This window comes from Triticum urartu, chromosome 5A (genome assembly GCF_056163025.1).
Source record: "Triticum urartu cultivar PI428250 chromosome 5A, HENAU_Tu73, whole genome shotgun sequence".
NCBI lineage: Eukaryota > Viridiplantae > Streptophyta > Magnoliopsida > Poales > Poaceae > Triticum > Triticum urartu.
Genome location: NC_141877.1, coordinates 6,680,968 through 6,741,915, shown reverse-complemented (window position 1 = coordinate 6,741,915; position 60,948 = coordinate 6,680,968). Strand labels below are relative to the sequence as shown.

General features: G+C 44.3%; 2 protein-coding genes, 2 long non-coding RNA genes and 3 pseudogenes across 4 annotated transcripts; 4 read left to right on the top strand and 3 right to left on the bottom strand.

Annotated features, from left to right (window-relative positions):
* The first annotated feature begins 5,852 nt into the window (after positions 1–5,852).
* On the top strand, positions 5,853–7,675 carry LOC147967392 (uncharacterized). Its single transcript, XR_015603745.1, has 3 exons — positions 5,853–6,076; positions 6,151–6,493; positions 7,416–7,675. It is a non-coding gene; the product is annotated as an uncharacterized LOC147967392 (long non-coding RNA).
* Positions 7,676–12,225: 4,550 nt separating this feature from the next.
* Positions 12,226–15,676, bottom strand: LOC125506828 (putative FBD-associated F-box protein At5g56440). Its single transcript, XM_048671534.2, has 4 exons — positions 15,508–15,676; positions 13,223–14,051; positions 12,836–12,985; positions 12,226–12,734 (listed from the first exon to the last, which is right to left on the bottom strand). The coding sequence occupies exons 2-4, from the start codon at positions 14,033–14,035 to the stop codon at positions 12,540–12,542; spliced, it is 1,158 nt and encodes a 385-aa protein (XP_048527491.1). The 5' UTR covers positions 14,036–14,051; positions 15,508–15,676; the 3' UTR covers positions 12,226–12,539.
* Positions 15,677–18,343: 2,667 nt separating this feature from the next.
* LOC125555689 (T-complex protein 1 subunit beta pseudogene) lies at positions 18,344–19,089 on the top strand (annotated as a pseudogene).
* Positions 19,090–21,955: 2,866 nt separating this feature from the next.
* On the bottom strand, positions 21,956–23,075 carry LOC125555688 (uncharacterized; annotated as a pseudogene).
* A 2,376-nt stretch (positions 23,076–25,451) lies between these two features.
* LOC147967391 (uncharacterized) lies at positions 25,452–27,376 on the top strand. Its single transcript, XR_015603161.1, has 3 exons — positions 25,452–25,640; positions 25,766–25,994; positions 27,064–27,376. It is a non-coding gene; the product is annotated as an uncharacterized LOC147967391 (long non-coding RNA).
* A 3,780-nt stretch (positions 27,377–31,156) lies between these two features.
* On the bottom strand, positions 31,157–43,672 carry LOC125506826 (cycloartenol synthase). Its single transcript, XM_048671532.2, has 18 exons — positions 43,408–43,672; positions 38,475–38,663; positions 38,236–38,325; positions 37,972–38,163; positions 37,706–37,790; positions 36,786–36,952; positions 35,532–35,720; positions 35,242–35,355; positions 34,451–34,573; positions 34,231–34,353; positions 33,283–33,378; positions 33,068–33,124; positions 32,800–32,846; positions 32,560–32,706; positions 32,235–32,415; positions 32,059–32,139; positions 31,778–31,861; positions 31,157–31,558 (listed from the first exon to the last, which is right to left on the bottom strand). Exons 1-18 carry the CDS (start codon positions 43,606–43,608, stop codon positions 31,445–31,447), a joined length of 2,280 nt encoding a protein of 759 aa, XP_048527489.1. The 5' UTR covers positions 43,609–43,672; the 3' UTR covers positions 31,157–31,444.
* A 7,010-nt stretch (positions 43,673–50,682) lies between these two features.
* On the top strand, positions 50,683–51,381 carry LOC147967390 (uncharacterized; annotated as a pseudogene).
* Positions 51,382–60,948: the final 9,567 nt, after the last annotated feature.

Genomic DNA, 60,948 nt, shown 5'->3' with positions numbered 1-60,948 from the left:
CGATTTTGCTACGAGGGGCGACGACGTACTGTTAGAACCGGCGAGGACGGGTGCTACGAGGGCGAGCATCAGTGACGAGGGCGGACCGGCATTGAGGCAAGCGGCGAGGACGCCCGGCGAGCTGGCTGCCTTAAGAACTCGCGATGGGGCGCCATATGGCTTTTCCTTTGTTTCTAACGAAGCAGATTTTTTTTTTTGATAACTCTCTATCGAAGCAGTTTTAGCGAAGGAGATGGCTACATGCAAATCCTACGGCTGTAACTTACACGAATTGTACGGACGCGGTGCGACCGGCCGAACCTTCGGCCGGCGCGTATTACTGGCCTTTCATGTATGCGTAATGTTGATGTATATTTAAAGAGGTGTGTCTAGGGCATATCTAGATGTGCTCTAGTTATTGCATATCTAAGTGAGTGAATCAAGCATAGAGAGGAAAAAAAAATATCCACACGAATCTCAACGTAAGATCAATGACCTAGGACTTAGATGTGCAATACTTATGGCACATCTAGATGTGCTTTAGCAAAACTGATATTTTAAATGTACGGATCAACTCTAGCTGTAGAAAAACATGCATTGGCAAAACGAGGTTTGTACTCATCGTTTTTTTGAGGGAGAGGTTTGTACTCATCTTAGCATGACGAAAGATGCTTAGAGCAGAAACCAAAATAATGCGCCACGTCTCCCTCTTCGTTGTCATATCTAACGTGCTAGTAGCTGCTACTAACCGCACATTATAATTTACCACACACCAACAAGCAAATTGGTAGGTGCGTCGTCCAGAAACAATTTTCTTGCCGTATAATTGCGCGGCCCCAAGTGCCTTTCTTTGGATTTTTCTAAGCTGATCTCTTGTCGGTCTACTATTTTTCTATGGTTGGCCACTTCGTTGTTGGATTAGATCTAAGCCTCGACATTCATGTACGCAAGTGAAAATGACGTCTTAGGCTGTGTTTGGTAGCAAAGTATTGAAAAACCACAATATTTTACCCTGTAGGTACATGATACCACAGTTTTGACATACCAAGGTATTTTAGAGTATTGATAATACTGTAACCCTGTTTGGCAAAAGCAATTGTATGCAGCAATGTTAATCCTAGCCAGTGGTTTGAAGCAGTTACAACAAACATGCGTATTGCTAGCTAGCCGCATACATTGAAACGGCCATGCACAACAACCAGGTGCAGCAGCTGAACGACCATGTACAAAGCTAGCATACCAAAAGAAGAGGTAGTTGAACAGGAAGTGAAGTTTCCAGCTGCGGGAGGGGCAACAGCGGAGCCGCTAGGAAGCAGGGGCCGGTGGCCGGCACAGAGTGGCGGGAGGAGCGCCTGGGAGGATGATAATATCCATGGCCGCCTACGAAGACAATCTGCAGAGACTATAGAGCGGCTACGACTTGGAAAGAGGGGAACGAGAAAGAAGCTAGCTATGCGGCGTTCTTTTCGCTTCCACAGTTTTCAAAAAAGAGGTTGAGGGTTTTTTTTAGACAGAGATAATACTGTGGTTAATACTATGGTATCTTCGAAACGTTTTGAAGATACCATAGTATTAATATAACAGTGTTTTAGAAAAATAGAACCAGTGACAATCATCATCTTGAGAGAGAATCTTACGATCAATCGATCATCCCGCCAGCCAGTACTCCACGCTAGACCGAAGTGGCGCTCTGCAACATCCACCACCATCCCGGGCTTCTTAGAATTGGTTTCGCGGCTAGAGCTGAAACTGCAGCTTCAGAAGAAACTTTGAGCGGTTTGAAGAGGCCAAATTGATGCGTGGTGACGTTGGGTGTCCAAGTTTCTCAACGACCTTCGAACACCCAGGTCGTGCCGCACGAAACCAAAAAGATTAACTAAATGGACATGCTTACCTCGATCTATCAGTATGGCGCACTGGCGCGTACTCACCATCTGGTAGAGTGCACTTAGGTTTGGTCACTTCCAGTATACTTTTCGTCTCTCAACTCTTGGTGAAGTCTAGATTTGGTCCCTCAATTTTAAAACCGGACAACTTGCACCCTCAACTACCGAAACCGGACAAGGTTCGTCCCTGGACTCGGTTTTGACCGGTTTTTGGTGTTGACTCACCCCGGTTTTGACCGGTGCTCATTCATATTCCTGTAATTTTTTTATATCCGTGAACTTTTTGAAATTCACATACACTTTTCAACTCCGCGTAGTTTTTTCAAGGTCGCGTATTTTTTTAAAAACAAACATACCTTTTTTCAAATCAGCAAACTATTCTGAAATTCGCGTACTTTTTTCAAATCCATGATTTTTTAACATTTACGTACTTTTTCCAAATCCCCGTATTTTCCCAAGTTTGTGTAACTTTATCAAATCCAAGTATTTTTCAAAGCCATGAATTGTTTCTGAAATTCGCATACTTATTTCAAATCCACATGCTTTCCAAAGTCTGCATTTTTTTCAAATCCGTATTGCTTTTATAATCCATGAACTTTGTATGAAATTCACGTACTTGTTTCAAGTTGAAATAATTTTTGAAATCCACATATTTTTGCGCAAAAGAAGTCCATATCTGCGTACAAATTCGCATAAAATTTTCAAATTCATGAACTCTTTCAGAAAAAATGTACTCGAATATGAAAGGTGCATCAATTTAAAAAAATTAAATGAACTTTAAAAAATATGCATATTTGAAAAAGTACATGAACTTGGAAAAAAGTACACCGGTTTAAAAAAAGTACACACATTTTAAAATGGTTCACGTATTTAAAAAAGTAACCGAATTTGAAAACAGTACGTGGACTTGGAAAAGGTAGGCAAATTTGAGTCGGAACGGTCAAAACCAGGGTGGGACAGCACCAAACCCGGTCAAAACCGTGACCAGGGATGAATCTTGTCCGGTTTGAGAAGTTAAGGGTGCAAGTTGTCCGATTTTAGAGTTGAGGGACCAAATCTAAACTCCGTCAAGAATTGAGGGATGAAAAATATACTTTTCTCTTATAAAAATGAGAAGAAAGATTTGGGAAAACTCGACCTATCGGTACGGTGCGTACTCACCATCTGGTAGAGTGCATCATCTCTTCCACACCTAGATATGCCGGAAGATAAATACATTTGTGGTCACTGAAATTGAGGTGAAAGCACACTACGTACGGTTACTGACTTCAGAATATGCTCGATATGATCATTAATACAAGTTGTGGTGATTATACGATCACTGGCTCATCATATAGCATCGTATTTTGTCTGGCTGACCGATCAAATTGTCTATTTGCTACTTAGGACCCACTTAGGACCGCATTGTCAGCCATAAGTTGCGTCCCTACTCTATCGGTCCCATGTGTCAGTGAGTATAAAAGCAAAATGAAGGAAAATAATTTAGTGCGTGAGTGCAGATTCGAACTTGAAACCTGACGCCGCTAACCATTTGGGCCGTCGTCATTTCGTGTTAATAAACCGAGGACCATCGTTTAAAAGTACACATAAGCTATCTTAATTTTTTTTTGATTTTTTTTGTTTCGACATCTTCTCTCTGTGTAAGTTTCTTTTTGTTGACAACGCATGTTAGCATGTTTTTTTCTCTTTTTGGTTTTGCTGTGTGTGTGCGTGCGTACATGTTAGTGTGTGTTATCTGTGATTTTTCTTTCTTCGATTTTCTACTGTGAGTGTGTAATATGTGCATGCGTGCGTATGTTGTATATATATGCATGCTAGTGTGTTCGTCCCTGCATACGGCCTGGACGTGATTGTTATGGGCCTCGATCTAGGGTTGGAGGTAGCAACGGAAGGAAGGGGGAAAAGGGGATCGGGTTAGGAGGAGGACGAAGAGCAGCTTCGTTCTTGGTTCACAGATTACAATAATACTCGATACCCTCCTCTCTCTCTCTCTCTCTCTCTCTCTCTCTCTCTCTCCCCTTTCTTAACTACTCGCGGCTCACAGGCCACACACGCAACTCCTCACGACGCCTGGTCCCACGCACCAGGCAGGCACGCGCCTTCCTTGGCCGTCAAGGCTTCACCTTTCTCGTCCCCTGTTCGTCTCGCCTTCACTGGTTGATGGGGCCCTTGAGTCAGCCGTGACAGTGATGTTCCATGGAGACGAGAATCAGCTGAGTAGTTGAGGTGGGCCACCTCTTGTTGGCGATAGGCCTCCTCCCGCGCCATGCCCACAAGCCGTACAATGGGAGGTGCTTAGGGAATGTGCTTAGAGAAATAAATCAGGCTTTCCTTAAGCACCGATGCTTATTTGTACAGGGTAGACGCTTAAGTAAGCGTCTCTTCTGTAGAAATAGGCACCGGTGCTTCAGAAAATCTCGGTTTATTTTTCTAAGCACCCCTCTAAGCATCTCCCATTGTACAAGGCCTAACGCGCCTAGCCATGGCCAAGCCCTTCATCGCTCTCGACACACTCATGTTTTTCTTTTGCTCGCCATGGCCTCTCCCTGACATGCTCGACGTCAATGCGCTCCTGCATGGAGTCCCACTCGAGCGGGGGCCACTCTTGATCACCTGCCGAATCCGTCCCTCAAAGAACCTCATCGCCTTGCCACGATGGCCCTAGCTCCCACCCTGCCTCTTGCGCCTCCTGTTGTCGGTTGTCTAGTCTCCTCTCCATCCGAGTCCGAGAAGTTCTCCTCGCCCACCATCGTGTGTGTTCCACCGATGCTCTAAGGCCGAGACCGCGGGCGCCTTCATCGAGCAACGCCGACAAAAAGGTGCTGCAACAAATGGCGTAGGGCGCTGTAGGACAATGAACGGGACGTCACCGCACACCTCCATGCACCCGAGCGTGCATGCGTTGGGCGTCGCCCCAGCCATCAGGGTGTGCATGCGTTGCGTACGTGCGTGATGTGCATGCTGTTGTGCGCGTGCATGCTGTCCTTGCTTGTGTGCATGCGTTGCTGCTTAATTATATAAAAAAAGAATGATCTACATGTAACCATCTGAATGTATTGTGTCTTAGTGGTTAGTCATTGTAGTCACTGACCGGCGTTCGAATCCCTTCTCTTCGACCACAGTTCTTATTCTTTTATTTCTTTTTTCACCAACTGACAGGTAGGTCCCACCGAACAGAGAGAGAGAGAGCACGGGGCTATTTGACCGGTCAACGAAGGGCCATGCATATAGAATATGGTGAGCCAGTGACCGTATAATCACCTCAACTCGTATTCAATGACCGTATTAAGTGTATTCTGAAGTCCAGTGACTGTAGTGTGCTTTGACCTCAACTTTAGCGACCATCAGTGTATTTTTTATCTCAAAAGGCGACATCATGTCAACTTACATGTATGGTCGACACATGTAGGATGGAGGTCACTTCAAAGTTTTCAAGTCCAGTAAATTCCTCTTTTGAAACAACGGTAATCACAGAATTTGTAAAACCATCAAATCTGCAACTGATTCTACCATGTATAATTAAGTACCATTAAGCTCAAACAGAATTCGGATGCAAGCAGTTTTCAGTCTGAACCTTTTCCTTATTGTTGGCTCAGACGCAGGGGAGGTGGTCTCACATCGCACATATTGACACATACTAGAGGTTGGGGCGTCACCTAAGAGGAAGTTCGGCCGGGCCTGGTAGGTGGCCGCACCTTTTCACTTGCCTTTTGTGGTCTAGGCAGCAGTGTACTTGCAACTATTGCTGAACTGATTGAATGCAGATAAACTTCTTAGCTTTGGTACATGCACATACGAGAGCGGCCGTCCTGCACGCAGTGGCAGATGCACGCAGCGCATCGACGGCCCTGCTGCGCGAGGTGATCTGTGCAAAAGAAAACGTCAGATTCAGTAAAGCGTGCATACAAGCAAATACATCCCCTAAGTCGCCCCTTGTGGGCTCGCCGAGGTACGTTCGGTCGTACGATTGGGCCGGTCCGGTCAGAAAGTGCAGGGCGCACATTATTGCATTTCGGCTCACGGGCCCTCGCTTCGGCTGGGTGGCGTGTACGTCTAGCACGGCCGCTCTCAGGTCCTATGTCTAGCACGGGATTCCTTTTCGGATTTGGGGGGAGGACTGCGGCGAGCCGGAGGCAGTGGCGCGCGCCCGTGGTCGGTCAGGCTCTGCTCATGGCGATTCCAGCTGCGGAGGCGCCGGCGCTCGACTTTGGGTGAGTGAAAACTCTGCTCTTTTATTTTTGTTCTTCGATGGAATCTGTAACTTACGAGCTCGCCGGTACTGCAGATCGACGTCGACTGCCAACGATTCAGCAGCGCGCTTGGGGGCTTCCGTTACGGCCGGTGGCGGCGCCACGGCGGCCGCGTCAGGAGTAGGCCCGCCGGAATCAGTCGTCCGCCCGTTCTCTCCTGATACGCGCCGGTCGGATGAGGGCGGCGGAGAAGGCTTTGTCTGATGTTGAGTTCTTCGGGGGGATCCTGCACCACGTTCAGCTCGGGCGGTGGCGATGTGGCTGTCGGACGCGCCCATGGCGCGGCGCTGCCCGTCGTCTCGCGCGGCTCGATTCAGTCCTTACCCCACAGTGCGCAAGCATCCGCAAACACCACCATCCGAGTTGCTGGAAGCGCAGGTATCTCGTTGATTTCTTTCGCTGGTGCCTAAGAGGCGTTCTTGCTGATTCCCATTCATATGTGCAGCTAGGAATTAGCAGGCTGCCAGGATTTATTTTTTGCAGCCATCTGAAAATCTGGCTAGGTCGACTAAGTAGAGTCTGAATCTACTTTGGTGGATTTTTCTACAGCTTCGATCCGGTCATAATATAAGGATTTTTTGTAAAGCGTCATCAGCCAAGTGAACTTAGGGCGATTAACGCCTTTGCCTAAACATAGACAGTGTTGAAAATTCTATTGCCGCAAAAAGCTCAGAATTTGCGAGATACCAACCGCTAGTGGTCTTGCAGGAGTGACTGGCCTTGGCAATCCTAGCCTGTTCCAATTTAGTTTGTGGTCCAATGTACAATGCAAAGAGGGGGAAAAGAGCTTCTCCCAGGTGTGCCTTTGTTTTCCCTTAAGTTTCTTCTGATTTTTGGTGGTAATTAGTTAGTTACAGGGCCACGGGCGGCAGACGATCGGCGATGCGGTAGCACTGATCGCGTGCCGTCGCGTTGAAGCTTCTCTATGAGGATTCGCTGGCTTGGGATTTTTTCTAGCAATCTGATTCTTGTCTAGTAGGAGCAAGTTGCCGAATTGGTGCATTATGCTTGTTTGTATTTGTTTTTTCCCAGCTCGAACCGTAAAAATGCCCAAGCATACTCTAGTTGATTTTCAGAAAAATCGTCCGAGGGCAGCTAACGTCCCTGGTCAAATTTACATAGGTTGATTCTATTGCCACAAACCCGTGAATTTCGTGTAGTAAGCATAGTGGGTGGCACACAGGCAGTACAATCTTTATTTGTCAATGTTCATAAATGTAAAATTAGAGGAAAAAAATGGTTTTCCCAACTACAGGCATGCTTTCTGTTTATCTTGTTTTCCTTCTGCTTATGTTGGCAGGACAAGAGGGCCGCAAGCACCAGATGAGCGGGCGGGGGTGGTTGATCGTATGCCGGCACTTGAAGCTACCATACGAAGGTTCGCTGACAGGGGGACTGAGGTAGTTGTCAACCCGGCGCTTGGCACAATTTTCGATTCTCTGCCGGAGGCGTATGAATTCTACAATCTTATTCTCGTCGCTGGTTAATTTTCCCGGTTAATTTTCATTGACAAAAGAGCTTGAATTGCTAGTAAAAATAACCACCGGAGTTGCATGATTAGGTCCTTTCTGTCCAATATTATTCTCGTCGCTGTTTCTCTGTTGGGATGGTGACATTTTTGAGTGTTCAAACATTGCAAAGGGAAAGCTATACTTCAGTATAATCCAATTGTAGAAGTTTGGTGAATTTCGTGCAGCAGTCTGAATGTAGAGTGGGGGAGAGAATATATTTTGGATCAGGCTTGGCAGAAAGTGGTCCTTACTCGTTTTCTTAATCATGACCCGGTGTTTGGTTACAGTAGTACGCGTGCCCCGGCATTATGTACACTGGTTATTTTCCATTGACTAAAAAAATGTAAATCTTCCATGGCGCGTCCGATACCAAACATCACGTTGCTCCCACCTCCGGCCGTCTCGATGAGAAGATTGATGCCAACGCCGGTGATGAAGAACGCGTACTGGTCCTCCCACAACCAAAAGTCACACGGGCCTCCGTCCCGCGTCAGTTTCAAAACTGAAAACTGAATGATGAACAAGAAAATACAAAGCAAATAGAAGAAAACTGCAACATCTGATGGATGGGTGTACAGATAACAGACTTGCTCCCTGGTTCGGGCACTTGTAAAAACGGACGCCGGGATTCCGGTCTATCCCGGAGACAAACCATCTAGTCCTCGTCCCGGCACACCTCGGGCACAGGATCAATGGCAGTGGGGGCAGGGGTGTCCGGAGACGATGAGCGGAAGATGAGCTCCGGGACATTGCGGCACGGCGACGTTGACGGATCACGGCAACTCGGGGTGCGTGTTTGAAGCAGAACGTGCAAAACGATCGGTCCTGCACGCAGCGGTTGGTTCATGAGCCTTAAATACATGCAGCTGGGTAAAGTGTTTACGCAGCTGGGTAAAGTGTTTACGTTATACAGTGTTCGGTGCAACGGTAATATTGTGTCCTTCCGCCTGTACATGTGCAGTGCTTGCAGCAGATGAGTCAGTCCGGCTGTCAGTGCATAGTACAACGGATACAACGAATACGAAACATTACGCTAGTTGGCGGTGCTCTATACTCGAAGTAGCACTTCCAGCTAGTCCTAATCGCGACGCTCCGCCAGCCATGGATGCACTGCGTGCAGCTGCCGCTGCGTGCAGCGATGGACTTCTCATGCACATACACCCTTTTCACTCCTCTTTTCTGATCTAGGTAGCACATGCCAATGGATAGTAGTAAAATAACACTGACAGAAGCATGCTGCTGCTTCTTGGACAAAAAAGATACAACACAAAAGTACAGCGCACGTACAAAATTAATCATGTAGGCTACACCTAACTTATGAAAAAGAGCAAATAGCACATCAAAAAAGCTGGGTGGACGTCGAGCATCACCAGCAGACATGGCAGTGGCGCTGGTTCTCATGTCCCAGTCCCCAGTGGTGAGGCCGGCTAGGTGGAAGGATCCGAAGAGGACTTACTTGCAGATATGCATACTCCGGCCAATCATCAGGATATGCATTACTTACAGGTAGTGAGTTTGATAAATGTTCAGGATGTTGCAAGTTACAACTTCATTCATGCTGAAATAGATAAATGCACTATAAAAAGAGAAGAGAAATTTCTGACCTTTTAGAGTCTTTGTCCTCACACTACTAGGTAGCTAGAGTGTCAGGTGATCACCACTATCCAACTGCTTGGTGACTGAGCGAAAAGGTCCTGATAAAACAGAGATTAAGTTACAACAATAATGGAGAGATGGTGTGAAAGTGGCCACTGACAAGCTTTTGGGAAAATGAGTTAGCTAATGATGGTACATAAGCTAGTACAGTAGTATAATAAATGATCTTCTATGGTTGCAGAATGAAGTATGGTCTAAACAAAGCGGAAAACTGAGTGAAACAAGTCTTGATGGCATAAGAAATCAATAAAAAAAGGATCATACCATCATGTACACCAAAGCGCATCGATCTCCCTTGTTAAACACTGAATATATCATAGCAGAAAATAATATGGAGGAGGGTGGATATTAGATCCTTGTCATCTTTACGCAGTTGAACTTTTACTCAACCTTCTGAACATGATGTAGTGGGCATTCCTATAAATAGTGGTGGTGGAATTATGTCAAGCACACATGATGAGCTAGGACACCCACACAAACATAAATTGTAATTTTCAGCCTAATCAAGTTAAGCAACCAAAATAAATTGTCTGTCAATACAAGTCAAATTTGCAAATTGGCCAAAAGAAAAGGCTTTGCTTGACAGATTAACATTGAACTCCAGTAGATGTTACTGCATCAGCTATTAAAAAAGGTTCATAATCCATCATTTGTGCTGAACCACAAGCAAGATTTAGGACATACTAGCATTGAACTCCAGTAGATGTTACTGCATCAGCTATTAGAAAAGGTTCATAATCCATCATTTGTTCTGAACCATAAGCAAGATTTAGGATATGATGACAAGAATTGAGACAAGGTTTATAAATATAGCTGCAGAAATAAGAGTAGTGCCAAGCTCACAAACCTATCAGCATGCGAGTACCAATCCTTGGCATATAAAATCACTCAAGGAACTCGTGGATCTTGTCGAATCCTGGGGAAAGCTTCCCTGAGCTGAACTGTTCAGTTTTCCGATGTTGCACTCCCAAAGCCATAGTCGGAACCATGTTATTATGATGCACTTTGATCATCTTAATCATCTGCGTGAAAGCAAGCTGGTCGTCCTAATTCCTCACTTCTGAAAAATACCAGATGTCGCAGAACGAGTCCAAGCACCGGTCCCTAACCTTTAAAATCATGAACAGACTAACCATCAGTTGAACAAAAGAATGATAAGTTTGGCAAGAATTTATAAGTCCTGTATGAGATTTCTTCAAGAAATATTTACTCATCATTGCATTCAAATTTTTCTAGTATTGACGTGACAAAATAAAGAAGTGTCCCTTATAAAATGCATGGCCTCCAACTTGGACCACACTCCATATTTGGCAATATAATTAACTATCACAACATGCAATATTTTTTTAGGTGTGGCTATGCAGCTGGTAATAGCCCTCTAACCGCAAAATTAAACCCGCTAAGTTTCTTAGATGCTAAGTGATCCTACATGGTTACAATAACCACAATTCACAACAGAATGGATTTCATGAAACCAGAAAAAGGAAAAGCAGTACACGCACCTTCACCATGTTCCATAAAACACTGCAGCAAGATGGATGTCCTCTCATAATTTTGTGTACAGAGTGAAACTGAGTTCACTGCCTTGCAAATTTGCTGAACTGCCACACATAGAACGAGCAAAAGTTTGTAAACAAGAAGTGTGTTCAAATCTGAGTTCTGCTAATTGAATATATTATCTCAGTTCAAACGACTCTAAGTAGAAAGTTGGTAATAAAGTATTATACTATGGCATCAACATCTTGTTACTGGATATTTCACATGACGGTAAATTCTGGTGGTACCAAAATCCAACACGAGACTGGGATTGGGGATCTTGATTTCAAATTCAAAATTAGGCAGCTAAATTTAAGTTACTGCCTTGTTTGGATATCTTGCTATTTCAAATTGACAGGATCAGCAAAAATCTGGAATTCATGCAGCACAACATATATTGGACAGGCAACAGAAAATAATACAATTCCTAATGTGTAACAGCTTCAGCAGTGGTTTCTCCCAGAAAATATCAACACAATTTATAGTGGCACATGGATATGCCTAATGGGAGAGGCTAAACAGAAGCTTTGCTTTTTCTTCTTGCTCTTGCCGTTGGGGCCGTGGGGAGGAGCAGCGCCGCACTTTCCTACAACCGTCACCGCGCGCGAGCTCAGATCCGGAGGCGCAGGAAACGGCGAGGCGCAGGAAACGGCGAGCGGGGGCGTAGAGCCCTTCCATTCACACGGCGTCCAGCTTGGGGAGCGAATAGGAGGGTGTGGTTGCGGCGAGGGAAGGGATGAGGAAGCGTGTGGTTTTCATCTTCCTTCCTGGGGAAGGAATTGCCGCAACACACATATTTTTTTTTCTCCAATCAACCTTCGACAGATGGTCCAACGGGAACTAACGAAAACGAGGTCCCATTCGCTAGCTCGATTCGTTTTTTTCTAATACCTGTGATGTGATGACGTGGCACATGCATGCGAGAATCCCTCCTTGATGCACACCTTATTGTTTTGGATATATATATAGCGAATTCCAATCGCAACAAGTACGCACCCATCATCTAAAACATGGTGGTGGTTCTGGAACCACAAGACATGATGACTACTCATTTGGCAACTACTTTCTGTCACCAGCAGCTCTTTAACTTAGCACCGATCAAAGATGCCAGGTCTTAAAAAACAAAACAAGCTCCTGACTAACAGATATCAGAGACAGTCGATGCTGATTTTCGCATCGCCGACAATCGGTCCGTTGGATCTTTCTTCCTGGCAGTAGATTTTGATCCTCTCAATGCAAGGATAGCTGCCTGAGTCCGACACTGCCCTTGAAGATGGCGGTACATTCCTGCTAGTGTCAACATTAAGGTAGTTTCACTAACGACACTTTTATCGGCTCCTCTGACCTCATCATACATACAGATAAGGAAAAAATATCCAATAGTTGGCTAGAACACAACTACATATATAACGTTTTAGAAGAACTAGAATACCCAGCAACCATGATCCATCATGTCTCCTGAACACTCAACTAGTTTATGTTGACCAACTAGCTAAGATCAACCATTGCCATTATATTAGCGAAATTCGACCGCAACGAGTGTGCACCCACTATCTAAAACATGATATCGGGACTCACTTGGCCGCTGCTTTCTGACAAGGAGTGCGGCCCTTTTCTCATTAACATAGGAACCTCCAAACACCTTTGTCTCAAAAAACTAACTTAGCACTGACCAATGGTGGCAGGTCCCCAAAACAAAACAAGGTCTTGATTAACATAGTTCAGCGACGCTCGATGCCGATTTCCACATCACTGACCAGTAACAATGCCTGCACCAACGCACCGACCCTTGGATCTTCTTTCTGGCAGTGGATCTTGATCCTCTCGATGCAAGGGTGGCTGCCTGCGCCTGACGACGGAGCTCCCCTTGATGATGGCAAAGCAGATTCCAATTCCTTACATTTTCTACATTCCTCCTGCAGGGTGTCAACATTAAGGTAGTATATCAGTAAGGACCCAAGAGGTTCTGCTGTTCCAGCAGGTCAATTGGTATTTAGAGATGGTTCTGAGAGGGTACCATTTCGAGGTTGAAACTTAGCTCCTTCAGTTTGGGCGAGCGATGTAGAATGTGACGCAGCGGATAGAAGTCAGCAGCCATGCACCAATCACCCAACACCAGACTTGTCAGGTTGCTGAACACCGGGCATGTCCGCAAACCTCTCGAGTGCTAACTTTAGTGAAATCAAAATGATGACAGCGAGTTGAGTAGTTTGATTATTCGATATATTCAAGCTAGCTTGTTAGAATAATACCAGCACATAGGAGGGAAAACAAGTAAGCTGAAAAAAGTGAAGATCCTCTGAATTTAAGTCAGAGAAGCAGTTATATAACAAAATCTAACTAAGCAAGCAAGTACATTCATCGAAACTTGTATGCACATGAAAAGAAAAGAACTAGTTCGTACCTCAGGTAATGGTGCATGCAACTGCAAGGTCGTGGCATGTGAGAGGCCATCAAGTAGACCATGACCCAGCATTGTGTTTTCCTTATAATGAAACTCGTCGAATCTCAGACTAACTGAAGCTGTTACTAGAGAAGGCAGATCCCTAGTTACTATAGCACCAGAACGACATCTTGGTTCAACAATAGAGAGATGGGTAAGGTTGCTAGCACAAATTACGAGGCCCTTAACGATATGGCAGCGAATGATATGTAGAACCTTGAGGGACCTCGATGAGATCTCGTTTACGTCAGACAAACCGCAACCCTCCAGCTCTAAATGTTCAAGCACTGAGCAGTCGCAGTTCAGCTGCCTAAAGAATCCACGTTTCAACAAGTTAGATTTGAGCCTGACTATTTTGAGGTGCTGTGAAGGAAACATGGCTGTGCTATCCAAACGGGCATATGCAGAAACATGAAGCAGAAGAACTTTGTGCATGATGGCATGACGGATCCACTCACAACACGTTGTACCATCAACAACTTTGTGGGCAGATATCTGGGCTTCATCTAAGGAAGTGGCACCGTCACGCAAGAGCAGCAGGTGGTTCCCGAAATTCTTGAGCTTGCTGTCATCCATAAAGTCCTGGTGGTCAATGTGGATGTATGGCGTAGAGACCCAGAGATAGCGCCACCTCGGCGAGAGCAGACTTGTGCGCACGACCTCCGGCATCGGCAGGAAGGACATCACGCGGTGGAGCAGCTCATTGGGAAGGCTGCTGAGCCTGTCGACACCATCGCTGGCGCCTCGCGCCCTCTTGGAACTGCAGGTCGACATTTCATCAAACAGCCGGCTGCATGTATCCAGCAGGGGAATGAATCAGTATCAAAATCACAGATATACACGCCACAAAGACATGTTAGAAGTTAGAAACAAAGAGCAAGATGACAGGGCTCCATTCATGGTACGATGTATCCAAACAAAAAAACGAGATCATTATCCACATATCAGCAAACTTGTCGGGTTCCTCTAATAAGTTATTACAGTATTCCAAATGATTCAGTCACTACAATTTTTGTCGGGTTCCTCTAATAAGTTTCATTACAATATTTGCTGGTTTCCTCTGAGCATTTCAGTTTATCTCGCAGCAGTTAGAAAATACCCAGGAGTGGCATCCTTGATTTTGATTAGCAGCAAAAGCAAAAAATGGCGCCACACGCAGACAATGGTAATCAGCTGGCACTGCAACCAAACATAAAGTTCTAACAACTCTTAACAACGGAATCAGGCCACTTCACTAGTTGGCACAAAAATACAAAAAGTGAAAAAACATCATGATCCCGAGATCGATGAGCATTAGTCTGAGGTTTCAATTTCAGGACAGTATCCTTTCCAGTTATCAGTAAAATAATAATGACCGGTGAGCAGAAATTATCAGTTCCCAACGGATAGGGCAGTTAAGTTAAGTTAGAAGAAAAAAAGTTGTAAGTTCCCAACACCGAACAGGGTGAGGACTACTCAAGGAGCTAAGTTCTCCAAGGCAGTTGACCCTTGAATTCAGAATCTGAGTATTGATCCTAGCACTGGTTCACCGGACTGCATCGCAGTATCTCTTCTTCAACTACCTTAGTAAAACTAGATCTGAGGGGCAAGTCTGGTCTTTAACGCGAAGAGATTACCAAAAGGGGTGAGATGGTGAGCTCATCAGATTATTAAGATTTGTGTCTATCTACCTACCACATGATATGATTTAAGGGTCCTATTTTCTGTTCCAAGGAAACAACTTTTCCTCTTCGGCGAATTTGAACATATCTCCGCAACAGCCATACCTTTTCTTTCTAGAAATCAAATCACAGACCGCAGTGCATAAATCACATTATTATATATAGACGCTGCAGTTCAGTAATATAAGAAAAGAATTATAAGTGAGTCCCAACATTGAACAAGATGAGCACTGCTCTGCTCAGGTTGACAAGCAACTAACGATGCTGGGAATCACAAAATGCAATCAATTGTGGCCTTGGGACGTCCGTTTCTATCTTGTACACTTAAAATAATGCATTCTTAGACCTAGGTAGGCTTCAGACGGCCGGCCAAATCGAACTATAAAATGTGTGTGTGTAACACCAACAATCTAACGAGCGATTGCTCGACCAGATTACGCACAGAGCAGCCTCTTGGTAGGTAGACCTAATGGAATCAGTTCGTTCGTTGTGTTACTTAGATCTGCTACCTTTTTTAACTAGCTAGGGTTTCACCTCCGATTCCCATTACTACTAGGACTAAGAAGAAACTAAAGAAAGGCGTACTGGTATGTGCGAAGTGGCTCGGCGGCGCCGCCGTCCGAGGACCCGAGCGACGCGCCGGCGTCCGAGGAGACGGCGGCGAGAACAGCGGCGCCTCAGTCTCTCTCGCCCTCACACCTACCTACTCACTCCCTGCCTATCTGACGGGCCAGGCCACCGTGCGTGACTGAGCCGCATTTGTTTTCTGCTCACTTCTTTTGAGCAGCTGTTGAGGCCCATTAAAGGAAAACAGGCCCAATGTGATGAAAATGAGTGTCAGGTCCGACACGATTGTGATTTTTTTAGAAAACAAAAAAAAAGACAACAAATCTCAAAACTATATTCTCCTTTTCAGAAATTACATTTACATTTCTATGGCCTGGTCATAGCCACCCACAATGAAGAGAAACATTTTGCATCCGCTCGGCCAGAAGAGACCATCTTCGTCGCCCGCCAGGCCCAAGATGAAATCTTTGTTGATGTATGGGTCGACGAGGCCCTTTTCGTTGTCGCCTGAGCCGAAGAGTGGAGGAGAGTTGTCTCCCCCCAGTGCCACCTATCTGATTAACTAGAGATGATCAAGGGAGCCTGTCAATGGCTGGCCCTCCTGGGCGCGTACCTCTGGGTTCGGGCCAGCAACCTAAGGCACCATCACCGGGCTACTCGAAGATCCATGTTGATGCCGGCATTCGGGCCGGAAGAGGCGGAGCAACGGCAGCAATTTGCAGAGACAGGGACGACTCTTTTTAGGGAGCTTGGCACTTGTTATAAGCGGGGTAGATGATTCGGAAATAGTGGAGGCAATTGCCTGCAGGGAGACGTTAGCCCTCACGTAAGATCTTAACATACACCGGTTCATCATCTCTTCCAATTCAAAACAAGTCATTGGTGACATTACCAATAACGGCAAGGGTAACTATAGGACTATCATTAGTGAATTTACTTCTAGAGCATCTTTATTTCACTGTAATTTATTTTTGAAGGTCGTGTTGTTAATCATGAAGCACAATCTAGCCAAGTTTGCATTATCGCTAGGTCCAGGACACCACGTTTGGTTTGGCCAATCCCATAACCAAAATTGCATCCCACACAATGTGATTTTTGATAAATAAAACTTCTGCGTTTGTTGTAAGCAGCTGTAAACAACAGGCCACCCATTATATCTTCTTCACTCTTTTTTTCTTGTTTTTTCATTTTTCATTTTTCCCCTTTTCTCGCTCTTTTTTGGAATGCTTTTGTTCTTTTTTTTCTTTTTTATCTATTTTAATTTTCTTTTGCTAAATACATGAAATTTTTAAAAAAAACAATGAATTTTACTAAAATCAATGAATGTTTTTTCAAAATTGATGAACTCTTTTCAAAACCGACAGGCTATTTTTAAAGTTGATAAATTTTCTTAAAAATCGATGAATATTTTTCAAAATTGATGAACTTTTATCAAAATCGATAAACTTTTTTCAAATTGATAAACATTTCAAAAAATCAATGAAATTTTTTCAGAATATATGATCATTTTTCAATTTTGTGTAATTTTATTAAAAATTGATATATTTTTTCTATAAATTGATGATCTTGTTTTCAAATTTGTTTTTTCTTTTTGCAATTTTTTAATTGGTAATAAGTTAACGTGAAAGGAAAGGTTAACTGGGACTGTTTTTCTAGTGGTGTACAGAAGAACTAGGTTGGTCTTGTAGTTAGTGCATTAGCTTGCGATTGTTGGGATTTTTAGTTGGAATCATGTGATCCCATATTTTTTATTAGAATTATTTTTATTTTTGCTTTTTCTTTTTGAGGCGGTTGGTGGGCTGGCCCGCCGCGCGTCGCTAGCGAGCGCCGATAGAACCAACCGACGCTTAAAGCGCCGATTAGGAGCTCGACACGCAGGCTAGCACGACACGACCCATTTAAAATCTGGCCGATTTGGGTTGTATGGTGCTAGGCACGTTTAGCAGGGGGCGGTCCAGGTCTGGGCCAACATCGATGCACGCGCACACAGAAAGTACACTCCCATGTTGCAAATCACTCGTCGCCCGGAGCGCAGCCGTCTTCGCCACCTTGACCTTCCATGGAAAAGAAGCAGCTTCTTCCTCCTCCTCCTTTGCGATCCCGTCACACCACTGCCTGCACGACTATGACCAAGGAGGTGGAGACCATCGGCAGCCACCGTTAGAGGAATAGCATGGAGGTCACACAGCGGCGAGTCACCGTTACTCTCCAAGCAAAAGATCCATGAAGCAGCGAAAGGCTCAAGTAAGGTCGATACTGTTGCATCCTTTTTAGTCCCCCATCACCGATGTACAACATTTTGCATAGAGTTAAAAGCAATTTCCTCATCAAGGCTATCAACAAGTAGCAATATATAGAGTAGAGATAGTGTATACGATCTACTACTTTGTCCCATAATGTAAGATATTTTTTGACACTAGTGTAGTGTCGAAAAATGTTTTACATTATGGAACGGAGGGAGTAGTTTATGGTATAGGCTAAGGTCTAGGCGGTAGGGCTACAAGGGTGAGTAGATGGGGGGCTATGCCTAGGGCGCAGGTAAAGGGGGGACTATGCCCAGGGTGTCAGTGGGGGCGGGGATAGGGGTGGTATGCCCGACGCGACGGGCGGGGTGCGGGGGTGTACATGAGGAACTATGCTCTCGTGAGAAAGTGAAAATGAGGGTCGGGATTGAGTCAAATGCTTCTAAAAGGAATGCATAATAAGAAAAACAAGAGATAAAAAATCCTCACAGAAAATCCGCCTTCTAAGTATTTTGGTTGCGAACACATCTATGGACACATACAAAGTTAAGGTTGCAGATACTGAGCCTGCTAAAAAGCAGAAAATGTGAGAGCTTTATCAACAGACAGTTATGCAACTTTTTGCTGATGCTCGCATACTCAAAGTTGAACATGGTGACTTTAAGGGCATTGAACTTTTGGAAGCGCAAGTTCGATTCTGTTAAGCCTAGGGCACTCCAAGGTCACTGAAGAGCAAAACAGTTGAAGGGGTATTATGATTGAGGAGGAGAGGCTGATTCATTTTTCTGGGGTTGCATGGGGCAAGTTACCACCATTGTCCCGAGAGGAGCAAGGTATGTCTTATTTGTGTAGCTCCTTATGATGCAGTGATAACATTGTAACATTCAATTTGGTCACACATTGAGTATATGCGTCTTCTTGTCTACAGTGAGCATGCATGTGCTTGATGAGGTGCCTTATGAGTGCTGACAGTAAATGAAATGTGTGCCATATTTGGCGGTGGATGACCTGAGATGGTGATGTCCAAAGAGGTGGATGAACTTGCATGGAACCCATGGGAAGAAATCTTATGCAAACTGATGCTTTTGTGTGCCCTGCAGGCCATCCCAACAATCATTGCTGACAATGCTGGCCTGGATAGTGTTGAGCTGATCTCCCAGCTCCGAGCTGAGCACCACAAAGAGAACCGTGCTGCCGGAATTGATTGATGTCTTCAACGTGCGGTGTAAGATCATGGAGGTGCTGATTTTACTATGTAACTCGTACATGAGTTGGAGACTAACATGGCATACAATTTTGCAGCTGGGAGACTATGCAGAAGCGCGGGATCCGGAAGGCGTTCAAGGCGTCCTCTTGAGGTTATTCCCATTAGATTATATAGTATGTCATTGTGAAATAAAATACTCCTATGTGATAAAATATATAGCATAGTTTTAAATAGCCGCTATAACCTTTTCAGCAGGGTGCCGCTAAATGGTCGTCTTCACAAATAGCTTCACTATAGCTGATTTAGAGGCCCTCCACTATTTTCCATAGCCCTCTATTTAAAACACTGATATATAGGCGATTAATTTTGGTTCGTGTGGCTGATGCTCATTTTTGGGTGAACAGCTAGCTCTGCTGGGCTGGAAGCCTGGAACACATTCTGTTATGAACAACTATTACTTGAGGGATTCAATAAAGTTGTAATTGCGCAGAACAAACTCTTGATAAGCGGCTCTCTGTAATAGTTGCCTTTACCGAGAGTCACTCTCGGCCGTTCGAGTCGTGCTCGGTAAATATGTGTTATCCTTTTTGTTGTTGTTTACATCTCCTTTATTTTCCTACATGCTTGGCAAATCATCTTACCATCATAGTTAGACATCACCGAGATGGGGTTTTTCCGAGAGTACCTCTCGTGGTACAGGTCCTAACCCTAGTTCGAGGGGTCTTCCCCATTTCTAGGCGTGCTCCGTACATATGTGTTATTCTTTGTTGTTGTTTACCGTCATAGTTAGACATTACCATTATAGTTACACATTACCCGAGATGGGGTTTTTGGCTGTGCGCCCTTCCCGTGGCCTGGATGGTCTACGGCGTTTACCGGCACCGAGAGGGGGTAGGGGTGGTGAATACCTGCTTCTCCGTGTTACGAAAGGTCATTGTGAGATGTCAGACCAAGTTTCAGCCCATTCCCTCACAAGATCGCCCACCGTCGGCTCAATTTGGGTGACGAACACAACTAGTCCTCGACGTTCGGGCCCGTGCATGTGTCCGATTTGTGAGGCATCTGCCACGTCAAGGAAATGCATTGGGTATTCGTACACCACACCACCCTTTCATTCATATGCCTTGGCCACACACATGTAGGGCCAGTTGCCGGACACCCCCCCCCCCTCGTGCGGCTTCCCGACCGAGCACCCAGCCGGTGGCCCCGGCGGTTTACGGCGTTAACCGACACCAAAAGGGGGTAGGGGTTGGTGAATACCTGCTTCTCCGTGTTATGGTAGGCTCTGTTTTCATTCTTTTACTTTATAGTGCTTAGAAGTTGAGATTTGAAAAAATCTAACCCAAAAAAGAAGTCATCAAAAGTCATGGCATTTTGAAACTTGAGTCATTAAAAGACATGAAATATCAGACACAAAATGAGAGTGGCAAAGAAACACACAAAAAAGGAAAATAGGATGTGGCTTACTCAGTACCGAGGGTCGGTAACCAGCTCTTGGTACAGGTCCTAACCCTAGGTCTAGGGGTCTTCTCCGTTTGTAGCCATGCTCGGTAGGAATCTTTCTCCCTATTGCAAGTATCTCTTTCTTTCATGGCCTAATTGATTTACTTGGCACTAACCAACAAATTAGCCAAGGATAAATTCGTCCTAAATCCGCTATAATTTTGTGCCTTGGTCAGCATGGCACAAATAATACACCTTACATAAAGGAAACGAGGGAGTAGTGCTTAGAAGTTGAGATTTGAAAAAATCTAACGCAAAACATAAGTCATGGCATTTTGAAACTTTAGTCATTAAAAGATATAAAATATCAGACACAACAATAGAGGGCCAAAGAACACACAATAGAATAGGAAAAATGGGATGTGGCATATTCGGTACCGAGCGTCGACAACCGGCTCTCGGTAATATGGAAAGAAACCGACGGAGCCGTCAGGTGCGAACGGGCATGCCACGTGGCTACCCTTTGCCGTGTGGTGCTCTCGGCGTCTTTACCGTTTGCCGGGTGTAGTCGCTTTGCCGTGACTCTGTGTCGGCAACATGGGCTAGCTCCTAGCTGTCGTGAACCCATTGTTGCCGTGTGCGACTCTCGGCGTACCGAAGTTTGCCGAGTGCGTGTGGTTTGGCTCTCGGCGAAGAGCCTGACACCCGACGTATAGGGAAATTCCAGTAGTGCAAACTCCACACTGATTCTATCATGGCTTGGATGCAAGCAGCTTTCAGTTTGAACCTATTCCTTATTGTTGGCTAAGACAAAGCTGGTATCACAACATCTTTTGCAGCAAATACCAGTGCGAGCAATGCCATAAGCTTCTATTGTTTGCTCCTCTATTTCTAATTATAGCAAGAGAGAAATCTCGAGTAAACTGAAATGGAAACTACTCACTCCGTTTCAAAATACTTGTCGTGGTTTTAGTTCAAACCTCTATTTCTAGTTCTACGAAGAGAAAACTCTCAGGTAAACTGAAATGGAAACTACTCCCTCTCGAGTAAACTAAAACCACGAAAAGTATTTTGGAATGGAGAGAGTATCTGGGAGGTAGATGAGGATCAAATCAGAGTTGAGAAAAGATCTTGTGCCTAGCAACCAAGGAAAATAATTATTGTGAGACAGAAATAAAATCCCATTTTGCTCCGCTAGACAAAAAAACTAATGGTTATGAAAATGAGAAGACCAATCCCATATTCATCTAAAAATAATTACATATAATGTTTTCAAAAATTAGAATAACCACCAGAATCCATCATGTCCCCTGACACTCAACATAGATGAAGTAGCTCAGATCACACACACATGGCAAATTCAATTGCAACGAGTATGCACCCATTATCGAAGGCATGAACATTTCGGGAACAGAATACATGATGCATACTCATTTGGCAACTGCTTTGTGTTACCAGCGGCCCTTTTTTGGTTAATGTGGGTGTCCCCAAAACACTTCGTCCCAACGAATTAACATAGAACCAATCAAAGGTGGCAGGTCCCGTAAAGAAAACAAGGTCTTGATTAACACAATCAGCGATGCTCGATGCTGATTTTCACATCTCCTACAATCGGTAGCAACGCCTGCTCCAACGCACCGACTCTTGGATCTTCTTTCCGGCAGTAGACCTTGATCCTCTCAATGCAAGGATAGCTGCCCGAGCCTGATGCTGGCAAAGCGGATTCAGAACCCTCGCATCTTCTACATTCCTCCTGTAGTGTATCAACATTAAGGTAGTATCACTAAGAGGTTCCGGTGTGATAGCAGATCAACTCGTATTTAGAGATGGTTCTGGGTGAGTACCATTTCGAGCTTTAAGGTTAGCTCCTTCAGCTTGGGTGAGCGCTGGAGAATGTGAAGCAGTGGGTAGAAGTCAGCAGCCGTGCACCAATCGCCCAGTACCAGACTCATGAGGTTGCTCAACATCGGACACGTCCGCAAACCTCTCAGGAATTCGAGCTTCATATTCATCAGAGATGAAATCAAAATGATAAAAAACAGAGAGTTGAATAATTTGACTATTCGATATTTCCATGCTAGCTTGTTAAAATAATACCAGCACATGAGACGGAAACAAGTAAGCTGAAAAAGTGAAGATCCTCTGGATTTAAATCTGAGAAGCAACTATGTAACAAAATCTAACTAAGCAAGCAAATACATTCATCTAAACTTGTATGGATATGGAAATAAAAGGAACTAGTTCGTACCTCGGGTAATGGCGCATGCAACTCCGAGGTTGTGGCATGTGAGAAGCCATCAAGTAGACCATAGCCCATTATTGTGTTTTTTCTTATGATGAAACATGTCATATCTCAGATTAATGAAACTTGTTACTAGAGAAGAGAGATCTCTTGTTACCATAGCACCAGAATAACATGATATGCCAACGATAGACAGATGGGTAAGGCTCCTAGCACAAATCAGAAGACCCTCGACGACAAGGCACTGAACTATATGCAGAACCTTGAGTGACCTCGATGTGATCTCCTTCAGATCACAGAAACTGCACCTCTCCAGCTCTAAATGTTCAAGCACAGGGCAGTCACAGTTCAACGGCCTAAAGAACACATGTCTCAAAGAGACAGATTGGAGCATGATTGTTTTGAGGTGCTGAGAAGGAAACACATAATGAAATGAGATGGTTTGACACATCATAAGAGTTGCTTCCGTACACCCCCTTGCAAAAAGTAAAAGAAAAAAAAGGGTATATTTGTCTCACTAACTAAAACTGTTTTTTCGACAAAGGACGATTTTATTAACTCAAAATGTAGCATCGAGTGGATACAAAGCATTATGAGCAACACTCGGCCTCTGCATAACTAGGATGCACACAGCCGAACACCAAAAGTCTAACAACCAGAAAAAAACAAAAACCGACAAATCGGCAACAGTAGAGTCCTATAGACCGACACTCTGCCTATGTCAAAAGATGAGATGGACCGATCCGGAGGTTATGCTGCCACCCATGCTGGGCAAAAATCTCCGTAGCCACCTGCTCCAACCACGTACACACCGCCTTGAACAGCGGTTGGACCTTCGCTCGTTGTAACATAGACCACGTACGAAGCGAGTGCGTACAACAAAAAATAGCCTGCAAAGAACAAGCATTTTTGTCATTAAAAACAAAATCATTTCTACATAGACAAAGCGACCATAGTAAGGCATACGCTTCCACCCTCAATAGCGTTTTGAACCTATTTGAAATACCATCCAACCAATAACCAAAAATATTGGCAACACTTATGGGCGGATATAAACTTGACGCTATTTGGATGACTGACCACGTAGAACGTGCAAAGTTGCATTAGAAAGAAAGGTGTTTGATTGTCTCATCATGAGTACAAAAATAACACTTCTTATTCCCTTGCCAATTGCGTCGTGCGAGGTTGTCTTTGGTTAGCACAACTCGCCAACGAAGATACCACATGAAGACTTTAACTTTTAGTGGTATCTTCGACCTCCAAATTTTCTTATTATTACTTACCGATACCTCAAAATGTGTGAGCGCACAATACATAGGGTCTATGGTGAAAGACCCTGATGTAGTAAGGTTCCAGCAAAACACATCCCAACCTTCAGTCAGGCTAATCGCATCTAGACGGGACAAAAGATTATGCCATTACATAAGTCGGGGGCCAGTCAAATCCCGCCGAAACAAAATATTCGGGGGGATGAACTGAGCACCTGCGCAAATAGTATTATTCTTATCGTGAGCAATGTTGTATAAGTCTGGATATTGTTCTCGGAGACTGGCACCGCCTAGCCAGATGTCTTCCCAAAAACTAATCTCCGACCCATCATTTATCGTGAAAGACCCAAAGCGAAAGAGATGTTTCTTTACCGCCATTAGGCCAGCCCAAAATGTGAGTCGTCAGGTTTCCAATATGTCCGAGACACCGCCTTGTGGCTTAGATACTTGTTGCGCAGTATGGTTTGCCAAACACCATCCTCAATAAGAAGTTTGAACAACCATTTACTAAGGAGAGCCTCATTCTTGACCTGCAGGTCATGAATTCCACGGCCACCTTGGTCTTTCGGCCTACAAACCACACTCCACTTGGCTAGTCTGTATTTTTTCTTTTCCCCATCTCCTTGCCAAAAAAATCTGGATCTGAAATAGTCCAGTCTTTGCAGGACCCCTTTTGGGAGTTGGAAGAAAGAAAGCATATAAAGAACCATATTTGTGAGGACAGAGTTAATCAAAACCAGCCGTCCTCCAACAGAGAGCAGCTTGCCTTTCCAGCTGCTCAACCGTTTCTCTAACCACTCTTCTACATGCTTCCACTCCGCAATGGCCAGACGTCGATAATGAATCGGTATTCCCAGATATTTAATTGGGAAATGGCCATGTGCGCAACCAAACAGGTCAGCATAATCGGAAAACTAATTAAAACTGTTGGTTAGTTATGCCGCTGCCGATCCAAGAGCGCCATTTGGGATTGAGTGAATGCGTGATGGGATGCAGCGACTCCAGGCACGTGGCTGCTTGCGCTGGTTGCATCCAGATGTACGTAATGCGCGATGATGGAGATCGGAGAAGCTGCATCCTCGACGGCAGTAATGGAAGAGACCGCGGCAAGAACCGTGACTGGCCTAGCTCTCCGATGAGTACATGGGAAACATGGCTGGCCGCACACATCGTTGTGAAAAAAAAGACCAGTCAGGACTAGCCCTTGGCGGCATATTTTTATAGAAGAAAATCTCTAAGCACCCCCTCGGCCGAGCCAGAACGGGCAACCTGCGCTCCCACAAGGCTAACCAACAGACTGATGGTCTGTTCCTCACATTAAAGACAGTATAACCGAGCCTAAACGGAGCCCTCTCACGCATTAGCAATTTTGGCCGTCAGATGTTAGTTATCGATCATTTATGGCCGTCAGATTGCTAAGGAATCTCGTGGTTTCCCGCTAAGTGGGCTGGCTGTCCTGCGAGCAGCTACTCCGATGGCCAAATCGTAGCATTCTGGTTTAATTGGGCCAACACCTGCAAGAAGCCCACGTAGTCCTCTATTTCATTTGACGCAGTGCCTTGCGATATCCCGAAAAGAAAAAAAATGCCACGCCTTGTGAACCCTAATGGAGGAGACGACAGACGAGGATGGCTGATGGCGCGGCGGCGGCGCCTTCCCCGACGACAACGGCGAGCCACCATGTTCCCGGCGATCTGGATAAGAGATGGCGAACCACCACGTTCCCGGCGATCTCGATGAGCACCATGGTAACGGCGCGTTCCCCTCACCCGATCTTGAACTCAAGCGACTGCTGGTAGAACCGGCGTCCCCAGGCGAGGAAGAGGGCCGTCATGCTTCCGCCCTCCCTTCACGCATGTTGTTTTCTCTGCAGGTATCGTTCGATTTCGTCGCCATCCGTCACACACCCAGATGCTCTCAGATCCGTTAATCTCTTCTGGGGAAAAGAGAAGAAAGCGTGAAGGTTGACCTCTAATATTTGAACATATGGCTTTTGGTCAAATGATCTTCTGTATGTCTTTCACGCAGGAAAAGCTGAGGCCGACCACTCTTCACTTCAACTGCAGCATCCATGGATCCTGGATAGATTAGCATGTTTCCTGGTGATTCCTTTTGCTCCTTCCTTTTACGTGCATCAAGTACATCTTAGGCTCTTCTCTCCATATTTTGTTATTTCTGGCATAGTATATTGGGCAAATATGCAAAAGCCAGTGGCGGCTCCAGAAATTTGCAACCGGGTATTCATGTGTATTCATTTTGCCAAAATCATTGCTATTTTCTGAAAATTGTCACTCTTTTGCCAAAATCAACACTGTTTTGTAAAAATCATGGGTATTCACATGAAGACCTAAGAATACCCCTAGCACCGTCCCTGGCAAAAGCCCTTCAGATGAAACAAATCGTGCACTGTAAAGTGATTGCCCACCTGCCAGGCTGCCACCACAGACCTAATTATGGACAACAACATAGAGACAGGCTTGCTACCACTTCACAAACATATATAGAGAAGAACAACCAGGTTAGATATAAATATGCAGCTTCCTTGAAAGATTCCTAAGAAATATTGTTATGTTAGGTGCAGCAAATGAACCACATTAATTGTCAGTTTCCGACCAATCAAAATATCAGAATCAGCTGTTTCAGTGGAGTAATCAAAAATCGTTTTAGTCCAGTACACGGAGCCTATTTCAGCAATAAAACAAGTGAAAATACTTGCAGGGCTACAAAGCTTGCACACGCAGTTTCGTTGGATTCCACTGTTGGCATTTTTACAATGGATTCAGGGCATGTAAGTGCATATGGGATATAAAATTTGGTACTATAATGTGTGCGTTCAAATCATATATCTCCTTTCAATGTGTTAACAATCTGCTTCATGATAATTTTCCAAGAGATGAACTCAAATGCTCATTATCTCTCCTGACATAAAGTGACACCCCTTGGTAGCGGGTTACTTGTCATCATCAGCTTTCTTCGTAGTACAGTTTGGGTATATGGTAATAATAACTTGCCCTGTGCTATTACGCAAATAAATAATTCCTGATTTTACATTGGTTATGCTGTCTTTGTTGCCACCTTGATTTGAGAGATGCATCGTCACAAATTGACATTAATATTTTTTCATACAAATTTGCACTCTTCCAGCTCCACATTTATTGTCACTTTTGTCAGTTTTGCAGTCCATTTACTTCTAAACATGGGAATCTCAAGACGGAACGAATGCGAGTATGGCAGGTTGCGTCTGAACTTTGTATGATAGAGGATTGAATGGTATTGTCCAGTTCTGCTCTACGCACGGACGGCTTAATGTGATGTGCTGTGCTAAAGAATTTGTCATGTGTATAACATTATTCCTCTCAAAATTCACGTCTTTGGTTTATACCGTAATATGACAGCTGCCTCAAACAAACCATGCAAGAGTTTGTGAGTTTATGCTATTTGACTACAAATCTTACATGAATGCCAGCTATTTCAACATCAAGGTTAGCTACTCTCCTTCCTGTAACATGAATTCTTATTGCAAAATTTACATCTATGTCCAGAAATTTATTGTTCATTCATTTTGGTTATCTTCAAGTCTGCTGCGAACAAACATAAAATTCTGATTGTATTTTTTTATCATGAATTCAATACTGAAATATACTTATTGTATGTGATGACCTCTATGGTAGTTCAGTCTACTCATGGAGTCATGGTAAATATTTTACCATAAGCTTCAGCAGCTCATTTTGGTGATCTTCCAACCTGCTCCGAACAAACATAAAATTCTAATTGTCTTTTATCATGAATTAAATACTGAAAGATACTTATTGTATGTGATGACCCTGTGTGGTAGTTAAGTCTACTCATGGAGTCATGGTAAATATTTTACCATAAGCTTCAGCAGCTACCCTAATTTTGACCATTATTTATGTTTTCATATATTCCTTGGCCCCACTGGTGTAAGACTGAAATTTTGGTAATAAGCAATAAATCAGTGTACACAAGAATTGACCGAACAACTGAATGTGTGTAGTATGCTAATTTGAGTCATTTCCAGGTTATGTGTATGATAGTAAATTGTAATGCAATTCTCGGCGATGTGTTGTTAGATGTGGTGCTGGAAATTTGCAAATATGTAAATACTAAATTTCCTCTCTGTCTTTAAGATTGTCTATTGCAGAATATGTGGTCAAATCGTCATCCCCATTCTATTCAGAAGTTTGCTGATGTAAGGCAGGCTAGAGTTTACGCAGTCTTGTTGATTTCCCTATTTCTGAAATAACAATGGTAATTTCAACTTAGTCAACAACATGTCACAAGTAGCACTTAGATGGTGTAGCAATACTTGCTCAAAGAGCCATATTGGAAAGCCACATTTTCAAGTGACAAACACACATATGGAAGGAAGACAAGCACAAATAAGGAAGGAACAAAAGATCCACAGACTCTGTAGACATGTTTTGAAGGTACAATCACAGGTCACCGAAGTAGTGCTATGGGTGGTTGCAAAATCCATGTGATGTACGTGTTGATGAAAGCTTTTCAATCTTCTTGCTCTATATGTCTAATCATATGCTGGCAAATTGATAGATGTTCGCTAGATTAACATTTTTATCTGTGCCTGCCTATGTATGTGCAAAAATGCTGATAGTGTGGAAATGTCAGAACAGGAGATTGATATGAGATAATCATCTCTCATACTATAGTTCATTTATGAGAATGTAAATTTGGCTTTTTTTACTTTGTTCCTGTCGACATATGCTATCTCATAAGCATGCCGAAAAAATCTGGCTTCAACAAAAATAGAATTATCTCCCAACTTAGCAATCAATTTTCTATATATTTGGAAAACTTCCGGTCCATATATCGTCAAAATGGACGGGCGCAGCAACGCGTGCCTTTAATGATCTAGTCGTCGTGAAAGACCGTGCCTAATCCCGAGAAGGTGGCAGCCACGTCCATCGTGGACCACATCAACAACAATGAGCAATTTTCTTTTCTGGACGTTAACAACGATGAGCAGGCGTTTTTTTTTTTTGAGCCGGAATACCTCTCTATTCCATGAACCAGAAACACCAACAAGATCGCTGGTAACCAAACCACGAACAAAGTCCAGGACCCCATCCGACCATATAGCTGAGGATTCGAGTCCTAGTCTGGTGCCAGATTGTCTCTACTTTATTACAAGCCCTTGGGCAAAATGAGATGCTAAAGCGAGAGAATTTTAAACTAGCAAAGCACTTGATGTCCCGGAAAGTGACACCATTGGCATAAAGATCGTGTTCCTTCCCTTGGATAGCTTGCATTAGCAACACAGGGTCTGTTCCCACTTGAATAATGGAATTCATCACCAACTGTTGAACTGCATATAAGCTTCTGAGACACGACATGGCTTCAACAGCTAGTGGGTCATTAACATAAGGAAGGTGGCTAGCCCTTGATGCAAGAGCAGTACCTGTCGAGTCTCGAGCAACGAAACCCCAGCCTTCGTGTGACCTGTCTGCTGCTGCACTGCCATCAATGTTGATCATGATCATATCATTCTCCGACGCCTTCCAACTTGACACGGGTTTCGCTGGTTTGTTGCCCTCTTTTTTCTTTAGCATTTCACAGTCCTGTATTAGCCGGTGGATCATATGGATGCCCGCGCGCATCAGCAGACCTTCTTGGTTCTTGGGTGTTCACCTTATTTTGCACATTCCACCAGACCCACAATAGTGCTACACATTGGATTCTCTTCTCCTCGTTAAGTTCCAGAACTGCATTAACCATATCCTCTGCATCAAAATACTTGGTAAGGGTTAATCGCGTCTCTTCTAGGTTCATTTGCCTCCACACTGCTCGTACCATTTTACATTTCAGAAAAGTGTGTGCTCCATCCTTTTTGAACCGCCCACACATCGGGCAAAGAGTGTCAGCATCAATACCATGCCGTTGAATGCTCCATCCATGTGGCAGACTGTTGTATGCAAGCCGCCACAAGAAGTGTTCTATTTTCGGCGGGCACCCAACTCGCCAAATCCTTTGCCACCGGAAGCTGCTACAACTCCAAACTTCTCCCTCAGGTCTGCTATTAGTAATCTTCTGCTGTTCACATTGCATTATGTATACAGATTTGACACTGAAATTCCCCTTACTGTCATAATGCCATGCCCACTCATCCTCAAAGTCATCATGCAAAGGTATAGCTAGGATAAACTGGGCATCCATAGGCTAGAAAATATCTTTGATCAGTCTTTCGTCCCACTGGCCCATACTTGGATCAATCAACTCGCCTACTTTGTGGATGATTGTTTGGCCCCTAGGTGTGATCGGCCTCATGCATCCGTCCAGCGGGAGCCACGGGTCTGACCAAATGGTTGTGTCACTGCCATTTCCTATCCTCCTGATCAATCCTTGTTTCAAAATTTCAATGCCTTTGAGAATACTTCGCCATGCATATGATATTCCATTCTTTTCCTCTGTTTGAATTACCTCTGTATCCGGATAGTACCTAGCCTTGGTTACTTCGGCACATAGAGAACTCGGATTTGTAAGCAGCCTCCATGCCTGATGAGCCGGCAGTTAGAAGAGATGAACCACATTGATCAAACGTAATTAGGATTTTTTTTCATGTACCAAATTACCCTTTCTCACAAAGGGGTAAGTTCTAATCTCCATCGTCGATATAAGATTTAATAAAAAAAATACTCCCTCTGTAAAGAAATATAAGAGCGTTTAGATCACTACTTTAGTGATCTAAACACTCTTATATTTCTTTACTGAGGGAATACATGATACCATCATCCACATATCAACAAACTTGTTATATTTATTCCGAACGATTCAGTTATTACAGTATCTTCCCTCTGAGTGTTGTATTTGCTGGTTTCTGCTAAATCTTTCAGTTTTCCTGGCAGCAGGTAAAAAACGTCGAGGAGTGGGATCCTTAGCAGCAAAAGCAAAAAATGGCGCCACACGCAGAGCATGGTAATCAGTTGGAGTTGCAACCAATCATAAAGTTCTAACAAATCTTAACAATGGGATCGAAGGCTCAAGGGTTGTCCGAAACAATGTTCATTCGCAAGCTATACCCCCACTCAAAATTCACAAACCTTTTATGTCTCAAAGAAAAAATGTTCATTTTTTGGAATCTCCAAAGAGACCGCCACCTCCCCCCCCCCCCCCCCCCCACACACACACACACACATTGTTTTCTTTGGTCCACCGAGGACCTACCACCCTAGTCGCTAGAAATGGGGACGGGGAAGAGGCTTGTATTGATGTTGAGAAAATTTACATATTGAGGGTCCATATACGAATGTTCTAAATGGTTGTGATTAATGTGATCATGTACATTCATTTTGATCACATAGCTCATACTGGTAGTGAATATGGTAGCACATGTATGGTCAGTAACACTAAAACTCTTCTCGAAAGAAGGTTCATGCTCCTAAAACCAATAGCACTAGATACAAGTAAAAAAAAACACCATTCACTACAATATATTTATGCCCATCTCTAGCTGAGATGGAGAGCACAAAGAAGTATGTAATTCCCAACCACTATATATACATAACGATGGTTTCCTTTAAGCTACCAGAAGCACTCTCCGGTAGTACTCTCCAAGAGCCCAGATAGGGAATATGTTCCTGAACTGGGCATAAGTGAGCATAAGGTTGTGGTTGGTAGCTCCAATAATGTCCTGTCAATTGAGCAAACATACCAAGTTAATCGCAACATACTACTAGGAGATCACCTAATTAACTTGGATATTTTTAAGTTGCAATCTTTTCATTGAATTTTGTGAAGGTTGATTATTTTTTCTGCATGTACATCATCGTACTATTACTTGCCCTTACGAGGAAAACCCATGATTTCGTTGCACATAAACTAAGAGAAGGGATAAGGACATATTACTTACTTGCTGAGGGAACTCTCCATCCTCTGATTGGAAGTTCATCAGAATCTTGGCTGCTCTATGTAGACATGCAGGATCTCTTTGACCCTGTTCACTCAAAAAACATATTGTACTATAGTCAGCATACAACTAATTCAATTCATAATGATATATGTCCATTGTACTTATGAACTAATACATGATTTGTCTATAACATTGTGTACAATTTACAACTTAACAAGTGATCTAAATAGTAAACAATAAAGGACATGGATGTAAGATTGACAAGAAGGATAAAAATTGACCTGCCCGGCATCAATTAGGGCCAACATGGCCCAACTAGTGTTAACTGCATGAGCCCTGTTTCCTTCAAGATTGGTGTAAACCTATATATGTTACAAGTTAGTTAATTAGGACATGGTTAATTAGATTAATTAAGACATGAAACAAAATAGGTCTAGAATGAAGAAAGTTAATGTACCTTGTCTTGACTGGAAAGGTAACTTTCTCCCCACCCTCCAGATGGGAGAAGCTCCTTGGACAAAAGAAATTCACACGCTTTTCTGATTGCTAGGCTATTTACATACGTCCTCCCTGCAGCAACCAATCCTCTCACCCCAAACCAAGTGCCATATGTGAAACAGATAGCCCAACAACCATACCTGTAGTTCAAATTAACAACACATGTTCAAATTATGCAGAGGCCAGGAATTTAATATTTCAAAATCTTTTTTGTGAAAATAATCTTCCATTTTGTAAGAATAAAAAGACATGAACTTCTAGAGAAAATTTAAAGAAATTCAAACCATGATCCATCACTCCATTGGATGCTCTCAATGTAGTCTGCAGCCTTTTGGATACAACTGTCTATCTCTTCCAAGCGACTGTGTTCGGGGTACATTTCTCTAAATAACACTAGACCCTGAATTACTGATGATGTACACTCAACATACCTGCATGTGAATCAATAGAAGAAGGTAGACAGATTAATAGAAAATTAGCAACATAAATAACTAATTAAGCATTTGATGGTTAGTGTCCCTTACGGATACTCGATCATTATGCCGCCAAAGCTCTCAGAAGGATTCAACAACTGAAGTGATTGAAAAAATAAAAGTGAGCATGACACATGTACGTATAGAAAACTTATAGTCGGTTGATTGGTAGAACCAAGAATTGCTAAACGACGTCAACTTAATATGGTAGATTAAACTAAGTGTTTCTTCCTCGCATGTACTAATCCTCGTGCGTTCTAGAGGAAAACTCTTCCTTATGTCTTTAGTTAGAATAAAGGAATTATATATGGTAGCTCACCTCAAGCCATTCATAAGATCTTGTTAGCTCATATGCACCAAAACTGCCATCGTCATTCTGCAAAAGATTACGCAATAAGACTTTTAAAACTTAAGTTGTTCATCCAAGTAGTCAGAAAATGAAAGTCTCTTAATTATTAACTGTGAGTAATCACTTGAAACTAGTCTTGGCAAAAGAGAACACAAATATGATAATTAAGACTGGAAGATACTAACCATCAAAGATAGTAGAATGTTGACTGCATCATCAAGTCTGCTTGTTTCTATAGGCTCATCAACCAGTTCAGGAACCTTAGTTAACAACAACAAAACCTGAAGAAATAATGAAATCTTAGCTTATTCCTATCAGTGTGTCGTTGGTTTCACTCCTAGAATTGGTGCCTTGTATTGAATCAGTTCCAGAGAAAATAATATGGAAAATTTTCCTTTGTATTGAATCAATTCCATGGAAAGAGTATCCATGATAATTTGTGTTAGACTCAACACCATGTGGCCCCATTTACTACGGAGGTCCATGTGGCCCAAGTATAGCTATTTCGTGTGACAAGTCCCACATAGGGGATTTAGCGTCCCCTAAGAAACATAGTGAATGTGTCCTGTGTATATAAACTTATGTTCCAAGAGTAGAACCTTAGGGTTAACCATTTTATTCCAAAAAAACATTTAGTAAAAGCAAGAATAGAAATACAACACGGGTCTTATGCATGTATGATGTCACAATTTGGGCCAAGGTGTTGCACACTTAGACTTGTTAGTTTTCACGCATGCATGTTAGCCACGGTGAAAATCTGTGCGTTCTACTAATTTAGCCTACCAAAGTTTAAAGAAATGGGCCGAAATGGTAGTATTTGCACAAAGGTTTTGGTTGAAGAATACAAACATAATGTGCAGGGATCATGGTTTTAAATTTAAGTTTTGAATATTTCTGTGTAGCCAAAATCAAAATGTATTTTGAAAATTATTTTCACTTGAGTTTGATTGTGATCCACCAAAATATTTTGAAATTTCAAACTATAATTTGAAATTATTTGAATTTGTTTGTACTAATGAATTTACCGAAATATGTTGGCTAAAAGACAGGTATTTCAATATGTACCGCAATTACTAAAATTTTAGAAACTTCAATGAAGTTACGCTGAAAGTGAAAACTGTGGCGAGGACTACCTTAAATGCTTCTGCAGTACAATCTGATACAGGCCACCCTTGGTCAGCAGTTGAGTGTGTCCATCCACCTTTTGATAGATGGCGATACCACTTGCTTTGGTCTCCAGGGCAGTCCGCACGAATCTTTAGGCACATCAGATACACATAATATTGTTGAGTATCTACACCTAATTTATTAGTGTTGGACAATATATTACCATGCAACATTTTGTATATTTACCTGGGAATGTTTGATATAGTCATGAGCGACTTTAATTGTATGGCCAAACTCTTTTGTGAGGCCGGTAGCAAATATAGCCTGAACTGTCAAAGCTGTATCCCATAGCTGGCTGCCATTGTAAGACTACACAAGATGTTCTAAGATTAGAGTAAATTTAATAGTACAGATTATCATTACATCAATTAAAAGCATGTTGTTAAAACATACATTTTGATGACTCTATTAAATGAGTGAGTTTCAATTTATGATGTGATCCTACTTATTTTGTGCTAAACATATATGTTCTTATTCTCCCGCTCTCATACTAGCTACCATCCATGACTTCCAAAAACAACAATGAGATAGTCTTGAGTTATATTCCCATAGTATTTCAATTGGATGGACACCTAAATCTCTGTCTTGAGTCAAAATACGTTATACATTAAAAAAACAAAGTGAGTAAGTGACTATCATACTGATTTTTTGAACATATGGGTGGAACTATTTGTGTTTTATAGAGGAGAATTAAGCACTAAAACTCAAGTGGAGTGGACTTGAACTTGGTGGGATTCTACACATCCACCACTAATATATCAGTGAGTTAGACTGATTGCTAATATAAAAAAGGTTTGCTGGGCATTCACGTGTTGTCGTATATATCTATATATTTGAACCAATTAGGTAAATGAGACATAAGAAATCAAATTGTCCATATCACTATGTCTTGTTATTGCCCCCACCTCAGATAATGCTAATAAAAAATATCCCAATGAAGAAAATATAATAAAACATGAAGGAGAACTCGTTGACACCTTCATCTTCATGCCGTCTTCAGCAACCCATAAGAAATCATATACTCTTTCAATATGGAGTTTGAATGCCTCTGACTTTGGATCTTCTACCCAGCAACAAATCATATTCAACATCTATTTGTAAATTTAAACTAATTAGTTGTTGTTAGAGAAAATAATAAAAAGAAACAAATATAGTTGATAAGCAATGTACAAATTTACTAAACTCAACACAAATATAATGATAAGTTGTAGTTTGGAGCTATAAAAAAACAATGATGCAAAGCTTACTCAAAGTAACATCTCTTTACCTTATTGAGAGGAGCAATGCATATATATTGAGTTGTTTCATCCTCATACTTTATATGTTTCATGACAATGTCCAGAGCTTTCTTTCGCAAATTGCTGCCAGGCCAGTGCATAAGAACCGGTTCACCAATTTTCTTGAGAGTGGCCCATACAATATTCTGTAGTGGTGAATGGGGATAATAAAGATCTTCCTACATTGCAAGCAAAGTTAACATTTTAGATGGCAAGACTTCCAAAAGGCCATAAGTTATGCGATCATGGTTAAAGAAAGCCTAATATTTCATGCCACTACCTCTTAACCATAGGTATAATGAGGCTAGGGTTGACTATGATTTTACAATGCTTATTTGAATTCTTGTGTTCTTCTTATTTCAAGAATAGACACTTTAAAGACTAAAATCCCCGTGTTCTTTTAATTCTCAAATTTGTATAGGAATACATGTCATTATGGTCCTTTTCCTGCTCCTACAGTTTTGACTCCAGTGAATCAAAGATTTCCTTAATATTTTATTAGCAAGAAACGTAAGGTTAAGTTTCAAGATGTGTTGAAAGAAGGGTGTAGTGATGTGTGGTGGTATGGTTTTCAAGGTGCGGTCGGAGGTTGGCATTACAAGTGTTGCTGCAGCATGGATGTGATGTCTTGTTGTGCCCTTTCGGGATTCTTGGGAGTGAGGTGAGAGGTCTTTGAAGGTGGTGTGAGGCTGGCAACTGGCAATAGAATAATTGTTGTCAATTTGCCATCTTCTTGAAAGAAGGTGTGGCCTGATTCTGACCGCCATTGTAGATGTGCCTTCCAACATGATTTTGGGAGGCATGCGATGTCATTAGTGTGCTTCTATGGCATTGAGGCCACTGTTTGTTGGTCTAGAGTTTGTTGTAAATGTTTGTCTAGTGATTGCGGATTTTTATCTCTCATAGGTTTTCAGTTGTAATGGCTTATTCTTGTAAAGTTTTATCAGTGCATCGAAGCACAAGCTTTGTGTTTTACTAAGAGAAAAAACTATTGAATTGTACAACGTTGTACGGTAGTTTCATTTGTTCACCAGTGCAGCCTTATGCACCTGCATTGCCTGCTATATTGTAGTGAAAGCTTAATTTTAAGTTGTTTTCATGTGGTGTATGCTACACTATATCAAATATCATGATTGTATAACCAAAAGGGTCGAACACGAATGTCTAGACTCGACAAAAAATACCTCAAATCAAAAAGTAGATGACATAGTTGATAGGAACGGTCAAGTGAATATGAGCGATACCTTGGCACACCCATTGCGAGCCTTGTCCCAGTTAATCTCATTATACGGGACATTGTAGAGCTCTTTCCTCAAGTCTAGTACAATTGATGTAGTAGCACCCACAAACCTCTTCCCGTATAGGTATGACATGGGCAAATATACCAACCGACAATTACACCACATGCGCCCTGTTTATATGGAACAAAAATAATTAGTAAAAGTTATTAAATGGCAAGAATAAGCCTAGTATGTATTTGGTACTCGATGCATTATTTTCTATCTTCTATCTCCTGTTTGTAAAAAGATAGCCTTGCTCATTGTTGAACTATAACCCATAATGAAACCCATGTAGGATGTCTGCAGAAAATACAATTTTAACTTTTGATAGACTATAGTCCATACACATGTATGGATTTTAGTCTGATTGCATTAATTTGTCATAATAAATAAGGTTGTATTCTACTTGAGCGGATAATTATGTGGCATATTCGATCACATATTTTTGTTTTCATCTCACAATGACATATACTATACAAAATATTTTATTTATTATTATGAATTATTAGAGATTTTCTGTAAGCTTTACATCTGAATTTTAGTTTTGCAATGGTAGGCCAATTGTTACCGGGTATACCCTTAGTAGGCAATGCAAATATGGTGGATTGAGTAGTTCTGCGGTGAAATCAATGGTGATCCCTTGTTCCATTAATTTAGCAAGAATTTAAACAATGTTCACTAGTCCTCCTTAAATGTGAAATTGTGAACTTGTTTTAAAGATAAAATAGTGACATTTTCCAAGTGGAACCAATCTAGGTAGCTAATTTTTGTAAAAATTAGTATGTCAAAACATTAGGTAAAATAGTATGGATCGAGCCACATGAGAAAATTTGAAGGATGAATTCAACTACGGAAAGGAATAAATTTAAGTGTGAGGCCCTAACCTGGATGAATAGGCAAGAAATAAGGCATCATCCATAGTTCTGGTGGCAATGGGTTGTTCCCGGACCAGTCATATACCCCAAGGACCTAAAGCAAGAAGTTAAGGGAAATATCAGACAAGGGACCTCTTTAGGTTGAAAATCTAGCATATGTTCAATGATATGGTCAATAAATCCAAGATTCTCAACTATATTTCATTTCCTTCGGAGATCAAGTGCAAAAGGAAATGCATATCAACATGTACTAGAGTTATGGTCATGTTCCCTACCGAAAGAAAGAATTTTCCCCACGATGGTGTTAAAGTTGCTCCTCCATGATCCAAGATCCAACTCCGAGCTTGTAGCATGGCTCCGCATGAATCCAGCCCCTCCCCAAGCAATCTCAAAGCAACATAGTTCATGACAGTACAGAACATTGTGCTTGTTCCCTCAATATGCAGTCCCCAACCCCCGTCTTCATTCTATACTTCAACAATAATATCAGCAAATACTTGTCCATTTTTTTAATCATGTCAGTAGGCATGTATACGTGCCTGATGATTGTAGAGATACCGCCGAATCTCTTTCTGATGTTCAGATGTCAACACAGTAGTTAGTGCTCCAGTCACATGCAGTGCTACAATCTGAGAGAAATGGTCGATGCAAATCAAAACATGAAAAACCAAACATCTACTTATGGAGATGGAAATAGATTATTTTGACTTTATTTCATACATATTGAAATCATAAGAAAAGGTCTAGAAAATTGTTGTTAGATACGAGGAGAAAGTACCAAGCTGGGCAAGAGAAATAAAGTGCCAGCGTAATCCCCCGGCCAATGACCATCATGTGCCTGGAGAGTGGAACATCGGTTGATTGCCCTCCTCAAAGATATCAAGACATCGTCTTCTTCTATGTGATACCCATGTTGTTCCAGCTTGATGGGAGGAAGGTTCATCTTGAGATTGTTTGACTTAGAGAGCTACACGACAAAAAAATTGTTAGGAAATGATTTTCTCTCTCTTGAGAAGCCAGTAGGAGGTCGACCTTTGGGTGGATAAAAAGAGGGTTATATATATAGGCAAAATGGCAATAGGAAAGCCAGATAGATTATTCTATATATTTGTTCAAAGGTAGAAATTTTTGACTTTTTAAAAAAGACACCTTACAAAAATAAACATAGTGAACATCTATTTTCTCAAATCTAAATTACAGAACTTCACGATATCCTATATACCTAAATAGTTCATCCCTACTACCTCAATTATCTTAACATGCACACATGCCACATCATCAAAGACCCACCACAACATTCATGAAAATTATTTTTCATTATTAGTTGTTTCCCACGGATTCTATTTATTTCAACATGCACACATAAGCCATGCACACATATCACCTCATCAAAGTTCATTATAGTATAGTACCTATATTCAATAAATATTTTGCAACTATACAATAATCCAATACAATATATAATATGTATTTTCAGTTATATATATTATTAATCCAAATGTTTCATATGACCAAATCTTGCGGGGTATCATCTAGTTTGATTAATTTTCCAAACCAAAATCTTGGAGAAGATAGGTAGGCGAGCCTAGTCCGACCAAGTGTGCAGATAGTCTAATTCAAGTTTTTTTCCCTTTTGAGGAGGTTTTTCTTTTAGGGGATGCGGAGGTTGAATGAGAGAGCGCCTCTTCAGCTCCTTACGCGCTACTTTGTTTTTGAGCCAACCTTACGCGCTACTTGGGCGAGCTGGCACTCACGCGCATGCTTGCGGGCCGCGGCCCATTAAAGTTTACTGCTTGCTCGCTGCATTCGCTTGTTTCTAAGGAAAAAAACCAGGATCCGGTTTTTTATATAGATAAAAACATGTCAATAAAATCATAAATTCGAAAACAAAATTTACGAACTTTGAGAAATAAGAAAATATCTAAAAATTAATGAATTTTAAAACCTTTTTGATTTAAAAAATCAAGAATAATAAATATGTTCACAAATTTGAAATTATGTTTATGAATCTGGAAAAAGTATTCAAGGATTTTAAGAGTTCGATAATTTAAAAAAGAACTAACAGATACATATACAGTTCACGAATTTGGAAAAAATAATGAATTTGAAATTATTTTTGCAAACTTAAAAAAGGGTGCACGAATTGGAAAAAGTTTAATTTTTTTAAATCAAGGATTTATGAACATAAAATGTTTTTCAATTTTTTTGTGTATTTTAAAGTTTGTTTACAAAATTGAAAAATGTTCACAAATTCAAAAAAAGCAGACAAGAAATAAAGAAAAAACATAAACGAAAATATAAAAGTAAAATTGAAAATAGAAATCCTAAAACACCCGGGAAAAACTAAAAACTATTAAAATCAACTAGAAGCTTCTAGAAACTTTCCAAAACAGTTGGGAGCTTCAAGATTCGGGATCAATATGGCCCGGCCCATAGAACAAAGGAGAGAGGGTATGCTCTCTGTACTGATTTACTAGAATACGGGGCTTTAAGCGTGAAATAGTAAACTTTAGCTTGTTTTTGAGGGACCTATATCTCGCCTATTCTATCTCGCAGTAGGCAATCCCCGAAGTGAGGTTTTTAGGAAGCTTCTACTATCAGTTCAGACCGGGAATTGAAGCTTCCGCATTATTATTTTTCTGTGTTTTCTTGTGTCCGTTTTCCTTGATTTTTTGTTTTAAATTTTCATTGTTTCATTACTGGATTTCTACCGCCTTTCTTCTTATGTTCTTTATCTTTTTCATTCTTATTTTTATTTTTGGTTTTGTCAATACATGAATATTATTAATACAAGTTTGGAGTTCTTGTATACATCTGGATTTTTTATACGTGTACATTATTTTTCAAATAAGTATTGCAAATTCAGCAATTACAAGTTTGAACTTTTTTAATATGTGCGAAACATTTTTAAATACACGTTATACATTTTTTCTGTATGGTATAGTTTTTTTACATTTGAAAACTGTTTTTACATTGTATCAGCATTTTTGAAAAAAATTCTCGAACATATTTTTGTTACGAGTGATTTTTGTTAAATCTTACCTACATTTTTAAGTAGTACAAAAAAATGTTTTTGAATTATGCAATTTTTTTAATTCCACGAATTTTTTTCTGAAATGGGCTAACACTTTTAAAATGTCATGAGCATTATTTTTGAAAGCTATCAACTTTTTTAGAAAGTTGTAGGAAATTGTTTTATGCTGTATTAACGTTTTCCTGATGTGCGGTGAACGTCTTTCAAAAATAAGTAAATTAAAATTTTGGAATATATGTACTTGGAATATTTGAAAACTTTAAACAAACGTACAAAGTAACTAACAAATGTAGAAGCAGAGAAGAAAAAGAAACGAACATAATAGATGTTACATAGGCCAGCCTACTAGAAGCGTTTCGGAGGCACCCTTCAAGCGAGGCACAGTGAAGATGGCACACCCATTTATGTTATTTGTATATCCTACAAATCCCGGATTTGGGAATAAAGGATTTGGGAATAGAAGGTTCTGTTGTGTTTTTCTAAAACCTTATATAAGGTTCCAGCCTGCCTTTTTCTCTGCATTTCTTTGTTTTTCTCCTTCGGCGATTTTTTTATTTAGTGTCCTTTTCCATCACATTTTAAAATATTATATGTTTCTTTGAAATTCCAAGGTTGGAGCTTTTTTCGAAAATGATCAGATTTTTTCTCAAATTTATAAAAATCGAAGGAAAATTCTTGTTTTAAAAATGTGTGCGAATATTCAAAAATTGTCCACGTTATTTTAAATATTCGTAAATTGAAAATTTCTTTCCTTTTTCTGAAAATTTTCGGAACTTTCAGAAAAGTGTTAACAATATGAAAAAAATGTCAAAATATCATAATTTGTTCATATTTTCCTAAAATATTTGGAACTTAAACGATTATTTTGTTTTTCAGAAAAATGTTTGGCATTTAAAAAATCGTGTATCAGTAAATTTTGAAATTTTTTCTAGAAAATGTCAGTACCTTTAAAAAATATTTTGTTCATGTTTTCCAAAAAACAGAATGATTAAAACTGTCCGCTACAGCAGCCAGCTTGCTCCAGGCTCGTTACAGTAGCTGGTTCACTAGCCACTACAGTCACTATATGGGCCGGCCCACTCTGAGTCCTGCATGTGCATTCGCCCGATAATCTGTGGCAAAGAGTGGCACATAGAAGCACCCACAGGACAATGTTGTTCCCTAATTGCACTAGTTAACGCCATGGTTTTCAATCAGGCCGAAGGAGAATTAGATTCTATGAATGTTATTGAATTTTGCATGGGGCAAACACAATGGTGGGATGTAGCAGCGTAATCTTCACGGAGTGTGTGTGGAAACCACAACGTTGATACGGAATGTTATGTTTATGCATTGTTTTTCCTGAGCCTAATTATGTAGCTCATGAGTAGCTAAGTTCAGCTTTGTGATAGATGTAATAGTAGTTGGGTCGATGAACCTATGGGTTTCTTGCTCAACAAACTAGGTTTTTTAGGCATGCTCAACAAACTAGTGGACAATGTAATTTGTGTTGAAAATTAATATTTTTTGAGGCAAGTGTTGAAAAATAATAAAGCAAGCCATGATGGCCTTTCCTAAAAAAAATGTGTACATCAACTCATCGAGGGTCATTTCTCTTGGGCTTTTGGGCCAGCTTTCAGGCCCAAAACGAGCTCAAGACTTCAAGAATAAGAAAGTTCTGCCCGGTTAATTTGGCAGCTAGCTGTCACATGTAAACGGTGAAGCCCTAACACGTGGAGGTAGTTCACATGCTATGCAAAAGTATGCAGTGTGAGTCACTTTTTTCATTCATTCACCTTTAGTTTTTTTAGGTAATCTAAAAGTGGAGTAGAATAACCCAGTTGACAATTTTTTAGAATTTCCTTTGTAAAAAGAGTTTATTATAACATGTATGCACAGATATATTTGTTGACATGATGTATGAAAATGAAAGTAGGTTAATTTTATGATTTTAGTGGTAATGCATAGAATTCTCATGCGCAGGATTGTTGAGAATGTATCAGATCATAGTTTTCATTATTTTTGTATGCATGGTGCTTGATGTCTCCGAGACAAGGTTCTAAATATCGGATATCGGGTTTGGATGGGTTTAGCTTCAACACATCGGGTGATATGTAGTTATATCATCAAAGAAAGAAATATCTGATTTTTTTACATTATTCGTGTTCAAAACATGTCTTTTTGTAAAAAAAGAGAGAATATGATATCAATGCTTAGATTCCTAGTTTATTAACTTGTTAATTAAGAGAAAATTTAAGAAAAACTCAGAAGATCGTTTTGTTAAGAATTAAAAAATTACAATATTTATATGAGTTTCTACAAAACATTATGCCTGGCTTTGGTAATATGATGAAGTTTAAATCCATAATGTTATTTACATTGTTTTCCGAGAAAGAATTGTTGTCCTCCATGGATCGGTCTATACTAGTGGACATGTCGAATTAGATATCGGCCATATCGGTTGATATAGTATGGCCGATATGGATATAACATACCATTCTGTAACCATCCGATATAGTATCGAGCTATGCTAGTTTGTACCTGAACACCAAGTGCACGGTGGCATGTATTATCGATCTCCATCCCAAAATATAGGACGTTTTGGTAGGCTAAAATGGCCTACCAAATCGTCTTATATTTTTAAACAGAGGTAGTACTAGAGACTGTGTGTTGGCTTTAAGAAAGAGAGAATGGAGACCTGCATGCGCATGAGGAGGTCGGAGCTGTTCTTCATCTGGTGCCGGCGGCTGGTGAAGTCGCGGCGGGCGGCATCAACGGCGGCGACCTCGTCGGGGTCATCCGCGGCAGGATCGAACTCCCATACCTGCCGGCCGACGTGGCCGTTGGTGGTGCGCAGCAGTGGGTTGCCGCTGCCCTCCGCGATCTTTAGCCTCCACATCTCTCCCTGGATGATTGATTTGTTAATTTGGTAGCACTCAGTACCTCCCTCACGCAGCTGCTATGTGATACATATATAAACCGGCCAATATATACGTGCTCGATCAGTCACCTAGATAAGTCAGAGATGTGCAGCAGGGATCGCGATGTATCTGACTAAAGGTGACGAACCATCTTTGTGGCTTCGTATATGCATGATTTATAAATATGCACCTAGATAAAATACACAGTCCGTTGCAAATTATAGGATGTTCTAATATTTTCTAAATCTTTAAAGAAAAAAAAACTCTTTTCTAAATCAAATGTATAGAGTGTGTTTGTCCACTCATTTCAATCCATATGTAGTTTATATTGAAATATCCAAAATATCTTGTAATAGTTAACAGAGGGAGTAATAGTTTGCTGGATCTGGAGAAGCTTCCATGGTAACAATGTTTACTTTGAACTTGGCTCTTAAGTCACACTTTGCGAATGGCAAAATAATTGTCTGAAAAATTCGTCATTTTACTGTTGTGCACCTGGGTATCGCTACTAGCTATAATGCTTAACAATCTATCATTTTGTTACTCCTATAAATATTAAAGATATTTTTTCGACCGATACACTATTTCTGCCCTATTTTGTTTGGGCTTGGTTGGATCGGGCTTCCCCAGTTCGTCCTGTGGTGGCAACGAGGGCCCGTCTGATTGTCTCCTGCAAGGGTGATGGTTCCTGGAGGAATCGGCCTCGGTAAAGGCTGCGGTCGTGGGGTTGTTTTGTGCTCACTACCAGAATTTAGGCAGTTGCCGACGGCCATATCTATGCCGACGGCCCCCGTCGGCATATATGGGCATACCCCGACGGCCCAACTAAAGCCGTCGGCGTAGAAAGGCCGTCGGCGTATAACCATCTATGCCGACGGGGGCCGTCGGCATAGATAAGCCGTCGGCGTTTCTCCGAATATACCGACGGGGGCCGTCGGCATAGAGCAGGCCGTCGGCATATCACGTGGGCCCGTCTACCCGGGCGGCGACGGCAGTTTGACGGCGTCAGGCTACGCCGACGGGCTAACGGTGGCCGTCGGCATAGCTACGCCGACGTCATCGATCCGCCGCGCCGCCATGTCATCGATCCGCCGCGCCGCCACGTCATCGATCCGCGTCGTTCGCCGGTCCCGTGGGGTGGCATTTCTATGCCGACGGCTAGGCCGTCGGCATAGGCCTGGCCCATGGTTTTTGCCACGTCATTGATCCCCGCCCTACGCCACGTCATCGATCCAGGGCTCTACCGTTCCATGGCCGTAGCTATGCCGACGGCTAGGCCGTAGGCATAGATTTCTAATAATATTTTTATATTTTTTTGTATTTTCTCTTATTATTTTTTATTTTTTTTCCAATACTAATTTCATTAACTTAAATGTACAGAAAACATATATCGATTGCCCGTCCGGTTATATAAGCCCGTCCGGCGAAAGTCAAAGGGCTAGATCTACTGGTCAACTGGGATTCGGGATGGCCTTCGGGGTGTAGCTATGCCACCGAAACATCGCATGGGTCGCGATGCATGTGTGAAAGTGTTCTGGCATGCGTAGACACCCGTCTTGGGGCTCCGTGGTGTGGCCCCCCTCCACGGAAGGCAGAGCAGCCGTCAGTTAGAGGGGGGGGGGGATGGTGCGGGTGCGGTGGAACCGGAGGGAATCTAGTGTTGGGTTGGGTCCAGACCGTGTTCGGGGATGTTGCTATGGGCTGACCTATCGCAACCAGGTGGAAGAGTCCACCGGTCAAAGCCCGTCCGACGAAAGTCAAAGGGCTAGATCTACTGGTCAACTGGGATTCGGGGTGGTCTTCGGGGTCTAGCTATGCCACCGAAACATCGCACGGGTCCCGATGCATGTGTGAAAGTGTTCTGGCATGTGTAGACGCCCGTCTTGGGGCTCCGTGGTGTGGCCCCCCTCCACGGAAGGCAGAGCAGCCGTCACTTAGAGGGGGGATGGTGCGGGTGCAGTGGAACCGGAGGGAATCTAGTGTTGGGTTGGGTCCAGACCGTGTTCGGGGATGTTCCTACGGGCTGACTTATCGCAACCAGGTGGAAGAGTCCACCGGTCAAAGCCCGTCCGGTGAAAGTCAAAGGGCTAGATCTACTGGTCAACTCGGATTCGGGGTAGCCTTCGGGGTGTAGCTATGCCACCAAAACATCGCACGGGTCCCGATGCATGTGTGAAAGTGTTCTGGCATGCGTAGACGCCCGTCTTGGGGCTCTGTGGTGTGGCCCCCCTCCACGGAAGGCAGAGCAGCCGTCACTTAGAGGGGGGATGGTGCGGGTGCGGTGGAACCGTAGGGAATCTAGTGTTGGGTTGGGTCCAGACCGTGTTCGGGGATGTTGCTATGGGCTGACCTATCGCAACCAGGTGGAAGAGTCCACCGGTCAAAGCCCGTCCAACGAAAGTCAAAGGGCTAGATCTACTGGTCAACGGGGATTCGGGGTAGCCTTCGGGGTGTTGCTATGCCACCGAAACATCGCACGGGTCCCGATGCATGTGTGGAAGTGTTCTGGCATGCGTAGACGCCCGTCTTGGGGCTCCATGGTGTGGCCCCCCTCCACGGAAGGTAGAGCAGCCGTCACTTAGAGGGGGGGATGCGCGAAAGAGTAGAGAGGTTCACGGCAAAAACTGGACGCACTTCGTGTACAAACTGGACAAACTCTTTCCGAGTATCAGGGTTTCGGAGTCCGGAGTGGGTACTAATATGCATCCCACCAATCAGGAAGAATGACACGGATCGTGTGTTTCTTTCTAGCTCTTGCGAGTCGTTGGATCGAAACTACCACAATCACTTTGTGAGCCAGACGACCCTATATATAGCCCACCTCTCGCCTTCCCTGCATAAGTCTTTCAGTTCATCGACTACATACATCTACCAGTTCATCGACTGCATACATCTACCAGTTCATCGACTGAATACAAATCATTCAGATTCGCCATCATACGTCCAACCATGCATTTGATATGCATATATATGCATCACGAGCCACGGTTGGGCTGTATGATGGCGATACCGATTGGTTTGTTCTAGACCCGACATAAAAGGTTTGATACAACTTCTTTTTTGTGACATAAGAGCTATCTCTCCTCCTACCTATTTTAGTTACACAACTACCTATTTGTGCCAGGTCCGAAGCGTCGCACCGGGCCCTCATACATGCAGGGTGGTGTGGTGGCATGTCCGAAGAGGCGGGACGCGTCTCCGGGGCGTGGCCCCCCTCACGGACGGCGATGACACGGTAGTAGACGTTCTGCGGTAACGATGCGGCGTCAATATTACCAAATACTCGGAGCGCGATAAAATCATGATTTTTTTGCACGACGTGGGCACATGTGCTATAGGAACGATGGTATTTTTTCATAATTTTTGGTGATGGAGAAGTATTCAAAAAATTCCCTCTACGCGGATTGCCCTTCGCGCGTCTACGGCTGTGGCCGGCGGCCTCCGGGGGCTAGCATGCCGCCAAATCTTGCGCCGGCGGCCTCTCACAAGTCTGGAAGTGTTGTCGCGGTTGCAAACTCCCAGCACGCGTGTCCGGGGTGTGCCCCCCTCACGGACGGCGCTGCCGCCGGCACCTGGAGGGGGGAAACGGACGCGTGGGGTCTACACGGAGGGGATCTTGCTGTGGGTCTGCCCCGGATGTTGCTCCAAAGTGTTCCTATGGGCTGACCTAACACAACCGGATGGGGAGGTCCACTGGTCAAAGCCCGTCCGTGCAAAGTCAAAGGGGTAGATCCCGTGGTCAAACGCTACAGGGTTAGGCGGGACGAGGGCACTGGGGGGGGGGGTAGCAATGCCACCGGAGCGTCGCACCGGGCCCTCATACATGCGGCGTGGTGTGGTGGCATGTCCGAAGAGGTGGGACGCGTCTCCGGGGCATGGCCCTCCTCACGGACGGCGATGACACGGTAGTAGACATTCTGCGGTAACGATGCGGCGTCAATATTACTAAATACTCGGAGCGCGATAAAATCATGATTTTTTTTGCACGACGTGGGCACATGTGCTATAGGAACGATGGTATTTTTTCATAATTTTTGGTGATGGAGAAGTATCCGAAAAATCCCCTCTACGCGGATTGCCCTTCGCGCGTCTACGGCTGTGGCCGGCGGCCTCCGGGGGCTAGCATGCCGCCAAATCTTGCGCCGGCGGCCTCTCACAAGTCTGGAAGTGTTGTCGCGGTTGCAAACGCCCCGCACGCGTGTTCGGGGTGTGCCCCCCTCACGGACGGCGCTGCCGCCGGCACCTGGAGCGGGGAAATGGACGCGTGGGGTCTACACGGAGGGGATCTTGCTGTGGGTCTGCCCCGGATGTTGCTCCAAAGTGTTCCTATGGGCTGACCTAACACAACCGGGTGGGGAGGTCCACTGGTCAAAGCCCGTCCATGCAAAGTCAAAGGGGTAGATCCCGTGGTCAAACGCTACAGGGTTAGGCGGGACGGGGGCACTGGGGGAGGGGGGGGGGGGTAGCAATGCCACCGGAGCGTCGCACCGGGCCCTCATACATGCGGGGTGGTGTGGTGGCATGTCCGAAGAGGCGGGACGCGTCTCCGGGGCGTGGCCCCCCCTCACGGACGGCGATGGCATCGTTACCGCAGAACGTCTAATACCGAGCACTGAAAAGTTCACAGCAACTGTCCATTTTCTTCATGTAAGTCTAATGAATACCGGAGCTTATAACGTATGGATTAGTGAACTATTTAAACAGGTCAAATTGCTTTTCCCTCGGCGAGGTGGGACTATTTTTTTTTAAAAAAGCAGTTGCCATCTATGCCTACGGCATAGCCGTCGGCATAGGCCTCCTGTCTATGCCGACGGCCTTGCCGTCGGCATAGAAACGCACATGTCCACGGATCGATGACGTGGCAAAGTGGCAGGCCCCTTGCGGTTCGCCACCGCACCACCCATTCCATCTCCCTCTTCCTCCCCGACCCACACCCGCGCCGCCGCCCACCACCTCCGCCGCCCGCCCCGAGCCCGCCGCCGCCCGCGCCTCCCCGTCCCGACCCCGCACCGCGCCGCCCCGCCCCGCGCCACCCCGCCCCGAGCCCGCCGCCGCCCGCGGCGCCTCGCCCCGAGTCCGCGGCGCCCCTCCCCGACCCCGCGTCGGTCGGTGGCACCGACCCCGCGCCGCCCCGCCCCGACTCTGGCCGCCCCGACCCCGCGCCTCCCCGCCCCTCACTGTTAACTCTACATGTTATGGATTTGCTTTGTTGGCCCTCACTGTTAACCCTTTTTCTATACAAGCACTTTGTTTCTCTATAGCTTACACGTTGAGAACAATTGGACACATTGAAGGACAAAACAAACACATTTCTTGCAGCACAATTGCATTGCATTATACGAACGTTCATTGATCATACATTTCATAGATAAAACAAAATGTTTTCACAAATACCTCCCAGGATGGAAGTAAACAAGTACGACCCTAGTCAAGGTTGTCAGAATCGCGATTTTGAATCGGATCGGAGCTCTGATGGTAGGATCACAAATCGTAGAATCTTCACTATCAGGATCGTAAAAGCGTAGATCCTATGAACTAAAATCATAGAATCAGAGGGGTTAGTTCGGATCATAAAGTCGTGATTCTGACAACCTTGAACCTAATGGTCAATACGTATGCTTAGTTGTGAAACTTCAATAAAAAGGAGAGGTCCAACGAAAGGAAGTGCTCAAGTACATCCATATAGTGGATGAAAACATTCTTCGACACCTCTTTTCCCCGTTTGTCTTCCCTGAAATTCTGCAGAAATGTACAAGTGGGTCAAGGGACACTTGTTTACTTCAATCCTGTCGGGGTTCATCAAAAGCATACTAAAACTACCTACTAAGAATACTAATATGTATTGTGAGCCCATTTTTGATTTCTGATTTTTTTGTAACCATCATGGATATAGGCCAATCTATGACTTTTTTTGAAGAAGTCATCATAAATCGTTCATATTTTGTAGCGGGTAGGTAGCTAACATAGTCAATTCAATACTAATTATACGATCAATAGTTGTTGATTAAATGTGCTGGACACGACGTAACTATACTAAAGTTTGTTGAGTATCACGGTTATTTCGGAAACGTACGATAGCGTAGGATTTATTCTATCTTGCCTTGTACTCCAAGATGGCCATATACTCCTATATATATTCCCACAAGGCTCAACCAATAATACATCAATTCCACCAATCTCCATGCCTATCCTTTCTAACATGATATCAGAGCGATATGAAGCGAAGGGGATGGACTGGCAGCGAGAGTGAATTTTTGAAGCATGCATGCGTTGGAGGACCTTATTTTAAATATTTAAAAATTAATATTTCAAGTTTCAAAACATTCGAAAAAGAATTATATATGAACATATAGATGTATATTACACATGTGTAAGGTTTAGTGATGAAATAAGTAAACACATGAGCTATATAAAAATGGTGATATGGTTATTTGTATATGGTGAATAATACATGCACTTTTCATTTTCCTAAAGTCACGATTTTGTCCTTTTTGTGTAACTCACATGGTTACTGATGTAGAAAAAACTTGTGTCATCATCCAGATTTGCATGTGTGTAATATACATCCATATAAATGTTGATTTTTTGGATTTTATTGAAACTTCAAAATACTATTTTCACACTATTCAAAATATAGGGCTCACTAGAGGTCGTGTGCCGAAGTGACTTTTTTACACGAGAGTAGTAATCTAAACGTCGCAGCCTCTACATTGTCAAAGCAACTCTAGCAGATCCCACAAAATCCCAACCCGCAAAACACGTTTGCAGTTTGACGAACATCCCGTTTGCGGGTCGAGAACGAGCACGGCCGAACAGAAACCGTAGATGAAGCTGCATAATTTGAAAAAACAATTTCGCGGGAGAAATTGCACCATACTAGTTCATCACATACTACATATATCTACATGATCAAACACTACAAACACTAGTTCATACTACATACTACATCATTACTAATACTAGAGGGGGGTGGGGATCTCATGGCGGCGAGCTCGCGGCCATGGACGACGCGTGGAGGAGCTCAACCCTCCTCCCCGGAGCTGCTGGGGTTGATGTACTTCTCCCTCTGCTCCGCGCGGATGCGCCGCCACTCGTCATCCTTCTCCTTGGCGGCGAGGTTGACCACGACCGCCTGCTGAAACACAAGGTCTTCGAGCTCCTCTTGGTGGCGTCGGCGCTCCGCCTCCTCGCGCAAGCTCTGCTCGGCAATGGCGGCCGCGACCGTATCGACATCGGCGACGAAGTCCTCCGGCCCGACGACTCCGCGGCGGCCGAGCTCCTCGGGCTCCTCCTTGACGGGGTCGAACTCCATCCCCTTCGGCTCTTCCGACCAGTCCCTCTTCACGGGGAGAAGGCCCGTGCCGGAAGAGAAGGAGCTCCCGGCGTAGGAAGATCTCACCGCGGAGGACGAGCCCGCGGCAGAGGACGGCGTATGGCCGTGCCGACGGTCGTATTCGTCCGTCTCGCGGATGCGGAAGCTCGGCGGCAGCGAGAGGCCGCGGTTGATCCACTTCCTCGCCCTGCGCTTCCTCGCGCCGTCCAACCGGACGCGCCGCTCACGCTCGGGGTCGCTGCCGCCGCCGGATCTGCTCCCGGAACCGCGCCCGGAGCTCCTCATGCGGCCCCACATGGCGGCTGGAGGTGGAAGGGGCTCGCCGGCGGCGAGATATGTGAGGAGGGGAGTGGGGAATTGCGGAGCTCGGCGGCGGGGGGATAGGGTTTCGACCCGCAAGCGCGTCGCAAACCCGTAGATATACTGGCACCTGGAGGGGGGAAACAGACGCGTGGGGTCTACACGGAGGGGATCTTGCTGTGGGTCTGCCCCGGATGTTGCTCCAAAGTGTTCCTATGGGCTGACCTAACACAACCGGGTGGGGAGGTCCACTGGTCAAAGCCCGTCCGTGCAAAGTCAAAGGGGTAGATCCCGTGGTCAAACGCTACAGGGTTAGGCGGGACGGGAGCACTGGGGGGGGGGGGGGGGGTAGCAATGCCACCGGAGCATCGCACCGGGCCCTCATACATGCGGGGTGGTGTGGTGGCATGTCCGAAGAGGTGGGACGCGTCTCCGGGGCGTGGCCCTCCTCACGGACGGCGATGACACGGTAGTAGACATTCTGCGGTAACGATGCGGCGTCAATATTACTAAATACTCGGAGCGCGATAAAATCATGATTTTTTTTGCACGACGTGGGCACATGTGCTATAGGAACGATGGTATTTTTTCATAATTTTTGGTGATGGAGAAGTATCCAAAAAATTCCCTCTACGCGGATTGCCCTTCGCGCGTCTACGGCTGTGGCCGGCGGCCTCCGGGGGCTAGCATGCCGCCAAATCTTGCGCCGGTGGCCTCTCACAAGTCTGGAAGTGTTGTCACGGTTGCAAACGCCCCGCACGCGTGTTCGGGGTGTGTCCCCCTCACGGACGGCGCTGCCGCCGGCACCTGGAGCGGGGAAACGGACGCGTGGGGTCTACACGGAGGGGATCTTGCTGTGGGTCTGCCCCGGATGTTGCTCCAAAGTGTTCCTATGGGCTGACCTAACACAACCGGGTGGGGAGGTCCACTGGTCAAAGCCCGTCCATGCAAAGTCAAAGGGGTAGATCCCGTGGTCAAACGCTACAGGGTTAGGCGGGACGGGGTCACTGGGGGGGGGGGGGGTAGCAATGCCACCGGAGCGTCGCACCGGGACCTCATACATGCGGGGTGGTGTGGTGGCATGTCCGAAGAGGCGGGACGCGTCTCCGGGGCGTGCCCCCCCCTCACGGACGGCGATGGCATCGTTACCGCAGAACGTCTAATACCGAGCACTGAAAAGTTCACAGAAACTGTCCATTTTCTTCATGTAAGTCTAATGAATACCGGAGCTTATAACGTATGGATTAGTGAACTATTTAAACAGGTCAAATTGCTTTTCCCTCGGCAAGGTGGGACTATTTTTTTAAAAAAAGCAGTTGCCATTTATGCCTACGGCATAGCCGTCGGCATAGGCCTCCTGTCTATGCCGACGGCCTTGCCGTCGGCATAGAAACACACATGTCCACGGATCGATGACTGATTGCAGTGAAGGCCGAGTACTGCTGTAGCCAGAAATGCTTCAAAGCATTCCTGGGAGTATGGGCTAACAGCCTCCTTGAGGGTCATGAACTGCCGAAAAGCATGTACGATACAAAGAAAATCATGAAGGCACTCTCTATGGATTATGAGAAAATAGATGTTTGCCCGAAGAATTGCCTTTTGTTTAGGCACGAGTATGCGGATGACAAGTACTGTAGGAAGTGCGGTTCGTCTCGGTACATTGAGGTGGTCGGTGAGGATGGTGAGAAAAAGCAGCTAACCATCCCCATTAAGGTTCTTTAGTATCTTGATTTTATAAAAAGACTGCAGCGCCTTTTCATCACGAAGGAGTCTGCCAAAATGATGAAGTGGCACAAGGAAGGTATAAGGTACAATCCAAAAAAAATCGTACATCCATCGGGAGGGGAAGCATGGAAGTCATTCGATGAAGAATACCCCGAGGAAGCAGCCGAGGCTGGGAATGTAAGAATAGCCATATCAGGTGATGGGTTGAATCCATATGGTATGTCGTCCAATCCATACAGCTGCTGGCCTGTGTTTGTAATTCCGCTCAATCTTCCTCCCGATGCCCTAATGCAACGGAAGACCATGTTCTTGTCGCTCATCATTCCGGGGCCTGACTACCCGGGGAAGCAATTGGGTGTGTTTATGCAGCCGCTTGTGGATGCTTTGCACCATTCTTGGTACTTTCCGAGGTTGACATACGACCGGGATCTGCAGAGAAATTTCTTGATGAAAGTTTGGTTGCACTATTGCATGCATGACTTTCCCGGCTATGCTCTATTCTGCGGATGGTGTACAAGTGGTAAGATGCCATGCCCAGTGTGCATGCAGGCTCTGCGAATGATTTGGCTGAGTAAGGGTGGCAAGTATGTAGCCTTTGACCTGCATCGACAGTTCCTCCCTCCAGACCATCCAGACAGGGAAGACAAGAAGAACTTCACGAAAGGCCGGGTTGTTCATGAAGTAACCGAGATTCCAACATTTTCGGGGGAAGATGTTCTTGCTCAGCTAAAAGCTCTCAAGCCTAAAGTCAAAGGCAAAGGCAAAGCCAAAGCCAAAGGCTTCGAGGGATATGGTGAGACGCACAACTGGACGCACATTACCCCCTTCTCGCAGCTTCCCTATTTCAAGGACCTCAAACTTCCTTACAATATTTATGTGATGCACACCGACAAGAATGTGGCAGAGTCCCTTTTCCACACGATCCTCAACATTCCTGATAAGACGAAGGATAACGTAAAAGGTAGAGCCGATCAACAGAGAATTTGTGATAGACCACGCCTGAACATGAAGCCTCCCACAGGCGGTCGAAAAAACTGGTTCAAGCCAGATGCTGACTTTGTCCTTAAACCGCCAGAAAAAAAAGAAGTACTTATCTGGTTGAAACATATTTTGAAGTTCACCGATGGTTATGCATCGAATATAAGTAAGGGAGTCAATCTTTCAACGGGCTAAGTGACCGGCCTGAAGAGTCATGACTACCATGTGTGGATTGAGCGGATAATGCCGGTGATGGTTCGAGGCTATGTCCCCGAGCATGTCTGGCGAGTGCTTGCCGAGCTTAGCCATTTCTTTCGCACGCTCTGTGCTAAAGAAGTAAGTAAAGAGGTGATTGAAAAATTGCATAAGAAGGCACCGGAGTTGATAGTCAAGCTAGAGAAGATCTTTCCACCAGGCTTCTTTACCCCGATGACACATCTCATTCTGCACCTCGCGAACGAGGTATTGTTGGGGGGCCCTGTGCAAAATCGCTGGCAGTACGGCCCTGAGAGGCAGAACAAGCATCTCCGACGGAAATGTGGAAACAAAGCTAAGATTGAAGCTTCCATAGCTGAGGCAGTTATCCTAGAGGAGGTGTCAGACCTCAGGACATCATACTATCCAGGCCACGTTCCCCATCTGCATAACAAGGTGCCTCGATACAATATAGAAGAGCCCAAGTATCAACCCAGACTCGATCTATTCAACGCGCAAGGTGGGAGGGCCGGGGCCTCGAAATCTTATAACATGCCACGACAAGAGTGGGAGGACCTCATGTTCTATATCTTGCACAACATCAAAGAAGTTGAGGAAGTGTGGATGAGGTAATACCACTACACCATTCCTTTATGTCTTCCACATCATCATGTTTCATGTTCACTTAGTCCCAGTCTAACACCGCTTATCTGTTTTTAGTGATTTCGTTCAAGAGGAATGGACAGGAGTGAATCCTCCTACTGAGGCGGAGGCACTTACTCTTCTCCGTCATGGAAACCCTGGACGTAAAAATTTTGTTGCTTGGTTCATGGACAAAGTAATTTTCCACACTCCCCTATTAAATACCTACTTCAACATTTATTAGTTAACCGAACTAATGCATGCAACAATTTCCATTATACTTGTAGGGAAAAGATCCGAACATATCTATGGATGATGAATTGAGATGGGTTTCCATGGGTTTTGACCCTGCCGTCATGACATGTAAAAAGTATGATGTGAATGGGTATCGCTTCCATACAGAGGAGCACCAAAACAGCCGCCCCGATCCCAAAACTATAAATACTGGAGTGTACACCCCCGGTCAAAATTCAGTAGACTACTACGGAAGGGTACAAAATATATACGAGGTTAAATTCCGCCAGGGGCGTGAGACCCTAAGTCTGCCTGTGTTCAAATGCCGATGGTTCGATCCGCGGGAGGGGGTAAAACATACGCCTTCCATTGGTTTGGTCGAAGTTAAACCATCAACCGTCTATGCCGGAGCCGATCTCTTCATTGCGGCTACCCAAGCTACACAAGTATATTATCTGCCTTACCGATGCCAGAAAGTGTATCTAAAGGGTTGGGAAGTTGTGTTCAAGGTGTCGCCACATGGTAAGCTACCAGACCCGAATGAAGACGATTACTACAACATTAACCCCATGACATACGAGGGAGTGTTCTATCTAGAGCAACCTGATGATGATGATGATGATGTGGTTAGAAACGATGACGCTAGACCATTGGGTGATGATGATGTGGACCCAAACGTCGACGATGCACGGAATGATGGTGAGACCATTGTCAATGAAAATGACATACTTATGCTAGAAAAGTTAAACAAAGACGCTGACGACGAGGAAGAGCCTCCACCTCCGTCGGACAACGAAGATGATATGATTGATAGTGATGATGAGATGGACCGAGAAAGAGGTTACAACAGTGATGATTCATATGGGTTCTAGCAGATGTACGTTACAAGTATTTTTTTCTATAGTTTAGGAATATGCCTTTTTATGCATTTTTATTAATGTGTTTATTATCATGCCTTTTCCTTCATTTCATTAATTTACTAATTGCTTTTTCTCTTTTCAATGCAGGTTCGTGGAACATGGGCAAGGGGAAGGCCGACAGCGTGGGTTTCCTATGCAAGGTCGTCGGCCTGCCTAGTCGGAGTAGTCGAGCACGTAATCCTCCCCCTCGGCTACTTGACGATGACTCCTCACAGGGAGGTCGAGGGAGAGGTGCCCCTAGAGGAGGAGGGGGCGGGGGGAGAGCCTCTAGAGGACGAGGTGCTGGGGGGAGAGCCACTACAGGGGGTCGCGGCCAGAAACAGCGCACCCTCACCGACTTAGGGGTGTTGTCTTCGAGGCCCTCCTCTAGTGAGGTACCCTCCTCTAGTGAGGTACACTCTAGGGAGGAGGAGGAGGAGGAGGTGGTGGTGGTGGAGAAGGAGGAGGTGGAGGAGGAGGCAGTCGAGGAGGAGGAGGAGGAGGAGGAGGAGGTTGGGGAGGGGGAGGCAGGTGAGGAGGAGGGTGGTGGCGGGGATGATGGTGGTGACGGGAAGGGGGTTGACACGAAGGGGTGGCTGCGTGGCAACGCAAAGCTACCAAAGCAGGTTCCTGCTACTGAGGAGCAGAAGTGGCTCATTGAGCCCACGGGAAAAGAGTAAGTGGTTCATTATTTTGCTTGTCACATGCTTATTCCGGTTGTTATTTATTTTTCTTGTCACATGCTAATAGTTCATTCTTTTGCAGCAACTGGATATATTCTAAAGGGGTCCGTATTCCCAACGGCCTCATCACCGTCTTGCTGAAGTTATATTGGCCGGGGTTGTACTGTCCTGATCCAGTCAGGCAGCCGGACCGTCGGGTTTTGGCCACGAGCTGGGACCACTGGGAAGCGGCCCGCCACGCGGACCATGAGACCCATGCCAAGGCCGTGATCACTACTTTCTGGGTGAGTTCTCTTCAGAAGCACAAGTCCATTCTAGTTTCATGAATGATTTAACTCATGGCTTCTCCCATTCTTGTTTCATGCATGATTGTAGAAATTCTATCGAGTTCTTCTGGAGCACAGGGCTAGAGCGGACCAGATCGTGCTGCGCCAATGCAAGAAGAAGGCCCGCCAGATGCAGTACGAGGTGCGCTATGTGGCCATCTCCACATACTACCACGACTATCTTGGTGTGAAGATGACCAAGGAAGAAGCGCGGAGGATGGGCATTACCTTGGAGAGGCCCGAGTTCTTGGCGGTAAGTATAAAAGATTTTTCATTATGCTTTCATTACCTTGTGGTACATTATGCTTTATGCTTTATGCTTCCATAACACCAATTTGGACACACCTACATGCCATTATGCTTTTATTATGTAGGTGTGTCCAAATTGGTGTTATGGAAAAGACGAGTCCTGGGCGGCATTGGTGGATCTTTGGTGTGATGAGGCTGGAGCCTGGGCGGCTATGAGAACCAAAAATAAGGCTAACCGAGGGACGGAGGGAGTACATGCTCAGGGAAACTGAAACCACTATCTCCACAAGGCAGTTAATGTATGACTAACCCCATTAAACATTCTTCTTCTTCTATTTACCATCACTTTCTTATGTATGACTAACCTCTGTTTGGTGGTGCAGGAGGAGAAACTGAAGCGGCCGCTCTCACACATGCAGGCGTGGGAGATTGCCCATATGCGGAAGGACCCCAAGCCTGGCGAGCCCAAGTACTACGGCAAGAAGACCGCAGGGAGGAAGAAGGCCTACTCCGAAGCGTATCTGGAGTTACATCCTGACACACCTGACCCCATTGCGGCGCCTCTGGATGACATGGCGGTAGTGAGGATGGGGCCCAAGGAGCACGGTCGGGACGCGGTTCTCGATGCTGTGATCACTCCTAGTATCTCCTACACACAGCTTCGTCGGATCGACCCGAGCCTGAGCCAGCGCACGAGCCAGCCAGTGACTAGTACACAGTCCCTCTTTCAGGAGCAACAATCTGTAAGTATTTTCCCTCTTATCTTCATTTCTCACTTCATTTTTCGCATTTAGTAGTTTTATGAGTTCCATCATGTCATACCGTAGGCCTACATGGAGTACACACGCCAGGAGACCATGGCGTGGCATCAGAGGCTTTATGAACACCAAGTGCAGAGGGATAGCCAGATGCAGCAGGCTTTTCAGGATATGGCGGCCGGCAGGTGTCCTCAGTTCCCTACAGCACAATGCCCTCCAGCACAACTAGTGCTGATGAGCTTTGAGGAGTTTGTGGCACAGAACGCTGGCCCCTCGCCGGTTAGTTCATCCCCAATCTATTCACCCAAAGCATGTCATGCCTTTCAACACAGTCATAGATCCCGTGCATATGTCTTTTCAACATGCAGGGAACAGGTGGATCTACCGTTGGCAGTGGTCTTCGCAGCACTCCGGAGACACGGAGCCCGACCACTCCGATCCACGGAGGCGGAGGAGGAGGCGGTCTTGGCGGTAGCGCTGCCGCTAGCAGTGACGACCTGGGCTTCGGCGGTCTTGGCGGTGACGACTTCCGTGGTGCTCGACGTCCTGGCGCTTAAGCCTTTGGGTCACATTGTGACGGTCTTGGTGGTGATGATACTTATATGCTTGTGATGTTTCTTATTGTTGTTTGTGAGATTCTTATGCTTGGTGGTGATGATACTTATATGTTTATGCTTTGCGATGCTTCTTATGGTGTGTGATGATGAATTTGTTGTGTGATGCTGCTGGGTCAGCTGTTATGTGATGCATATATTTGTTGTGTGCTGTATATATTCAAATGAATTGAGCTGAAACAAAACAGAAAAAAGAAAAAAAAACAGACAGAAACTATGCCGACGGCAAGGCCGTCGGCATAGAGCTGCCGTGAGCTCCCAGTGGCTGCCACGTGGCAGGTCTATGCCGACGGCCTAGCCATCGGCATAGTTTCAAACTAAGCCGACGGCTAAGCCGTCGACATAGGCCTGCTCCAGGAGCTCCCAGTGGCTGCCACGTGGCAGGTCTATGCCGACGGTCTGGCTGTCGGCATAGTTTCAACCTAAGCCGTCAGCTAGGCCGTCGGCATAGACCCGCCCCAGGGGTGATGCCTGCTCGCCATGTGGCACGTCTATGCCGACGGCCTAGCCGTCGGCTTAGGTTGAAACTATGCCGACGGCCAGACCGTCGGCATAGACCTGCCACGTGGCGAGCAAGCGTTGGTCTTGACGGCGGCCGCCGTTAGGCGATAACGTTGCCGACGGCCGGGGCCGTCGGCATAGATGTACGGACACCGTCGGGATAGGGCATATGCCGACGGCCTTTCTATGCCGACGGCATTCCTGGCTACGCCGACGGATATGTTGCCGACGGGGGCCGTCGGCATAGGCCTGTCCCGATGGCCATTCAGGGCTATGCCAACGGCCCTGGCCGTCGGCATAGGGTGCGATTCCGGTAGTGGCTTGTGGTGCTATCGGTGCACCGAACTCACGTTGCACATTTAAAATGTAAAAAAATTAGGATTTTTTTAGCACATTCACACAACTTTAATGTAGGTTGTCACAAAATTTCAGATCAAAATTCAAATTGTAGCTCGAAAAAAATGACAAATTCAACACTGAATAATACATAACATAAACTGGGCTTTATATTTGGCACATTATCACGCTGATGTCAAATTTTGAAACGAATTTTTGCGACAATACATGTTGATGTTGTGTCAATGTGCTAGATTTTTGTCCAGATTATTTAAATGTTCTATCGCATCCGGTGCATGGTAGCACTACAAGTGGGGGTGCACCAGATACGTTCCCTATTTGGTGGTCCACCAGTCGTGTGGCACGGGTGGACGGGATGTGAGGCAACACAGGGTGAAACTTTGTTTATGTTGTTAGCCAGGGCAGGCGGCGCTCTCGGGCTCTGCTTCCTACTTGAAAACATCGTTGATGCGTGGTGCTCACACTTCCTCCTACAAAACTACAAGGGAAGCCTCATATCTCCTCAAGATTGGACAATGATGTTGTTTCTATCTCATGATCCTCCTTGGTGGCGTCATTTTTGGAGTTGTCACCGGTTGTGGGGCGAGTGGATGTGTGACGATTTATGGTGGGGGCGTTGTGGTGATCAAAGCTATGACCTGTGGATGATGGTGGTGGTGTTGTCGGTTACTCTGTAGCAATGATGACGGGGCTAAGAAAGTTTGGGGTTCAGTAATGATTGTGGTAGTCAACTCTGAGGCTAGTCTGTAGGATTGTCTTGGGTGTTTTGTTGTTGTGAAGGCGGAGTTGAATCGGCCAGTTCCAGATCGTGATGATGATGGGTGACATGTGGTATGTCCGGTTATCTTCTGTCTCGCTAGCCTTGCATAGTTTTCCTTCATAGCTCACCATCAGCAGCGGAGCCTCTTAGTTGCCAACACAGGTTGATTGCTTGGCGTGGATCTTTGTGTGGCTTCTCACTGCCTTTGCGGTGTAGGTTTGGCCAACACTCCTTATTGGCAATGTTATGATCACTTCCGCGAGGAGAAGTGACGATGTCTACGCCAATGAGCAATATTGACGATGTTTTGTTCGAAGTATTGTGTGTGATCTATCTTGTTTGTGCTTGGTCAACGGGTTGCGACGGTTTTCGTCTAGTTTTCCGTTAGTTGACTTGGAAACTCTTATTTTCTTATTAACGGATAGATCCCTAAGGGTTTTCAAAATAATTCTCTCCAAGACTTTTACGACACATCTTGTTATAGGGTTTGCAAATATATCATATGATTTTCTTGTAGTTCCTAAATTTGTTAGCCTTGTTTCTTCTAACTCAAAAAAAGTTTTTGTGGTAATCATTTCTTATGGAGGCTGGTGTGCAACATGATTGGAGTTTTTTCTTGTATGATTGAATCTTTCGTGTGGTAATGCAGGAGTATTCAACTAGTGTATTTTGATGTATTAGTCATTGAGGAATATTTCTTGGTCCAGTTAGCTACTGCAGTCACTAATGGGTTTATAGCAAACCAGATCAAATATAAAGAATTT

What these genes read in the sequence shown, in the direction of transcription:
- LOC125506828 (XM_048671534.2), bottom strand. Translation starts at nt 14,035, where the DNA reads ATGTCGACCTGCAGTTCCAAGAGGGCGCGAGGCGCCAGCGATGGTGTC. An exon ending in TGCATGCACCATTACCTGAG is followed by an intron (nt 12,986 to 13,222) that starts GTACGAACTAGT and finishes CACTAAAGTTAG; the next exon opens with CACTCGAGAGGTTTGCGGAC. An exon ending in TAAGTTTCAACCTCGAAATG is followed by an intron (nt 12,735 to 12,835) that starts GTACCCTCTCAG and finishes GACACCCTGCAG; the next exon opens with GAGGAATGTAGAAAATGTAA.
- LOC125506826 (XM_048671532.2), bottom strand. Translation starts at nt 43,608, where the DNA reads ATGTGGAGGCTAAAGATCGCGGAGGGCAGCGGCAACCCACTGCTGCGC. An exon ending in ACTATATCAAACATTCCCAG is followed by an intron (nt 34,354 to 34,450) that starts GTAAATATACAA and finishes ATGTGCCTAAAG; the next exon opens with ATTCGTGCGGACTGCCCTGG. An exon ending in GGCATAATGATCGAGTATCC is followed by an intron (nt 32,707 to 32,799) that starts GTAAGGGACACT and finishes ATTCACATGCAG; the next exon opens with GTATGTTGAGTGTACATCAT.